Consider the following 72089-nt stretch of genomic DNA (forward strand, 5'->3'; position numbering starts at 1 on the left):
TGTTTCTGGAATGACCGCCACAATCAAATAAGTAACCACTTTCATCATCTTGTTCTTCTCATTAATTTGTATATATAAGTTGAACAATGGTTAAAACTTTCTTAAATTCATTAACGGTTTTCATAGCAAACAAATCGGTGTATTACCTTTGACGTGATCGAAATCAGGGTGGGAGTTCAACGGTGGCGGCGGTTAGAACTCCAAAGGGCGCCGTAGTACGGGGAGAGTTATGGTGATTGCGTTGTTGGTGCTCGGTTGGGATGTAACTCAGAGCAGAACGCAAGGAAGGCGTTGGCGTCATGGTGCGTCACGCTAGCAAAGGTGTGTGGCAGCGACCATTGTGCTCCTAATCAGAATCGAGCTTGTGTGTGAAACCGGTGACATCCATCTCTTTTATAGCATCAAAATGATTCAGTTACCAACCATTATTAATTAATTCAAGTCATTGATTATAGGATTAATACATGGCAGTTACAAAAATGGAGTCTTCGATTTTTTTTCTTCGTCAGGAAGTCAGGAAGCTGAAGGTTTTTTTTTTTTTTTTTTTGTTTTGATAGTGCAAGTAACCAAAGTTATAATAATTCAGATGCTATTCATTCAATGATTTTAATTTTTCATTTAATTAAAGTCATTGATTATAGGATTAATACATGCCAATTACAAAAATGGAGTCTTCGATTGTTTTCTTCGTAAGAAAGGTGAAGGGTTTTTTTTTTGGTTTAATGGTGCAAGTAACCAAAGTTATAATAATTTAGATGCTATTCATTCAATAACTTAACACAAATGTATTTAAGAGGTTCATAATGATAATGAAGGTTGTAAAAAAGTTGATATAACCAAATTTTTAAGTATATATAGATTAATAAAAGAATTGAAATGAATAGTGATTTTAATATTATCAGAATATATAGTTTTTTTAATACTTTTATTATTTTCATATTATAATATAATAATAGTTATTTTATTTACTTTTTAACTTTAATCCTTTTATTAATATCAGGGGTTGGGATAAAGCTTGGTGTCAACCGGTATCGAACCAGTACTATTTTCAAAAATACCGGTACGGTCCTGTTCGGTATCAGTACATCATGAAGGTAAAACCGACACTTATACAGAAAACGCCAAAAGTTGGTGCCGAATTGATATTGAAAATCTTTTGTTTCGGGAAATTTAGTGGTGCTATCCGGTACCATTTGCTCATCCCTGATCACGGTTACCGTACGAACAATGGTATCGTACAACTTTTTTTTGTTGATTTTCTTCAACTTTTAATTTTTTCTTTTTTTTAATTTCAGGGGTAGGGATGAGCTCGATGCCAACCGGCACAGAATCGGTATTGATACCGAAAATACCGGTTTCGGTACCGGTATATGAAGGTAAAAAATGGTAGTGAACTGGTACCAGGAACGCCAAAAGTCGATACCGAATTGGTACTTAAGATCTTTCGGTTCAGCAAATTTGGTATCGGTACCTATAGGGCTGCAAACGAACCGAACGAACACGAACACGGTCTTGTTCATGTTCGTTTGTTAAGGATTTCATGTGTTCACGAACAGTTCACGAACACTTACCGAACGAGATTTTTTGTTCGTGTTCGTTTGTTAAGGAAATGAACTTGTTCGTGTTCGTTTGTGTTCGTTTGTTAATTTAGGTACCGAACACAAACGAACGTTCATGAACGCACACAGATGCAAACGAACACAAACGAACGTTCATGAACGCACACAGATGCAAACGAACACAAACAAACGTTAATGAACATAAACAAACACAAACGAACATATATTTACTTTCGAAGATGATCATAACAAAAAAAAAAAACACTAAGTAGATCCACCTAAAATATACCAAGCTAATTATCCAAAGTTGAGTAGCTTAATATATAATTTTTATAAACATAACTAACACAAAGTAGTGTCTCAAAACTTCATCTTACACTTCAAGTCTCCATTTAATCCACCAAAATAACCTTGAGATCGTCTATAACCAAAATAAACTTGAATTCGTCCAACCATCATCAAGTAAGCTCAACATATATGACATAAACAAACGATAGAATATAAGTTGGGCCATAAAATATAATATAATATAAGTTGGGTAATAAAATAAAATAATATATATATATATATGTATATATTCCTATACACAAACGAACACGAACATACAAACGAACATAAACAAACGAACACAAACGAACGTAAACGAACACGTTACCGAACGTTCACGAACACAAATGAACGAACATGGCCTTTGTTCATGTTCGTTCATTTAACTAAACGAACAAAATTTTTTGTTCGTGTTCGTTCATTTATTAAACGAACGAACACAAACGAACTTCCCGCCGAACGGTTCATGAACTGTTCGCTGAAAGTTCAGTTCGTTTGCAGCCCTAGGTACCTAGAACAATTTGCTCATCTCTGACCACGGGTTTCATACGAACAACATCGTTACCATACAACTTTTTTTGTTGATTTTCTTTCTGTTATTTTTCCGTTTTTTTAATAATTCTCTTTTCTTTTTTAGAACATATATTATCAATTAATTTGATACTTCTTTAATACGTTTATAACTTTTTCTTAAAACTTAAGTACGTAGTTATGATTGATAAACTAAATCGTTCTAATGGTTTAGCTTTCTAAACAACATGCTTTATTTTCAAATCATGTTTGTTTTACATTAACATTTGCTTGGTTTCGCCGCAACGCGCGACGATAAAAAACTAGTTCAGATTTAAAATTAAATTTATTTATGTCTATATATAATATATGAAGTATTAAAAAATAATAAAATAAAATTTTACGGTTCGGTTTGGTTCGGTTTATTACGGTTGGTTTTTGCTATAAACTGTAAACCAAACCGTTTGCTACGATTTGAAAATATTAAAACCGATCGACCGAAAGATAAATAAAAAAACCGACCGTGAAACCAAACCGATGAATGGTTTGGGCGGTTTCACAGTTTGAAACCGAACCGTGAACACCCCTATTTGCGGGTAGCCAACCTGTTTACCTTTTTTTTATATATATAAATTTTAGAATACGTGTTTTCACGTTTTCTTTCATAACCTATTGTTGTATGTTTTATGTCAAAATGCAAAATAAACAGAAATGTGTATCATGTTTTAGAGTTCAAATATAACTATTCTCTACATATACAAAAAGGAAGTGGGGGAATAGTGACACGCAGCTGCGTGGCACTTCCCTATTGGACCAATAGTTTTATTGTTTTATATTCGTTTTAAAATTGTTTTATATTCGTTTTAAAATTACGGTTTTGTCCTTAATTTAAAATAAAATTACGTTTTTGCCTCTAGCTCAAAATAAAATTATGTTTTTATCACTCGCTCAAAATTACGATTTTGCCCTCGATTCAAAATTATGATTTTATCCCCATATTACAATTACAATTTTGGTCCCAGTTCAAAATAATTTTTGCTTTTGCCCCAAACTAAAAATAACGACTTTGCATTTTCGCCCCGTTTCAAAAATTATGATTTCGCCTTCAGTTTAAAATTATGTTTTTACCCGGTTCAAAATAAAACTATGCTTTTGCCCCCTATTCAAAATTACGAATTTGCCCTTAGTTCAAAATTTTGATTTTGCCCCAACTCAAATTAAAAATATAGTTTTGTCCCCAGCTTAAAATTACGATTTTGTCCTTAGTGCAAAGTTATATTACGATTTTGTCTCCGGTTCAAATTTATAGTATTGCCATCACTTTAACTTTTGCCAAATTAAGATTTTACCCAAGTCAACAAATACAACTTTGCCCTCAGTTCAAATTACAGTATTGCTATCGTTTTAGTTTTTTTAGCAAAACTATAAAAGTGTTTTTTTTATTAGTTGACTGGATTTAATTTTTTCCATGTCAAGGAGCTTCCTAAAACTCGCTCATTAATCCTTACAAACTAATGTTTTGCCCTGAGCTCAGAACTACGATCTTGTCATTGTTTTAGTTTTTTTTTCCCTAAGAAAACTATAATAGTGTTTTTTTAATTGATTGAGAATTATTCGGCCATCGCCCCGCAACGCGGGCGGTGGCATTAACTAGTTTTATACATAATTGTATTTGTGGTCGTAAATTTGTAAATTCTAAAACACTAATATGAAACAAAATAAAATAAGTTTTTAAAAAGTACTAAAGTAACATAGTTGTGTGTCGTATTCGCACAATATATTTTTAAATACACATGCATGCATACATATTTGTTGGGTAATATATGTTTCACAAGGGTTAGGTTCGTTCTAAACAACCCTTTTGACAGTGAACATTAGTGAATTAATTCTAACCCTTGATTATCAATATACAAGTGTAAATCAATGGTCAAGATTTGATGATAAAATACACTATTGTATTTTACTATTGAGTAAATTACAAGTTTTGTCTTTTATGTTTACATCAAATTGCAGGCGCTGTCTTTTTGGCCAAAAGTTTACAGGCGGTGTTCTTAACCTTTCAAAATCTTGCACGTTTTGTCCTTTAGGCCAAACCTAGTTAGAAATCTCAGTTAAAATCTGTCATGTGCGATGCACATGAGGGTAAAATGGTAATTTCCCTCTCAACCCTAATTTCTTTCTCTCTCTATATCACCACCGTCACCATGAGCACACCAGAAACCTCCCGAGAACCCTGCCCAGACCTCCGCTAGAAAGAAGACCCCTAAAACTCCATTATTGCCGGCGCCGCCACCGGAGGGTTTCTCCATATGCATCAGGGTTTACGCCCCGAAGCCCGATCTGCCGCTTTTGGTGGCGTTCTGTTGGCTTTAATTGAAGGTGCAGGGATCTGCCGCTGCCCAATATGCCTCCCAGCTTTAAATATTAGTTAAAGTTTACTAATTTATTATTTTGAAATTTCCAGGAAAATGATGAATTGGATGATTGCTCTTTAGTCAACTGATGGTGAGACCATGAATTTGCAACCTGGAGGCAGTGGACTGCTGGAGGCTCTATGAGAAACATGCCCGGTCGCAGGAAGAAAAAGGCCCCACCGTCGCATTGTCGTTACATTATTTCTCAAGAAACTTTTGAATCAGCAACAACAAATCATATTGAGTTTGCCGCTGATGGCGGAAATTCACCAAAAGTCCTTTCTTTCGTTCAAAATCCACCCCATTTTGGAGCTAGTTTAATCGGTAAAGAAAACCGAAACGACTGCTCTTCCAATTCAGTAGCTGAGAAACCGCAAGAAAGCAGCGGATTCCATTCGGCTCACTGTATTCCAGGGGGTCATGGCCTTATAACCATGGAACACACCTATACTGATTCAATTTCCAACTATTTGCCCTCTGATTCCAGTATACCCTTCACCTTACTGGAACACTGTTTCTTGGTTACCTCCATCTGGTTCAATTTTGGGAAATTATCATTTTACCCTCAAGTGCATTGCACATGACAGTTTTTAACTGAGATTTCTAACTAGGTTTGGCCTAAAGGACAAAACGTGCAAGATTTTGAAAGGTTAAGGACACCGCCTGTAAACTTTTGGCCAAAAGGACATCGCCTGCAATTTGATGTAAACATAAAGGACAAAACTTGTAATTTACTCTTTACGATTTGATGATGTAAATCAATGACCAGGATTTGTTCACTCGGTTCACAAATATACTAGTGTTCACTCTAAAACCCCACCCTGTTATCAATGACCAGAATTTGTTCACTCAATTCACAAATATACTAGTATTCGCTCTAGAACCCCAATCTGTTTCACAATTATTGATTATCAATGAAATCTTGGATAAATTTTGGATCATGGCTCTTTTCAGTAAAAGAGTTTACTGTGTATTGGGTTATACAGAATCTACTTTATGATAGTCAAAGAATATACACTCTAGGCATAGTATATTTCATATTTATATATCAATTTGATTTTATCGTAATGGACTGTTATATATACCTCTTTAAGGAAAAATTGGTACCTTTTCATTTCTTAAAAAAAAAAACAATCTTTTTAGCGGCCAACAAAATTTTATATTCCCCCAACCTAGCAAGGGGTTAACACCAAATATACAAACACCAAAAACAGGAAAAAAAAAAAGAACTACCACTAGGCAAACCGAAACACAAACAAAAACCCAACACAAAGCAAAACAAAACAACTAGAACACTTCAAACTTCCTCCACTTTTCCCAGCTAACAAATGCTTCTTTAGATCGGTTTCTAACATATAAATAGCTCATGGACTTTATTTCTTCAACCACCTTAGAGACCGAAGGCGAGCATTGATTAACCACCATCTCATTCCTCATACGTCAAATGCACAACTGTGACTAAGGTAATAGCATGAAAGGCTTTCCTCTTTTTCTTGGATCCATTGACAATTTCGTGCTGGCCGAGAACATCTCTAAAACCAAAAGTTAGCAATAGAGGTATTTTACACCATTGCCACACCACCTGAGTATGCTCGCATATTTCAGGGTTGTCACCACAAAACACACAGGTCACAGAAGGAATTTTAATGCCTCTAGCTGATAAAGCCGACCTAGTAGGCAATCTTTTAGCCTCTGCCCTCCAAGCCACAATATTGACCTTCTTTGGACCCAATTATTGGAATCAACCACGTAGTTTGGCATGTCTCTCTCTATATGAACCCGAATACAGTTATTGATGTTGCTAACATAAAAATCCCCAGACGGATGAAGAGCCCAATACCAAGATCATTATTCGCTGAAATCACAACATGTTGCAACATCCAAGTTAGCAGTTGAAGCTCACTCCTTTCGGCAAGACTCATGAATCATGAGTCATGATCAGGTGTTTCCAGCTCCAACAAAAACGAACCCCAACTAGGAAAAAAATAGGACAGTGGAGCCTAGGGATGTACCGCAAAATTGGATACCAGTACCGAAAATGCTTGGTACGGTACCCGTCTTTGAAGGTGAAAATCGGTAAAATACCGATACCGATCTTGAGATGGTCATGTTACCTCTACTAAATTTGGAAAAGGATTATAGATTTATAGATGAAGGAAGCCGCAATTCTTTATCCTAAAAATAGTAAAATTAACAAGACAAACATCCGTCGTTAAGAAAACTAAGAAGAAAAAAATGATGTAAGTAAAACAAAAACATCTTTTTTTTCTAGTGACATCTTGAAATATTTCATGAAGTTCGTCCAACACATATACAAGAGGTTTATCACCTCCATACCTTTCTTCTTCAAAACAATGTTGTTCAAATATTTTGAATAGTTAATTACACAAATGGGTCCGGTGGTTTATACCTAATTTCGTCTTTGGGTACTAACTTTTTTTTATAAAAGGTTTAGGTTTTATGGTTTCAATTTTGTAACACCTTTGGGTACTAACACCAAAATTAGTTAATTAATGACTAAAATACCCTTGCATTTTTTTTAAGTTTATCAATTTAACACATTTGGGTACTAACAACTAATTTTATTTAAGTTTAAATCAATTTTACAAAATCTATTTATTTTTTTATTTTCATCTTTTTATTATATCTCTTAATTAACATAAAGTCTATTTATTTTTTTTATTTTCATATTTTTATTAAATTTCTTATTTTACATAATAATACTTATTCACCTTAAAATTAGTAAAAATAAAATGCTCCACAAACATTAATAGGATTAAAATTTAATTATGAGGTTTAAAAGATCAACAATTACATCGAGTACCGAACAACGAAACTTTAAAATCTAACAACAACACCAAGAAATTTACGAATCTAACATCAAAAATTTAGTGCTTTTAGCTTCAACTCCATCGAGTACCGAACTTCTCAATGTATATCTTTGACAATCGCCATGAACTCCACGGAAGTACTGAATGCATCACCATCAGGTTTCTGGAAACCTGGTCTCTCGTGAACAGACCAAGATGCAGTACATGAAAACACTTCTTCAGCTGTTGAAGAGTAGCCCTATCCTCATATACTTAATCCTCAACTTGCTTTATAAAAAACTGCTTTAAACCAAACTTTATGCTTCTTTTATTACAAAAAAAGGCAGGAAAGAACAAATCTCTAGTAAAATAAAATCTTATCTTATAGCAGTAGCAGATCCTTTCTTGCGTTTAGTAGAAACTACTGTGGGTTCTACATCATCATCATCTGCCCAAGTCGTATATAATCATCATATTTAGTCATAAACAAAAATTATTTTAAATGTAAACAACAACCAACAACAACAACCATACCCAGTAAATCCCACAAATAGCGATGCTACTCATAGGGTCTGGGGAGGGTGGGATGTAGACAGACCTTGCCTCTATCCCTGGGGATAGAGAGGCTAAAAATTATTTTAAATGTACATTTAATAATCTTTCTTTGTGTTTAATTTAACTTTATGCTTCTTTTAATACAAACCTAAAATAACCCGCAGATGATTGTATGAATTTCAAACAACTGTGATTAGACTGAAATATAAAGCGAGAATTAGAGTAGCAAAAAAAAAACATACTTTAAATGATGTTGGAACAATGATGCTGGAAACAACCGTAGAACAATCATCATCATCTGCTCAGATCATTCACAATCATCATTTAGTCATAACTTAGATTAAAAAACTTTAGTAAAAATCAAAAATCAAAACAAACATAATCATATATATCACATTACCATCATCAAGGCAAACCACATATCCCCAGTGGTTATGGAAATGAAGGAAGACTTCTGACTGAAAGGTCTCAAGTTCGATTCCCGATCCACCCCGGTTTTACCGGCTCTGCATTGTCGTGCTTTCGGGATGGGTGCAGGGGTCGGGTTTTCCCCGGAACTGGTGGCATGGTGGGCTAGGGGCTCCGTGCGTGCAGGTTGGGCTGCCGCGGGCTACCTTTCGGCCAATGGGTTCCGCGTACGGAGTATCTGGCGATTCTTTTGTTGGACGTTCAAAAAAAAAAAAACATATCCTCAAAATTTGTTCTGAAAATGGGTCAGAGAGAGCTTCCGTTTTCTCTTATCCTTTATGAACAAATGTCGAGTATTGAGAAGAAGGGATTTGAGGGAGAGATACATTAGAAATGTGGTTTGAAAATACAAAAGAAGAGAACACGAGAATGTAAATATGAAGAGTGGAATGAGAATATAAATCGGTTTATATAAGAAGATGATTCACAGAAGTGAGTGAGTGACATGCATTAATTGCAAATTACATATCCTCATGCATTTTGAATTTGAAATTACCCCAAATTTCAAAACATCTGCTAAGGTATACGTTTGCCAAAGGAACCATCTGCTAAGTTATACTTTCTTGTAGATGGGCAGTGCTTTGCCATTTGGAATGTGGGTCAGACCTTTAACATTTGAATACACAAGGTAGGTGCTTTGAAATTAAATTAAATGTATTTTAAAGTGATTTATATATTCCGGTTTATGATGCAGTAATGACATAACAAAAGTCTTGTTAGACAGCCTCTCTGGTTGACACATCAGCTTTTTTATGTCACTCGGATTTCTTCTTTTATAGGAAGTATAGATAGATTATATTAACCTTTTTCTTCAATACGTATAAATGAAAACTTTATAAAAGTTTGTTATAATTTGTCTTTGTTAAATATCAATGAATTTGATAAACCCAACTTATTCAATTTTTTGTATCTATATTATTTATTTGAAATTATGTTTATTTACATAAAAATAATACTAATTCGAAATGTTCATAAAGATGTTTCGTATTTGATTGGACATCATTCAAACATATGCACAAACATTGAATAAACCAAAAAAATCTATCACATCCATCTGTCGCAAAAAGTGAAACATTTACCATTTATTATTATTATTATTATTATTATTATTATTATTATTATTATTATTATTATTATTATTATTATTATTATTATTATTATTATTATATAAACATATGGTTTCATCATTTTTGGCAAGTTATCTAATAAACTCTGTAGCAAATTACCTTTCTATGTATGAAAAAAAAAAAAAAAACCTCGACGCGTATTACCAAGATGGATGGTAATAGGGTAAGAAGCAAACCAGGCAACCGACAAAGGGATTAAGAAGCGAGACCGTGGTTCTTAAAGTTATTTGAAGCTATATCGATTGTAGGGGTGTGCATGGGTCGGTTTGGTTCGGTTTTTATTATTAATCATAACCATAACCGCTAGTTCGGTTATGGAGTTTTGGTAACCATAACCATAACCAAACTTCGGTTATGGTTAATCGGTTATGAAGTCGGTTATGGTTCGGTTTTAGTTAATTTCGGTTAAGTAACCAAGCAAGGTTTGAAATAAATAGGGTTGTGCACGATTTGAACTTAGCTTGAGCCTATTTTATAAAATAATGGAGACTAAATTTTTTGGTTAAACTACCGATTTGGGGTTCTTTTTAATAAGGTAATTCTCAAACAAAAAAAAATTATGGACATCACACCTTAGTTCTTTATTAAAATAAATGGCATCTACATCAAGATCATTTTGTTACTAACATACTTTTATCTTAGTAAAAACTTTCAATATGGTTTTGTAAAACACAAATCCTATATATAAAGTTAGCATTACAAGTTCGGTTCGGTTTTGGTTATATCGGTTAACCAAAGCTTCATAACCATAACCATAACCGATTGAGCGGTTATACAAATTTTCATAACCATAACCATTGGTTATATTGGTTATCGGTTATTAGTGGTTCGGTTATGTCGGTTATGGTTCAATTATCGGTTATGGTGGTTAATTTACTCACCCCTAATCGATTGTCATCTAAAACCAATTACGGTCATAGAAATAAAGTAACCGCCTTAAGCCTTCAATTTTTAAAATACACATACAGTAGTTGTTAAAGAATACACGACTGTAATAAAAGGTAACAAGACATTTGATTCGCCCTAGTTTATATTTGAATGTGCTTTCTTCTACTCTTTGTGCACTCTTCACCTGGTTACTTTTTTTATGATAGTGATTTAATGATGTTCTATAGGGGTGTAAACAAGCCCAGAGGCTCGAGAGCTACTCGTGATCGGCTCGGTTAAAAGCTCGAACGAGCCGAGCCTTAACGAGTCCGAGCCCGAGCTCGAGCCTGAAATAGAGCTCGTTTTGTTATCGAGCCCGAGCTCGAGCATGAAATACAAAGCTTGTTTAGGCTCGTGAGCCTAAACGAGCCCATACAAAATTTTAATTTTTTTATATATAATATATTAATAATGATGATAACATTGATGAGCCGAGCTCGAGCCGAGCTTTAGCTCGTTTAAGCGATGTTGAAGTAAGCTCGAGCCAAACTTTTAGCTCGTTTAAAGGTTGTTCTCCAAATAGTTCGAGCCGAACTCGAGCTTTGGGTTTTACTCGCGAGCCAAGCTCGAGCTCAAAGAAGTAGGCTCGAACCGAGCCGAGCTCGAGCTTCATAAAAACCTAACGAGCCGAGCTCGAGCCTGGTCGAGCTCGGGCTCGGCCCGGCTCGTTTACACCCCTAATGTTCTATTGTAGCCTTAAATTATTCCATGAATAGTTGTTTGCTTGTGCATGATGTCTTGTACATAAATTAAAATATAAGATTTTAATTTATTTACTTATTATTTCTGACCTAAAGCCTTGATAAAAGTTAAGAGCATTGTGAGAATAAAATAATTATGTAAAAGGACTCAAATTTAAATATTACTTTAGTCCTTAAAATTGGTTGAGCCGCACTACTAATATTAGAAAACTTAATAAAGAAAGTTCGGAAAAGGAGGATAACCAATTAGCCATATCTTAAACAGTGAAGTGGAATCTAAAGACAGTTGGATCATAGAGATGATAAAAAAAAAAAAAAACGGTTTTTGAATCGGAACCGAGTGTCAAATCGAAACTGAAACCGGTTTAAAAACCGTCAAACCCAAATCAAACTCAACCTGATTTTGAATTTTTGTTAAGTGGCTCGAACCGGTTTAGAGTTTGAACCTAATTTGTGCACCTCTAAATGAGTTACAAGTTTGAGTTTTTGAGTTTATTCTAAATGAGTTCGGATATTTTTTTTATCAAACACGTTTAGCTAACGGATGTCAACATGACGGGCTTGCGGGTATCCAACCTGTTTACTTTTTTTTTTTATATATATAAATTTTATAATACGTGTTTTCACGTTTTCTTTCGTAACCTATTGTTGTATGTTTTATGTCAAAATGCAAAAAGTAAACAGAAATGTGTATCATGTTTTAGAGTTTAAATATAACTATTTTATACATATTTGTATTTGTGGTCGTAAATTTGTAATTCTAAAACACTAATATGAAACAAAATAAAATAAGTTTTTAAAAAGTACTAAAGTAACATAGTTGTGTGTAGTATTCGCACAATATTTTTTTAAATACACATGCATGCATACATATTTGTTGGATAATATATGTTTCACAAGGGTTAGGTTCGTTTGCGAACAACTCCTTTGACAGTGAACACTAGTGAATTAATCTTAGCCCTTGATTATCAATATAAAAGTGTAAATCAATGGTAAAGATTTGATGATAAAATACACTAATGTATTTTACGATTTGATGATGTAAATCAATGACCAGGATTTGTTCACTCAGTTCACAAATATACTAGTGTTCACTCTAAAACCCCATCCTGTTATCAATGACCATGATTTGTTCACTCAGTTCACAAATATACTAGTATTTACCAGTGGCGGATCTAGAAAATCCGCCAAGCCGTAACGTTTTATAAATAAGCCGTAACGAAATCGAAAAAACCTCAATTTTTTCCAAAATTTACACTAATTTTTCCGCGCCAAGCCGTAGCGGACGTTGCTCCCCGGAATAAGGTAGCTCCGTCCCTGGTATTTACTCTAGAACCCCACCATGTTTCACAATTATTGATTATCAATGAAATTTTGGATAAAATTTGGATCATGGCTCTTTTCAGTAAAAGAGTTTGTGTATTGGGTTATACAGAATCTACTTTGTGATTGTCAAAGAATATACGCTCTAGGCATAGTATATTTCATATTTATATGTCAATTTGATTTTATCGTAAATGGACCGTTATATATACCTCTTTAAGGAAAACATGGTACCTTTTCATTAAAAAAAAAAAAACAAACAAACAATTTTTTTAGCGGCCAACAAAATTTTATATTCCCCCAACCTAGCAAGGGGTTAACACCACATATACAAACACCAAAAACAGGAAAAAAAAAAAAAACTACGACTAGGCAAACCGAAACACAAACAAAAACCCAACACAAAGCAAAACAAACAACTAGAACACTTCAAACTTTCTCCACTAGTCAATCCCGATTACACTAAAATATCTAACAGGTCACAGAAGGAATTTTAATGCCTCTAGCTGATAAAGCCGACCTAGTAGGCAATCTTTTAGCCTCTGCCCTCCAAGCCACAATATTGACCTTCTTTGGACCCAATTATTGGAATCAACCACGTAGTTTGGCATGTCTCTCTCTATATGAACCCGAATACAGTTATTGATGTTGCTAACATAAAAATCCCCAGACGGATGAAGAGCCCAATACCAAGATCATTATTCGCTGAAATCACAACATGTTGCAACATCCAAGTTAGCAGTTGAAGCTCACTCCTTTCGGCAAGACTCATGAATCATGAGTCATGATCAGGTGTTTCCAGCTCCAACAAAAACGAACCCCAACTAGGAAAAAAATAGGACAGTGGAGCCTAGGGATGTACCGCAAAATTGGATACCAGTACCGAAAATGCTCGGTACGGTACCCGTCTTTGAAGGTGAAAATTGGTAAAATACCGGTACCGATCTTGAGATGGTCATGTTACCTCCTCTACTAAATTTGGAAAAGCATTGTAGATTTATAGATGAAGGAAGCCGCAATTCTTTATCCTAAAAATAGTAAAATAAACAAGACAAACATCCGTTGTTAAGAAAACTAAGAAGAAAAAAATGATGTAAGTAAAACAAAAACTTTAAACGCAAAAAAATATATAAATAAAACTTGTTGCAGAAATAAAATTACCTGATGGCCAATAACGACGGGTGCATTTTGAAGAACAAAATGTAAAAAGTTATAATCTCTTTTCAAGATTTGGGAAAGTTCTTCTACAGGGTAAGATTGTTTTTCAAGATTTGTAATGTTTTCCTCCAGTTTCTCCGTAAGTATCGGCTCGTTGTGAACACTTGCTTCCAATAACTTTCGCGCGTGTAAGGCCTGTTGCTTCCATTATGTAACTGTATCATACTCGCCATCTGTTTCTAACTGTTTATTTTCAACAATAACATCATCTTTTCTTCTAGTGACATCTTGAAATATTTCGTGAAGTTCGTCCAACACAGATACAGGAGGTTTATCACCTCCATACCTTTCTTCTTCAAAATAATGTTGTTCAAATATTTCGAATTTCTTACACTTGACGTTGTTTGCTTTAATTTTTAAGCTTTTCCCTTAGAAGTCTCACAGCACTTTCATGTTTATATCCCAGTCTTTTACAAGATAATCCAACTGTGATGACCCTTTTTCAGTGTAGCATGTAAGTTCTACTAATCGTTTGAAATCAACTATACTTGGTTCTCCAATGGCGGCCAGATCATCTAACATATTGTCATTGACACACAGACATTTAATCTAACACCTTATGTGCATTCATGATTTAACATAGTACACCCGTTTCTGCAGCGATTGATTTCTTTTGGAAGAACATGCAAATTGTTGGATGGATGTGAAATTGTTAGTCGTTAATGGGATTTTCTTTATCGCTGTTCCTGGATGCACTTGATCAATCAATCGTGGTACGGGAGATATAAAATGGTTGAATTCTGTATAAACCTCTCTCAAGTCTCAGAATCTTATTAACTAATTGGCTCGGAAGACTATATCATGTGTTTACAGTTAACATTGTTTAGATCTTCAGGAACATATCAGTAAACCGTATCATATAGTACTCATGCAAGTATCGATATTGTTTGGTCGGAATCGATATGATATCAATATTTTTATATCGTTAGCTATAGCGAGTGTCATCATACCGATAAAGAGAATACTAGATAAGACTCAAATATAGTTGTTTTTTTTCAGTTTGGTTCGGTTCATCACAAATATAGTTGTTTACACAATATCAGTTTGGGTCGTCACAATTACGGTACGATGATACTCGCTATAGCTTACGATATAAAAAATATAACTTATTGCGAATACAACTCTGTTTTCAATAAAATTTACACCTAAAACCAATAAAACGAATACTAATTAAGACTCCAATATAGTTGATTTTTTCCATTTCGGTTCGCTTCGTCAAAAATATAGTTGTTTACAAAATATCAATTCGGTTCGTCACAATAATGGTACGACGACACTCGCTATAGCTTACGATATAAAAATATATTTTATTGCGAATACAACTCTGTATTACGTCCACAGATCCACCACCTGACACTGAACCCAATTCTCTGTTCCAGTAAACTGTTGCCTATGATCCTCCAGGTGCACCGTATCCTAATATACCTATTGCCCTCCGAAAGGAACCTAGACACACCACCCGTTAGCCCATTCAAGATTATGTTGCTTACGCCCACCTCTCTACTGAGTCTCATGGCTTCACCACTTCTCTTGATTCCTATCTGATTCCCAAAAATGTGATGACAACTCTTGCTCACCTGGGATGGCGTCAAGCCATGGAAGAAGAGATTGGGGCTTTAAGGACTAATCATATGTGGGATCTTGAAACGCTTCCGCCTGGTAAGCGTGTTGTTGGTTATCATTGGGTTTTCACTGTTAAACTTAACCCTGATGGCTCTCTGCATCATCTGATAGCTCGTCTGGTAGCTAAGGGTTACTCCCAGGTTTATGGTATTGATTATGATGAGACTTTCTCCTCAGTTGCCAATTATGCCCTCTGCACGCTTTTGTATCGCTCTTGCGGCCATTTATCATTGGCTGTTCCACCAGCTTGATGTAAAAAAAAAGACTTTCTTAATGGTGTTGATGTCAATAACGACTTTCTTAATGGTGTTCTTGAGGATGAGGTTTATATGGAGCAGCCACCAGGGTTCATTGTTGAGGAGGAGGCCTTAAAAGTATGCAAATTGCGTCGTTCTCTGTTTAGCCTTAAACAATCTCCCAGGGCATGATTTGTTTGGTTCTCTAGTGTTATGGGCGAGTTTGGAATGGTTCGTAGTGCATATGATCATTTCATATTCTTTAGACATCTTCAACACCGAAGGATCATTCTAGTTGTTTATGTGGATGATATCATAGTTGTACGGGATGATGATGACGAGATTACCAAGCTCAAACAGTTCCTTCAGTCTCAGTTTCATATTAGCGACTTAGTTCGACTTCAATATGTTAACTGAGTGTGGCTTATTGGGTTGCAAGTTGATTGACACTCCTATGCTTCCTACGAGGAAGCTCCTTCCAGAGGATGGGAGTCCGATGAAGGGTCCCGAGCGATACAGACGATTGGTCGGAAAGCTTAACTATTTGACAGTCACCCGGCCAGATATCTTCTTCGTCGTCAGTTCATGGCCACTCCGTACACAGGACACTGGATGCTGCTCTTCGTGTCTTAAGGTATTTCAAGACCACACCAGGTCTAGGGATTTTATATTCTGATCAGAGTCATTGCCATGTGGGTGCTTTTACAAAAGATGGAGATGGTCGTTTATTGGATTCTCAGATGCAGACTGGGCATGCTGTCCTATTTCTCGTCGATCCACCATTGGGTATTGTGTTTTTGCTAGAGGAAATCTTGTGTCATGGAAGAGTAAGAAGCAACATACCGTATCTTGATCAAGTGCCGAATCAGAGTACAGAGCTATGGAAAATGTTACATCAGAGATGATATAGGTTCGTCGTCTTCTTAGAGAACTCAGGTTTATCTCTAATGACCTGATGTGATTATACTATGATAATCAACCAACTATACACATAGCCAAAAATCAAGTATTTCATGATAGAACTAAACACATTGAGGTTGATTGTCACCAAATCAGAGATCGAATAGTAGGCACTCAAAAGGATCCTCTATCTATTCAGCCAATTCATGTTAAAACAGAATTCCAACTAGCGGATATACTCATAAAACCACTCCAGAAGGCTCAAATAGACTTCATATGTAGCAAGTTGGATTGCAATTATTAGTTTAGGGTCCTAGTATGTTATTATTTATGTTGAAAGATGAGAAGTAGTTCTCAGTTCTCATTCATATGTTTATTATATTGTTTCATATTGGGCCTTATGGAATATTGTTTGTTATATTTTGTTCTAACAGTTTTATGGCGGTTATGAGTGTTTTGTATACAGCTGGAAGTTCAAGGGTATTTTATGTAACTTTGGAAGGACCCCGATCATCTTGTTGCATAGTTTTGGACTTATGTGTAAATTCATATCTTGAGGATATATAAAGGATGTCATGTGCAGTAGGGTTTCATTATTGTCTCCCCCAAATTCAATTGTGCTCTCTCTGGTCTGAATTGTTCATGTACCAGTAAGTTTGCATAAGTTGATCTTCTTCAAGATTGTTTGAAGCTGCTGGTTTGTATGAAGTTCCTGTATATCGCTGGTTCTTCAAGTGTTACAGAAGATTAGTTCTTTTTCTCTGTTTTCTTCATTTGTATCCTTTGTGTTGTAGTTTCAGTTGTTAGATCTTTGATAGATCTAGTGATCGTATGTGGTCACCTTTTATGATCATCTGATTACTGTATCAGCTGATCGTTTGTTCTGTATTTGTTAAATAGATCTTACTATTTGTAAGATCTAGGGTACCGGGGGGGGGGGGGTTTCGGTTTGGGTAAAATAATAAATTGTCACTCGTTTTGTCACTATTTTGTGTGTTGTCTGTTGTTCTTATACCATTTAACATGGTATGAGAGCTAAAGAGCTCTTGATTCGTCTTCCGCATCTTATTCTGATAGTGTTTGTTGTTTGTCTGTTAGGGTTTCTTGCCCTTTGTTGATCGGAGTTGTATTGTCTTGTTTCGCATCCTTGGGATCTGTGCTTGGGATTGAAGACCCGCGTTAGTCTCTGAAACCCTAGAAGGTTCAGGGCAAACTAACCAGGTTCATTTGACTGTTATTTTAGCATATCAGGTCTTGTAGTTCTTGAAAACTAAAGATCTGGTTTCATGTTCTTGTAAAGCTGCTAAAGATTATAATGATTTTACAACTTTAATAAAACTTATGCAGTTTCTTATGGGTTTGGATGATGTTTATCAGCCTGTAAGAACGAGTTTATTAACCAGAGAACCATTTCCTTCAGTCAAGGTTGCTTTCTCTATTGTGTCTAGGGAAGAATCACATAGGATGGCTAGTGGTAACATTAAAGGACAAGGTCTTTCTTATGTGTCTAAGTCTAATCAGTTTGATCCTAAGAAAAGAGTGTCTAGAGGACCTAATACAAACTTAAAATGTACACATTGTAATATGATTGGTCACACTATTGATAGGTGTTTTGAAATAATAGGATATCCTCCAGGTTTTAAAAAGAGGGTTGGTAATCAAGGGGGTAAAAGTAATTCTGGAAATAATAAGTCTAATGCTACTGTTGGTTCTACTACTTCTGTTGGTTCTTCTATCCTACCTTTTACTTCAGAACAAATCGCTAAGTTGTTACATCTTGTTGGTGAGAAATCTGGAACTGAGTCTCAAGCTTCCAATGTTGGAGGTAAGTTTAAAAGTGGTTGTAATTTTGCTGGTAGTTTTGTTAGTTGTTCTAGCTTTGCTAACTTTGGTAGTAGTCATAGGTGGATTGTTGATTCAGGTGCTAATCAACATATGTCTAAAACAGATGTAAATATGTATAACTGTGTTGATGTGTCTGAATTTGATCTAAGTGTTAGTCATCCGAATGGTACAAGTGTGAAAGTTTAAAAATTGGAGACTTAAAACTAATTGATGGAATTGTGTTAAAAGATGTCTTTTATGTTCTTGATTATTGTGTGAACTTGTTGTCCGTTCATAAACTTGCTATGGATAATCATGTGTTAGTTGTGTTTAATGAAGAAAATTGTGTTTTACAGGATTCCAAATTAGGGAAAGTCCTAATGTTTGGTAATCAGGACAGCGGTCTGTATTTTGTGGGAACGAACGGTAATTCTAATAGTGTATGTTTTAATAGTGTTTTAAAAACCAATTTATGGCATAGTAGGCTAGGTTACCCTTCGGATCAAGTTCTAGCCTTGTTAAAACATGACATAGGAATTAATAATTTAGATCATAGTCCTTGTGACGTTTGTCATAAAGCCAAACAGGTTAGGGTTCCGTTGATGCGTTGGTGATTTAGTTCATTTAGATCTTTGGGGTCCATATAAGGTTTCATCCTATGAAGGATTCAAATATTTTTTAACTGTTGTAGATGATTTCTCTAGGACCGTTTGGTGTTATCTTTTGAAAAATAAAATGGAAGTTTTTGAGAACTTGTGTGTTTTTTATGAAATGGTTTTAACACAGTTTAAAACTAAAATTAAATTTTTTAGAAGTGATAATGAAACAGAATTTGTAAATAATCAAATGAATAGTTTTTTTTTAAAACTAAAGGTATTATTCATCAAACGTCTTGTTCATACACACCACAACAAAATGGTGTGGCTTAACGTAAACATAGACACTTGTTAAACTTGGACAGGTCATTGATGTTCCAGGGTGGCTTGCCTCTTAGATTCTGGTCTGATAGTGTTTTAACTGCGGTCTATTTGATTAACAGGTTGCCTTCGTCTGTCTTAGGTGGTAAAAGTCCGTATGAAGTAGTGTTTGGTTTTAAACCTTCTCTGTCTCATTTGAGAAACTTTCGGTGTCTTTGTTTTAGCACAATTTTAAATGAGTCAGATAAATTCGCTTATCATGCTGATAAGTGTGTGTTATTAGGTTACTCAGAAGTTAAAAAAGGGTACAAACTTTGGAGCTTGGATGAAAAGAAATTTTTTTATTCAAGAGATGTGAAGTTTTATGAGGATGTTTATCCTTTTAAAACAAAACAGTTAATAAATCAAGAAAATGTGGTTGATAAAAATTTAAATCATGTTAGTTTTTTTGATTGTGTTGAAATAAGCATGCCTAAAGTTTCTTTACTTCCCGATGATGAAGAGAGAGTTATTGGATCTCATGAGTATCGTGGTGATGATCAGCAGCTAGATCATTCTTCTACATCTGCCTCCTCTAGTCAGGATGGTCATGAAAAGGAACATTTAGGAACTAGGGTTGAGAGTAGTAGCAGTGAGGATAATAGCAGGGCTGAGGACACTGGGATCTCAAATGAAGAGACCAACCTGTCTGAGGGAGTCCAAATTTGTTCGAGAAGGTCTGGTAGGGTTGTTTCTGTGCCAAAAAAAATTAGATGGTTTTGTGCTTGATGGTAAAGTTAAGTATGGCATTGATAGAGTTGTTAATTACTCGTGGTTGTCTGCTGAAAATTATTGTTTTGTTAATTCTTTAAATAAAATTGTTGAACTGGTTACTTATACTGAGGCTGCCAAGGATGTTAGGTGGGTCGAGGCTATGAATGTCGAGATGGAAGCCTTGTTTAAAAATAATACGTGGGTTTTAGTTGAGTTGCCACCCAATAGAAAACCTATTGGGTGCAAATGGGTATATAAAGTCAAATATAAGTCTAATGGTGAAGTTGAACGTTTCAAAGCAAGGTTAGTTGCTAAAGGCTATAACCAAAGAGAAGGGGTTGATTTTAATGAAACCTTCTCTACAGTTGTAAAAATAGTAACAATAAGGTGTGTTATCTGCATTGCTGTGAAAAATAATTGGCCAATGTTTCAACTTGATATTAATAATGCGTTTTTGTATGGTTCCTTAACTGAGGACGTGTATATGTCTTTACCCCAGGGTATTATTCTAAGAATGAAACTAAAGTTTGTAAACTTGTTAAGTCCTTGTATGGACTTAAACAAGCACTACGTAAATGGAATGAGAAATTGACCGAGGTGTTAGAAAAAATTGGTTTTAGGCAAAGCTTGTGTGATCATTTGTTTATTTTGTGCAAAGATTCTGTTTTTGTTGTCCTGCTTGTATATGTGGATGATATAGTATTGACCGGGAATAATGTTGATGAAATAAGTCAGGTTAAGAAAATGTTAAGTGATAGTTTTAAAATTAAAGATTTAGGTAAATTAAAGTAGTTTCTTGGAATAGAGGTCTTATATGATAAAAATGATGTGTGTCTAAACCAACGAAAATACTGTTTGGAATTGTTAAATGAATTTGGACTGTTAGGATGTAAACCAGTTGCTACACCTATTGAGCAAAGCTTTATAGTGTCATCTAGAACTGAGAAAAGTCCAATTCTGTTAAAAGATGTTACTAGTTTTCAGAAGTTAATAGGGAAGCTAATATATCTTTCTTTGACCAGACCTGATATATCGTATGCTGTCCAGTTTCTTAGTCAATTTATGCATAGTCCGACTGAGTCGCATTTACAAATTGCTTTAAGACTTCTTAGGTATTTGAAGTCTTGTCCAGGTAAGGGATTAAGATTTAAACCTGAAAATGTGCTAGATCTGTTGGGTTATGCTGATTCTGACTGGGGAAAATGTTTGATGACTAGAAAATCCGTAACTGGTTTTTGTATATTTCTGGGTTCTCTTTGATTTCGTGGAAGAGTGAAAAACAAACTGTGGTTGCGAGATCAACTGCTGAAGTGGAATACATAGCCATGTGTTCCGCTACTTGTGAAATAATGTGGATAATGAATTTGTTAAAAGAACTTAAGGTTGATATTTATTTACCTGTAAGTTTGTTTTGTGATAGCAAAGCAGCTTTGTCTATAGCTGCAAATCCTGTATTCCACGAAAGGACAAAATATTTTGAGCTTGATTTGCATTTTTTAAGAGAAAAGGTTAGCACTGGTATAATAAGTCCTGAAAAGGTTGATACAGAATATCAACTTGCAGATGTATTTACGAAAGGACTTTCAGTGTCACAACATGAAATGTTTTGTGACAAATTGGGGCTAACTAATATGTTCAAACATATGAACGAAGGGGGGGGGATGTTGAAAGATGAGAAGTAGTTCTCAGTTTTCATTCATATGTTTGTTATATTGTTTCATATTGGGCCTTATGGAATATTGTTTGTTATATTTTGTTCTAATAGTTTTATGGCGGTTATGAGTGTTTTGTATACAGCTGGAAGTTCAAGGGTATTTTATGTAACTTTGGAAGGACCCCGATCATCTTGTTGCATAGTTTTGGACTTATGTGTAAATTCATATCTTGAGGATATATAAAGGATGTTATGTGCAGTAGGGTTTCATTATTGTATTCCCCAAATTCAATTGTGCTCTCTCTAGTCTGAATTGTTCATGTACCAGTAAGTTTGCATAAGTTGATCTTCTTCAAGATTGTTTGAAGCTGCTGGTTTGTATGAAGTTCCTGTACATCGCTGGTTCTTCAAGTGTTACAGAAGATTAGTTCTTTTTCTCTGTTTTCTTCATTTGTATCCTTTGTGTTGTAGTTTCAGTTGTTAGATCTTTGATAGATCTAGTGATCGTATGTGGTCACTGCTTATGATCATCTGATTACTGTATCAGCTGATTGTTTGTTCTGTATTTGTTAAATAGATCTTACTATTTGTAAGATCTAGGGTACGGGGGGGGGGAGTTTTTTCGGTTTGGGTAAAATAATAAAGTTTTGTCACTCGTTTTGTCGCTATTTTGTATGTTGTTTGTTGTTCTTATACCATTTAACAATTTATTTGTTAGTCCCTCTCTCCTCCTATATATAGTGAGGCTTCTTGCTTGTACAAATTACACTTCATTAATACAAATCAGATTTCATACCACTCTCATTTACCCAAACATTAAAATCTTATGGAGTATAATTCAAAGCAACATACTTAACCTTTAAGGTCATGTCATATTGTCATTCACCGAGTCTAAGATGTAGATTGATTTTATGAACACGCATCTCATACCTAACAACTCGTTTTAAGACTTAACCGAATGTGAATATGTTGGGGTCACGAACTTGTATGAACTTAGAGTTCAATTTTGTGAACATAATGATTCACAATGACTTACATTAACAAGTAGAGATCATGTTAGAAGGAACGGTGTTGGATACTCAATCAATTAGAACACACAAAAGTTTATAACTCACAATTTCTTATTGATATTAACAGCTCGAATTACAGAAAACATAAAGATCTCAGAGAATACGTCATGAATTTACAATGTTTACTTTATAGATTATTTAAATAGAACTTACTGAACTTTCTATGTATAAATAACACAACTTACACATGATAAACCCACACTAAAACCTCAAATAAGATCAAAACAGTAAAGTTGAAACAAAGAAAGCTTACCAAGCTGTAGTATGAATAGTTTTATTATGTTCCCTCTCTTTGGCCTTCTGCATAGCCATCTCTTCTGTGTATAAATAACACAACTTATACATGATAAAACCACACTAAAATCTCAAAAAAATCTAAGCAGTAAGGTTGACACAAAGAAATCATACCAACCTACAGTATGAAGAGCTTTATTAAGTTCCGTCTCTTTGGCTTTCTGCATAGCCATCTCTTCTGTGTATAAATAACACAGCTCATACATTATGATAAAACCACACTAAAATCTTAAATAACATCTAAACAGTAAGGTTGACACAAAGAAATCATACCAACCTGCAGTATGATTAGCTTTATTAAGTTCCGTCTCTTTGGCCTTTTGCACAACTAATTCTTCCCTAAGTTTTGCCATCTTTTCTCTCTTTTTCACCTTTAACATGATTAGGAAATATATTATTTAAAAATGCAAATAAATTGTGATCAATTTAAGTAATTAGCTATAAAATTACAGTTTGATCCTATATACTTTTGAAAGTAAACAAAGAAATTGAGACATGAAGCATGTCAAATTAAGGACCATTAAAACCAAACATAATTTGTCACGGCCCCTGACCCGGTTTGACCCGTTTCAGGAGCCGCGGGACAGAAATCCCGTGATATTTATTTAATTGAGTTTAACAGCGGAAGTTTATCATCAGGATCGTTGTAAAGCTAAAAAAAAAACTTTTCCCGATTATTTTATTTCACAACTCGGGATAAAACCCCGATAATTTACAGTAACAAGATTTTACTGAGAAATCTTTATTTTTACAAAACATATTTCTTTATTTTATAATGAGCCACTTTCTTAAGCTTGAAATGCTCCCCCAGCACTTTTCCTGAATTACAATAGATCACCTGAAACATGTTTGAAAAAGGTTTTGTCAGCGGGAAATACTGAGTGAATCATTCTATTTATTTAAAATGACTCTTTTATTATAATTTACAGTATTAAGAGTTTTTACATATGTTTCTGATATCTACCAACTACCCACAGTATTTGTCACTCGACCGGATCTGTGACTGTGGTCATATCACCATTGGCTGCCCCAATGAATGACGTATATCACTTAATTTTAGGTTCGCCCACCTAATGTGATTAAAACAGTAGTAATGTGCACAATACCCCACATACTGGCTGTAATTTGGTGATTACATAAACTTAATCACTGTAATTTATAATTCTGAAAATAATTTGGAGTATTGTAAAACAATTGATAAAAAGAGAATGACTCACATTGCAGATTTAATACGGACGGAATATGGATTAGCCTTGTTAACCTAATTTAAATAATAATGCACACAAAACCGGGTTAGTGATCAATACAACATTTACGATAACTCACGAGATCAAATTCTCGCAATGAACGACAAAGTGCGATACTTAAACATCCATCGATTAAACGACAAACGACAAAGTATCACCCTAATGTGGGCGGCACTTAAACATCCATTGGATATATTGATCAGTCGGAAAATGAATCGTAATAGCGATCGAGTGATTACCCTGTTTTGCGGCATCACTTCGTGATCAGTGTGTGTTTAATTGTAGTGTTATAACTCTAATTCGACGTATACAGAAGCTTTGTGCGTCGTTTCAACTTCTGAAAGCAAGTGCCAATGTCTGCTATTTATAGTGATTTTTGGGACACGCTTACAGACCGTATGCCATTTCCCCTTACGGTCCGTAAGGGATGCAGTCTAATTATATAGGCTAGCTAGGTTCGGGACTAGCTTGCATGACTCACTTTTAAAATGAATTTCAATCTGTACAACGAAAATTGTGGATAAATATCACTAGGGTTTATCCCCCCTGAGTTTTAGGGGCCCTGATCCTAATTCCGATTGTTCTGAAAATTTTAGGGTTAGTGCAGAATTACTTGGGTGTCTCAATTAGGGTTTTCTTATTGACTAATTATCATTCTAATTATTGATTTTAATGAGAGTTATTACATCCTCCCCACCTTAAGAAAAATCTCGTCCTCGAGATTCATTAAAATAGATGAGGGTATTTCCGCTTCATTTCTGACTCCAGTTCCCAAGTATATTCTGGTCCTCTCTTGGATTCCCATTTGACTTTCACCAGTACTAGTCGCTTGTGTTTGAGAAACTTGACTTTCCGATCTTCTATTTGTAAAGGTTTTTCTATGAATTTCAGCTTTTCATTTACCTCTATGTCTTGAAGAGGTACTACCAGGGATTCGTCTGATAGACATTTCTTGAGATTGGATACATGAAATACATCATGTACTTCAGCTAGTTCTTCTGGTAGTTGTAAGCGATAAGCTACTGGTCCTATTCGTTGGATCACTGGGAATGGTCCAACATATCTTGGACTCAGTTTTCCTTTCTTACCGAATCGTACTACTCCTTTCCAAGGAGATACTTTCAAAAGTACTTTGTCTCCTATCTGGAATTCCAGTGGCTTGCGGCGATTGTCTGCATAGCTTTTCTGACGATCTCTGGCTGTTTTCAACCTTTCCTTAATTTGAGTTATCTTGTCAGTGGTTTCTTGTACGATTTCTGGACCTGATAATTGATTTTCTCCTATTTCTGCCCAACATACGGGAGTTCTGCACTTGCATCCATACAGTGCTTCGAATAGAGCGGCTTCGATGCTTGAGTGATAACTATTATTATAGGAGAATTCGATTAAGGGTAAGTGGTTATCCCAATTACCACCAAAGTCAATTACACATGCTCGAAGCATGTCTTCTAGAGTTTGGATCGTCCTTTCACTTTGTCCGTCTGTTTGTGGATGATATGCAGTACTTAAATTGAGTCGGGTTCCCATTGCTCCTTGGAAGCTTGTCCAGAAACGGGAAGTGAAACGACTATCTCTATCCGATACAATGGAGAGTGGGACTCCATGTAAGGATACTATTTCATCTACGTACAACTTGGCTAATCTTTCCATGCTAAAGGTTTCTTTCATAGGTAGAAAGTGAGCAGATTTGGTTAATCGATCCACAATTACCCAAATCGCATCATTACCTTTTCTGGTTTTGGGTAACTTAGTAACAAAGTCCATTGTTATGAGTTCCCATTTCCATACAGGCATTTCTAACTGTTGTAGTAGTCCTGAAGGTTTCTGGTGTTCGGCTTTAACTTGTGAACAGGTTAGACACTTAGATACGTATTCGGCTATATCCTTTTTCATTCCTATCCACCAGAAATTCTTTCTTAAATCTTGGTACATCTTATTATTTCCTGGGTGTACGGTATACCTAGATTTATGAGCTTCCTCTAAAATCTTTGATCTTAAATTTCCTTGTTTAGGTACCCAAATTCTATTTTTGTGGAATTTCCAAATTCCATTATTTCCTTGTTCCAATTCTTTTAGGTAACCTTTCATTCCTTCGGCATCGTCTTTGATTGCCGTTTCCTGAATTTCCTTCAATTGTTCCATTAAATCTACTTGTAGATTTATTCTAAGAGCACGGACTCGCCTTTGCTTCTCATGATCCTTACGACTTAAGGCATCTGCGACTACGTTTGCCTTTCCTTCGTGATATTGAATATCACAGTCGTAATCACTCAGGATTTCCATCCATCTTCTTTGCCTCATATTTAACTCTTTTTGCCCAAATATATACCTTAAACTTTTATGATCTGTATAAACAGTAAACTTACTTCCATACAGATAATGTCTCCATATCTTAAGGGCAAAAACTATAGCTCCTAATTCTAAATCATGAGTCGTATAGTTTTCCTCATGCTTCTTCAATTGTCTGGAAGCATACGCAATTACCTTCTTGCGTTGCATTAACACACATCCAAATCCTAATTTTGAAGCATCACAATATACTTCAAAATCTTTTGTTCCTTCTGGTAAGGCTAAGATTGGAGCATTGGTTAATTTCTGCTTCAAGGTTCTAAAGGCTTCTTCCTGTTTAGGTCCCCATTCAAACTTAATGGCTTTACAGGTTAGCTTAGTTAATGGTACAGCTATCTTGGAAAAATCCTTAATAAACCGTCTATAATATCCGGCTAAACCTATAAAACTTCTAATTTCCATTGCGGTTTGCGGAACCTTCCAATTGGTAATTGCTTCTATCTTAGTAGGATCTACGTGAATACCTTCATGATTTACCATGTGTCCTAAGAATTGCACTTCTTGTAGCCAAAATTCACACTTTGAAAATTTGGCATACAATTTTTCTTTTCTTAACAAAGTTAAGAGTGCATGCAAGTGCTGACAATGTTCGTCCTGACTTTTTGAATAAATAAGTATATCGTCTATGAAAACAATTACAAATTTATCCAAATATGGTTTACAGATTCTGTTCATCATGTCCATGAATGCTGCAGGTGCATTGGTTAACCCAAAGGGCATGACTGTAAACTCATAGTGTCCATACCTAGTTCTAAAAGCAGTTTTAGGTATGTCTTCTTCTTGAACCTTTAATTGATGATATCCGGAGCGCAAGTCTATCTTAGAAAAGTACCTAGCGCCTTGTAATTGATCGAAAAGATCATCAATCCTAGGTAATGGGTATCGATTCTTAATTGTAACCTTATTTAGCTCTCTATAATCGATACACATTCTCATTGATCCATCTTTCTTTTTCACAAACAACACTGGTGCACCCCAAGGGGATGAACTAGGTTGTATAAATCCTTTGCTTAGTAATTCATCTAATTGCTTCTTCAATTCTAGCATTTCGGTAGGAGCTAATCGATAGGGTGCTTTGGCTATCGGTGTAGTTCCTGGAATTAGATGAATCCTAAATTCTACCTTTCCTATCTGGTGGTAACCCAGGTAAATCTTCTGGAAATATATCTGGGTATTCTGAGACTACAGGAATTTCCTTAAGTTCTTTACCTTTAGTACTAATGATTACTGAAATCATATATACTATTCCTTGTTTTCGTTCATAATTAGCAACTTTCATTACTGATATGAACTTCAGTGGCTTTCGAGGTTTATCTCCTGTAATCATGATTACTTCTCCAGTAGGTGCTTGAATTTCTATAGAGTTTTTATCACAAATGATTTGAGCATGGTTGGTTATTAACCAATCCATTCCTAACACAACATCAAATTCAGCTAATTTCATAGGTAATAGGTTTGCAGCAAATTTATGACCTGAAAGTTCTATTTCTACTTTTTGCAAAACCTGGTTGATTTTTACTGAATTCCCATCTGCGGTTTCGACTGTAAAAATCTGCCTAATGGTAGTTAAGGGTAACTTAAGAGCTTGGCAGAATGAAGTATTTATAAAACTTTGGTTTGCACCAGAGTCAAACAATACTTTTGCATAAACGTTGTGAACTAAAAACGTACCGGCTATCACATCCGGGATGAGCTCTGCTTCTTGGGTGGTTAGCTGGAATGCTCTGGCATTCTTCTTAGTAGCTCCTTCGGTCGCCTTGGTTTTGTTGTCCACTGGTTTGACTAACTTAGGACATTCTGTTTTGAAATGTCCGGCTTCTCCACAATTGTAACAAATTATGGATTTCTTTTTGCAGTTTTCTTCACGATGTCCTGTCGTTTTGCAAAAATTGCAAATTTTATTACATTTTCCAAAATGTTTCTTTTTGCAAATTTTGCAGAATGGCAAAGTTGAAGATTGCCCTGCTCCTCTTTTCTTGAAATTACTACTACCCACCCTAAATCCTTGGGTAATTTTCTGAGCTAGTTCCTTCTTCCTGTCTTCATCTCTTGTGCGTATCAATTCATCAGTCAGAGTGTTAGCTAATTCTACAGCATCGTTAATAGTGCGAGGTCTCGCAGTCTTAACGATATTGCGAATTTCGCTAATTAATCCCCAAATATAGCGAGAAACGAGTACCGGTTCTGGCGAAGCCAGTGTTGGTACCACTCTAGCATATTCAAAGAATGTCGAAGTATAACCACGACAATCCACACCTATCATCCGATGATTTAGGAACTTATTTGCCATTTGTTCCTTTTCATACTCAGGACAGAATTTTATTTCTACAAGATTCTTAAATTCTTCCCAAGTCATAGCATAAGCCCTATTTCTTCCTTTAGCTTGTAATACAGTGTTCCACCATTCGAGTGCTCCTTCTTTAAACAGATTTGATGCGTACATGACCTGATCATCTTTGGCACACTTACTGATTGCAATTACTGCTTCGGTTTTCTCTAACCAACGCAGTGATGCAGTTGCCCCTTCATTGCCTGCAAATTCGGTGGGTTTACAAGCAAGGAATTCTTTGAAAGTGCAACCAGGTGCTGCAGCTTTCAGTTTCTTAGGGAGCGGCGTGTGCTGGGATTCATTATCATGATTAACATGATTATTGCCCCCGTTTATACTATTACTGAAGTTATCTTCAGAAGTACGTTTACTAGGAACGATATGTTGTGGTTCGATTGGACTTTTTACAACAGCAACGAATGCTGGAATAGCATTGGCTATCCCTTGAGCAACAATATTTTCAATATCTTGTCTAGTCATATATTGATCCCCTGGATGTTGCTCCGACTGATTAACCTCATTTACCGGTTCATTACCAATATTTGCCATCTGATAATATATATAATTTTTATTAGTATCTGATAAATAGCAATTATACACAAACAATCAGACAATTTACAATACACGTATAGTCAAAACTATCGATTTCTCGATTTCATTTTATATCTGTTATAGTATGCATCAATACACACAATATTTTACAAAGTTTTATTCGTAGTTATGTTACAGACTGATTTCACTATTTCTTTTACTATTACACAACTATAGTTTTACCACCCTCCTATCTCTCGCCACTTGTCGTCTTAAAAACGAAATTCCCTTTCATCATACTTCCAGGCAATTTGTCCCCCTATCTCCCTGATTCTATTTCCTGCATCCATCAATTCTTCACCATAATGGCGAAGTTCCACCATATTTTCGTTACTCATTGGTGGATTAGGTAGGGGTTCTGGATCGAATTGTGGAAGAAAGGAATAAGGGTCGTTGACAATATTTTGAAATTGCCAATCATTCGTCCACCATTCGTCCATTTCTACAGGTTGAGAGTGGACTATTGGTTCCGAGATTGCTGGTTCAAAATTCATAGGGAGTGGATTTTCACTAGGATAGGTAAAAACATTCGTATTGACAGGTTGAATAGTCTCACAGTTTGCCAATAGAAAATCTATTTCCTCTTGAAAAGTTATTCCCTGGTTTTGGTTGGAGCTCTCTCCAATTTCTATCTGAGTTGGTCTAGAACCTTGTCCTACTTCCATTTCTATATCTTTAGAATATTCCTCAAACTGTTTTTCCATTTGCCTAGAGTCTTTCTTGACTTCAGTTTCCATCTCTTGCTGTTTAGTACTTTCTTTGATTACAATTTCTTTTCCTTTTTCTAAAGGGTTGTTTATTTTAGGAAGTTTTGTGGCTGGCTTTTTCCTACGGATACGATTACCCCATACATAATTCTTTCTTTTCTTTCGTTTTGGCTTTGTCAAAGGTGGAGCATTGAATTCTACAGGTTGTTCCACATCAGCAAAGTATCCAGTGAAATCTTTGGAAACTTCTACATTCACTGGGTAAAGATCGAGGTTCTGAAAGGCTTCAGATATCTCATTCATGCTGTGTAGCATATATGCAAAATGCACAAAAATACTAAGTTAAAACTTTGGAACAAAGTTTAACAAATAAACATTGAAGTTTTATTGCACACTATTTGTACAAAATAACAGGAAAGAACATACTCGGATTTATTTATTTATTTACTGGGAAGTGCTATTACTAGATTTAGGGTTTTTAAAGATCTGCATGTTCTGCTACTGTGGCTAACATATATAAATTTGCCCATTTTTCATCTAGCTTGTCTTCCCAAGGTGATTTATTGATTAATTCCTGGGTTTCCCTTTTAATCCTCTTTTCTCGGATTTGCTCTTTACTTTTCTTAATAATCATACTCCTTTTTCTAGGAGAAAGCGGTTTCTCATATTGTGCTTTTCGCACAAATATTCCTTCTTCAGGAATTGTAGGGAGTTTTGAAGATTTGTTTTGGGATGAACTTCCCTCTTCGTAGACTGACCTATCTAATTTAAGATAGATATCTTGCAGCTTTTGCTTACCCATACTGTAACTAACACATAGTCAGTTTAATATAACACATAATCACATAAATAGTAATCAGGAAAAATTAAGTATCTCTAAATACTTAATTAGCTTAACTCAGTGGCTCTGATACCACCTCATTTCTGTCACGGCCCCCGACCCGGTTTGACCCGTTTCAGGAGCCGCGGGACAGAAATCCCGTGATATTTATTTAATAGAGTTTAACAGCGGAAGTTTATCATCAGGATCGTTGTAAAGCTAAAAAAAACTTTTCCCGATTATTTTATTTCACAACTCGGGATAAAACCCCGATAATTTACAGTAACAAGATTTTACTGAGAAATCTTTATTTTTACAAAACATATTTCTTTATTTTATAATGAGCCACTTTCTTAAGCTTGAAATGCTCCCCATCACTTTTCCTGAATTACAATAGATCACCTGAAACATGTTTGAAAAAGGTTTTGTCAGCGGGAAATACTGAGTGAATCATTCTATTTATTTAAAATGACTCTTTTATTATAATTTACAGTATTAAGAGTTTTACATATGTTTCTGATATCTACCAACTACCCACAGTATTTGTCACTCGACCGGATCTGTGACTGTGGTCATATCACCATTGGCTGCCCCAATGAATGACGTACATCACTTAATCTTAGGTTCGCCCACCTAATGTGATTAAAACAGTAGTAATGTGCACAATACCCCACATACTGGCTGTAATTTGGTGATTACATAAACCTAATCACTGTAATTTATAATTCTGAAAATAATTTGGAGTATTGTAAAACAATTGATAAAAAGAGAATGACTCACATTGCAGATTTAATACGGACGGAATATGGATTAGCCTTGTTAACCTAATTTAAATAATAATGCACACAAAACCGGGTTAGTGATCAATACAGCATTTACGATAACTCACGAGATCAAATTCTCACAATGAACGACAAAGTGCGATACTTAAACATCCATCGATTTAACGACAAACGACAAAGTATCACCCTAATGTGGGCGGCACTTATACATCCATTGGATATATTGATCAGTCGGAAAATGGATCGTAATAGCGATCGAGTGATTACCCTGTTTTGCGGCAGCACTTCGTGATCAGTGTGTGTTTAATTGTAGTGTTATAACTCTAATTCGACGTATACAGAAGCTTTGTGCGTCGTTTCAACTTCTGAAAGCAAGTGCCAATGTCTGCTATTTATAGTGATTTTTGGGACACGCTTACGGACCGTATGCCATTTCCCCTTACGGTCCGTAAGGGATGCAGTCTAATTATATAGGCTAGCTGGGTTCGGGACTAGCTTGCATGACTCACTTTTAAAATGAATTTCAATCTGTACAACGAAAATTGTGGATAAATATCACTAGGGTTTATCCCCCCTGAGTTTTAGGGGCCCTGATCCTAATTCCGATTGTTCTGAAAATTTTAGGGTTAGTGCAGAATTACTTGGGTGTCTCAATTAGGGTTTTCTTATTGACTAATTATCATTCTAATTATTGATTTTAATGAGAGTTATTACATAATTACATGCACGCAATCTACACACATATTCTCACCTGATCAGTGACGTCCATGCCCATATAATTTACACCAATTTTCTCCCCTTCTTTACTGAACACGGGTTCAACATATATTAAGAATGTTTTAGGTCCAAATAATTCGGTCTCAAAAGTAATTTCTCTCTTTGCTGGTAATCCTCTTTCCAGAACTTCTCTTTTGAAGTCTTGGGACTCTTTTACACCGCCACCTTTAAATATCTCTACATCTGTTTTTCCAATTACATCCTGGCCATAAAATTAAATATAATGTGAAATTAAAAAAACGACATTGCTCAAAAAAAAGGTACACGTGTTATTTGAAAGATGATTATGTTACCTCCTTTACTAAACTTGGAAAATGATTATACAAGAAGCGATACTGCAACTCTTTATCCTAGAAATATATAGATAAAATATATAATCATCCATCATGAGGAAAAGTAAAAAGAAAAAAAAATGATTAAGGTAAACCAAAAACTTCAAAACAAAAAATACAAAAGAGAACGTGCTGCAAGAATATAAATTACCTGATGGCCAATAACAACAGGTGCGTTTTCAAGAACAAAATGTAAAAACTTATCAGCTCTTTTCGTTATTTTGGAAAGTTCTTCTACAAGTGAAGATTTGTTTCCAAGATTTTCAATGCTTTCTTCGAGTTTCTCCTTAAGTATCTTCACTCTTTGAACACTTGCTTCTAGTAATTTTCCCAAATGCGAAGTCTGTTGCTTCCAATATACAACTGTATCATACTCGGCATCTACTTCTAGATGATTCTGTTCAGCAATAACATCGTTTCTTTTTCTGGGGGCATCTTGAAATATTTCACCAATTTCATCCAACACAGAAACATGGCTTTTGTCACCTCCATTGGTTTCTTCTTCAATGTGATGTTGTTCAAATATATCTAGTTAGTTCCCCATTTATATGTGCATCATTCATAATGTGTGTATAAGCAAAGTTGTGTGTTATTGTGCTATTTGGACCATAATTTGCGACTTGGATCATGATATGATGACAAGAAGAAGACATATGTATAGTGTGTTGTTGACAGTTTCGCGGGCAAGTGAGATTATGAACACATGGTACAAGTGTAGGCTTGATATATGTAGAGAATAAATTAGAGTAGGTAGCTAGATACGATAAGCTTCTAGAAGCGCTTGAAAGTATCTATATGTGCATACCGTTTTTTTATATATATGGTAAGATTGACAAGTAGTAAAACATAGAATGAGGCCTTAGGATACATAGAATGTCGTAAATAACACTAGTCCACCATTAAATAGTGAATTATAGTCTAATCACGTAGAGGAACGAGTGTGGTTATTTGAGGAGAGGAAAGTCACCATATGACGATGGGCAATCGTTAAGGATGCAAAATAAGTTGGTGGATTCGGTTTCTTCTTATCTTATATTAATGAATCAATGATGCACATTGTTGACATATGCGGCCAAATTTCTGAGGAGTTTGGGACAGTGTTTCCGGCTATCATACCTCACTTTCTTGCAATAATCTATGTAGTCAAAAGTTTGAGCCTTCTGCGCCTAGGCGCTTGGGCGATACAAGGCCTATGCACCTTAAGAGACACTAGCCTAGCGAACATGAAGTTAGCCACTAATATAGAACCCACAAAGACCCAACAGTAGAAACAAAGTGGTAGATAAAAAGGATGTGGCTTAGCATCTTTGGAAACGACCGAAAAGAAGAGAATGAACTCTACGGGAGACTGCAGGCGAATGGAAAAGAGAGAACAAACCCTGTGAGCTACCGATAGTGTGCTAAGACCACTAGTGGGGAGACCCAAAATCACAGCCTACGTGGCAGCTGCCCAAACCCACTCTCTTATGCCCCTATCAAAACCATCAAAAACTACCTAGAACCCCCTCTCTCCTCTATCTCATCCCTCATCCTCACAAAGTCGTTTGATGTAGTTCTTGCACAAGAACTCCATCCCACGTTCTCTCCTCCGCCCAGTGGCATCTCTGAGAATTCACGTACCCTGTTCGAGTTCGAAAAATGTGCCCATATGCTTTAACGATAAACAATATAATTACGAAAAGGACAAAAATTGTAGTATTTGATAAACAATGCAATTATGATAATGACAAAATCATAATATTCTAATGAGTTACATACCGTAATAACTAATAATTTAATAGTTAACCAATGATTCGTGTAGCCCTCCTTGTATTATTCATAGCAGACTGTTGGATCAACTCTTCATAGCAACGGTCTAGTATGATTAATATACAATTTACATCGTTATTTGCAAATTACCGCGATCTACCAATATAGGACAATACTCAATAGTCAATTCAATACGATACGCCGTACGCGGATACGGGCAACATGGTTCTGATGTTAACCACAATTAACAGACTAACAGTTTAAAACCTAATATGTAGTGTGCTAAATTAAAATCATATTTGTATTAGGCCAATAAACCTAATATGTAGTGGGCTAAATTATAAACCATTAAAAAGTATTTGATAATGGGCCTATATTGGAATTGGTATGTGTTTACAATTTTTTAGAAAAAAATAACGTATATATATCAAATTTAAAAAAAATCCCGTGCCCCTCGAATCACGGGCCTTGTGCGGAAGTACTCCCCGCACACCATCATAGCCGGCCATGCCTCCGCCTCATCATCTTTGTCCTCCAAAAACTCCTTGCTGGAGATACACTTACAGAAAACTTATAAACACTAATAATCATTTGTGGATAGGGTGGGGCTCGTATTTAAAAAAAAACTGGTTTTAAGCATAAGACTGTGTTATGGGCATGAAAGGGGGCGCTGCACCTACCACCTCGGGTGCGAATGAGGCACGAACACCGCAATGTGGGGGCACGAGGATGGGCATGGAGGGGGAGGGGGGGTGAGGAGATGGCCACAGTAAGTTCTACATATTTTAAAAACAAACTATTTAAAAGATTTTTATTTTAGTCAAAGAATATTATTACATTATTGCTTTTTATGGTTATATAATATATAACTGTTCAGAAAAGAAACGAGAGACAAGAAAACATCTTTTATTACGATTAAAAGGACCAATCTCAAATAGACCAAGATCCAATTTCGGGTCATTTCTTGGTGAACATGATCTGCCATAATCTCTTCGATCCCTTCATTTATGTGCCAGAATAAAGAGAGATTTGGTAGGAAAGTGGAAGAGACTTTTTGTATGTATATGATAATTTTATATATTTTTTTTATTAGTGTGCATTGCTTGTCTAAGGTGTGCATTTTTTTTTGCGCCTTGAATGCACCTAATGCCTTTGACTAACTAAGCAACAACGCCAGAGGGATTAAGGAGCTTTGTTGTAAACGAGTTTATCAAATTAAACCAATTTGTGACGTCGTGTTGGGTGGGCAATGCAACTTCATGGTGAGTATCATCATGTAATTTCCCGTAATACTGTAAATTACGAAAGATGAAGTTGATATTTAGTTAAAGATGGCAAAGGCAAGTCCTATCGAGAAGGAAGACTATTTTGCTAACTATGAAGTTTTAGTTCCCATCTAAAGACTTGAATCGAATACCCCACCCAACATATCATGAACATAATAGGTTTAAGTCTAAGCATTCACATAAAAACCTTTATCAAATTTTGTAGTTGACAGAATTTCTAATGACCCTAATAATGGAGATCATTATCTAGTGTGACGTAGTTGCTAGCATTTGTTTCGATCTCATTGTTGCTTCTCCAGGAAGTTGAAAATGTTAATAGTATTTTTAAACCCTTTAAAAGATCAATATCAATACCGTAATATAACTGAAAATCCTAATAAAGGGACACGTCACAATTCTAGGCCACTTAAATTTTTGTTTTCCCGTCTCTCTCTCCTATTAAATAATGATATTAAAAGAGTTTATTTTTAGATATGTAATATAAATGTCCATTGCATTATAGTCTAGTGACATCTTGGGGTGAGATAAGGCTTTAAGACTATTAGATCCTGGGTTCGATTCCCACAAGGGGGTTTTTCCAGCTTTATTGGGCAGTGATCCAAATTTGTCGTTCAACAAAAAAAGATATTTAATATAAATTTAATTATGGATGTTTTGTATTTTATTACCTAATATATTATTATTCTTACATTTTATTTTATTCAAATGGTGTAATACATGTGTTTATTCAACCCGTGCAATATACATATACAAGTTGTAAAAAAAATCATAACTTTTTTATATCCGTATAATACACTAGATTCTAACCTAGTTATTAAATAAAAGTTACTTTTCTATGTACAAATAAAATATCTTATACATGATAAAAGTTCACTAAAACCTCAAATACGATGAACATAGAAGGATGTATTTTCTTGCTTTTGAAAATAAAAAAGAATTAAACTTCAAAATTTTATAACGATATATGTTATAAAGATGACCAAAAGATATATATTATGAAGATTACCAAAAACTACAGCAAGGTTGAAGCAAAAAAAAAAAAGCTTACCAACCTGTGATATGAATGGTTTTATTAAGTTCTGTCTGTTCGGCCTTTGGCACAACTATTTCTTCCCTATGTTTTGTCATCTTTTCTCGCTTTTTCACCTGCGGCATGATTAGAAAATGAACTATTTTAAGAGAGAAAAACTGTGACCAATTTATACCACCATCAATCCATCATCAGTTTATAGTACACAATCTACACAGCACACACATTTTCTCACCTGATCAGTGATATCCATGCCCAAATAGTTTACACCAATTATCTCTCCGTCTTTGCTGAACACGGGTTCAACATAATATAAGAATGATTTCGCTCCAAATAAATCAGTCTCAAAAGTAATTTGTCTCTTTGCTGGTAATCCTCTATCCAGAACTTCTCTTTTAAAGTCTTGGAATTCTTTTACACCGTCACCTTTGAATATCTCCACATCCGTTTTTCCAATAATATCCTGGACATAAAATTAAAAAAACAATGTAAAATAATATCCAATATAATCCTGACCTGTGTTATTTACGAGATGGTCATGTTACCTCCTCTACTAAATTTGGAAAAGGATTATAGATGAACCGATACCGCAATTCTTTATCCTAAAATATTGAAATAAACAAGACAATCATCCATCGTTAAGAAAACTAAAAAGAAAAAGATGATGAAAATAAAACAAAAACTTCAAAAGAAAAAAAAATACAGAAGAGAACTTGTTGCAAAAATAAAATTACCTGATGGCCAATAACGACGGGTGCATTTTGAAGAACAAAATGTAAAAAGTCATAATCTCTTTTCAAGATTTGGGAAAGTTCTTCTACAGGGGAAGATTGTTTTTCGAGGTTTATAATGCTTTCCTCAAGTTTCTCCATGAGTATCAGCTCTCGGTGAACACTTGCTTCCAATAACTTCCGCGCGTGTAAGGCCTGTTGCTTCCGATATGTAACTGTATCATACTTGCCATCGATTTCATGAACTTCGTCTGACACTGAAACAGGAGGTTTATCATCTCCATAGCTTTCTTCTTCAAAACAACGTTGTTCAGATAATTCTAAATTCTTAAGCTCGACTTGACGTTGTTCGCTTAAATTTTCAAGCTCTTCCCTTAGAAGTCTCGCAACATTTTCTTGTTTATATTCCCAGTTTTTTACAAGATAACCCAACTGTGATGACCCTTTTTCACTGTAGCATGTAAGTTCTACTAATCGTTTGAAATCAACTATACTTGTTTCTTCAGTGAAGACCAGATCATCTAACATATCGTCATGGACACCTGGCTTTTCCACACTGAACTTTCTTCCAGCTTCATCAATGTTTTCTGGCCACTTTGAGGATAGCACTTCAACATGGTCATCATCCATCTCATGCACAATTTTAAGACCACCAAAATCACCAAAAACCAGTATTGAGATCTGCAATTAGAAATATATGAAATCATGATCAATAAATATACTAAAGAATACACAAGGCTTCAGGGATTGTAGTGATTATAAGAATATCTGCCTATAACTATCCTAGCTATGTAGTCATATTATGAAAAAAAAAAAAAACAGTCATCATGAACCGAAAGTTATAGGTTAACAGCCTTTTGTTTCGGTTAAAATTACAAGCCCATGAATCAGAAACATATGATCCTGGATTCACAAATGCTAACAGAAGAGTCTAAATATAAACAAAGTGAAGTATAATTCTTGAATTGAAGTATCAAATTCACCAATGTATATTGTCTATCGACTTAATCCGAATAAGATAGATCCACACTGCTCAAAATTCTTGAAAGATGGCCAAAAACACAAATAGTTACTCAAAAAAGAACTACCTCTTTTTCTCTGCAGATCTGGACTTAGTGAATGAATAAAGAAAACAATTTGGTTAACTAAACTAATCATATAGAGAGAATGTGGACAAACAAACCATGTGAGGAGGAAATAGAAAACTATTATGGGAAATTAGAGAAGACAAAGGCCATGTGCATTTGACAATAATGTATTTATTGTGTGACACACTACACACTATTGAAATGAACGTCTTTCTTTATTCCTCAATTGAAGAATCTTTCACAGACATTTGATCAAACACATTATGTGCATTCTTGATTTAACTTAGTTCTGAGTGCACCCATTTCTATAGCGATTAATTTCTTTTGGAAAACCATGCAAACCAATGGATGGATGTGAAATTGTTGATCGTTAATGACATTTTCGTTATCGCTTTTACTGGATGCACTTGATCAAATTAATCGCAGGTAGGGATGAGATCGGTACGATACCGGTACCGTACCGGTAGATACCGTAAATACCGTTACCGTAATTGAGGAAAAGTGGATACCGATTACCGTACTGTATTTATAGATTCGGTATCGGTACGGTACCGGTATCGGTACCGGTATTTCGGTATTTTACCGTATTGGTACCGCTTTGGTGTAATCCATTGTTTTACCTAAAAAAATTTCATGTGCAACCAGTGGCGGAGCTTGACCAAAAGTTTCGAGTGGGCGTAAAGTGATGGGACCAAAATTTTTTTTCCTATCATTATGTTTCGGGTCGGGTCAGGTCGGCTATTCGATTCAGGTCAGGTCAAATAATAATAGTTTCAAATAAAACAAAAAAAAATCATTCATTCAAAGGACCTATTCTTGACTTCTTGCACATAGAAAAACTAAATATTGTATAACAAACAAAAGACCTATATATATATAATGATACGAGATAAATGGAACCTGGACGAAAAATTACAACTCAGCCCGGCGACCTTTAAGATTTTTGAATTCATCAAATATGTCTTCCGAATCAAACTTATCAATAATTTCTTTTTCTATGTAAATCATGAAGCTATTTGTGAGATATTAATTTTATTGTGTGGTCGGTAATCAAGGGTTAAACAAATAAAATAAGAGTTAAAATATATTTACCAAACTACCCATTATTTAGGAAAAATAATCGGGGGCGATCCTATATAATTTTTAAAAATTTCGGACGAAAAATCGGAACATATACACTTCTAAACGAAACATTGGGGTGGGCGGGTGCACCCCCGGGCACCCATTATCCTTCGCCACTGTGTGCAACGCATCCATCCATTATTAATTGAACTAGAGTAATATATAGAGGAATGTAAACAAAGGGTAAACATATTTAGTCAAAAAAAATCAAGAGGTAAGCATCTATGGCTTCGACTTTTAACATCCAAATTCCAACATGTCTAAAAAATATCACAATTGATTAAAAATAACAAAAAAAAAGAAATTTAATATTGGTTTTTGTAAACAATGTTCAAGAAAATATAACTTCATAGTGTGATCTAAGATAATAGCAAAATAAATAAAGTCGTTATTAAATTCGGTATTAATACCGGTATTTACCGAAAAATACCGGTACCGATACCGTTTTTTACCGATACCGAATCTTGAAAAATGTATTACCGATACCCGTACCGTTTATGATCGGTAAGGTACGGTATCGGTACGGTACCGGTATGGTACCGGTACGGTACCGGTATTTCGGTAAAAAATCTCATCCCTGTGAAACACATAAAGAGCAACGATTGGGTTTTTAAAAGGGTTTCCATATATAGCGCACCAAATGTTATCACGTTTAAAAACCCGTTTTAAATCATATCGAGTTGGAATCTGAAATCGTTTAACCGGGTTACTAGTTAACTCTATAATTTTATAACATACAAATTCATCTCAAAAAATGATCCAATCTCAATTAGGATTCATGTAACTCATCATAATTTTATCTAATAAACAACAATTTTCTTATCAAATAATAAGCATTTTAAAAACATTTTTATTACTTATAAACAATATTACATTAGACGAGGTGGGTAACAGTTTCAATAACGATGAAATATTGGAATGGAAGACACTAGGTTAATTACCAGAAATATAGAATGTCAATATTACCTTGATATTATATTTTATTAAAATTAAAAAAAAATCCTAAGATAATGCAAACCGGTTTAACGGTTTGAACTGATAAAACCGAATTTGCCGTCAGTACATAAAACATACCGTATTCAGATTTAATCAGCCTTTATCGTACCCGACACATGTCTGATATTCGGTTCAACTGATACAACCGACTGGTTCACACCGGTATTTAAAAGATTGATCACGAGTTAATTACAATGATGGTCTAGCATGACCTACTTGTAAATTCCATTAGGTGAAAAAGGTTGTTTTAAAAACTTACAATGATGTTCTGTTTGAAATACCAATGTTATAAGCCTATAAGTTCCCGAAATTGCATTCGAGGTCCTTAAAATTCACTAACGGGTCAACCTCAACTACATCTCAAAATCTAGTCCAAGAGTTGGCCAAAAATAAAAGATTCTTTGAAGGGGTTCACATAGTAGAATAGTAGATCAGGATTGATTTGTACCAATGGGGTGGTGGGGTGCAAATGAGCCGAACGGTTCGCGAGCTCCTCGAGATCGGCTTGAGAAAAAGCTTGAAACGAGCCAAGCTTTATCGAACCCGAGCCGAGCTTGAGCCTAAAATAAAGTGCGTTTGTTTATCGAGCTCGAGCCTCGCATGTGAAGCTCGTTAGGCTCATCGAGCCTTATCGAGCCTTAGTGTAAACGAGCCGAGTCGAACCGAGCTTATTTAAACTTGTAGACAAGCCGACCTCGAACCTAAAAATAAGCTTATTTAGTAAACGAGCCCGAGCCCAAGCTTCACTTATCGAGCTCGTGAGTCTAAAAAGTCTATTATTTATACTATTTTTATCTAATATATTAATTATTAATTAATAGATAATAAACGAGTTGAGCTGAGCTCGACCTTGAGAAAATACAAACGAGCTCGAACTTTGAGAACAAAGCTCGAATCGAGCTCGAGCCCGAGCTCTTGTAAATTAATCGAGCTCGAGCCTGGTCAAGCTCGGGCTCGGCTCATTTGCACCCCTAGGTGATGATTCATTGGTAAAAGCAAAACCTTTAAACACCTTAAAACACCTTGAAAGATGTAGCCTGACATGGAATAAAAGAAATTTAACTTAAAAAAAAAAAGAACAGGATTGATTTGCACCTTACCTCGGGAACATGAAACTTTAGATTAAATATGATTTGAGCTAAGTTAATTTTGGGACCTTTCTCTAGGGCTGGCAATTGGGTACCTGTTAAGACACGATTAGACCTGTTTGACTGAAAAATACACCCTTTGACTTTTTTAATTTTTAAAATAATTAAAATTACAATGTTAGGATCTATCATTTATTCATCTTTGTAGATAAAACATAAAACTGTTTTATAAACATCAGGTAGAAAGTAGTTAAACGAGTCGTAATCATGTTTGAAACTTATGTTGTGCGCGCCGTCAGAAACCTGTTAAACCTGTTAAGACACGATTTGCCAGCCTTGCCTTTCTCCCTTCCTTTTATTCCAAAAAATAATCTTGAATAAATTTGATCAAATCGAATCCTAAATCGGAGCAAAACTAAACCTACAATCGACTTGACAACTTGGATGGAAAATCAAAATTGGACAATAAAATGTAGTGATGGCATCGATTGTTTCAGGGGAAGTAAAAGGAGAAAGAATCAAAGTTGGAGACACGGTGAATGGCATCATCAATTTGATCAAGGTTTATTAAGGCGTAACATAAGATGATTGTAAAATTGCATCATCAATTTGATCATGGTAATTCGATGGAATACTAGGCTGTAGTAAGGTCCCCCCCCCCCCCCCCTCCCTCAAGTGGTGTAGGTTATAGTATTGTGATGCACATTGTTGTAAATATTAGGAGCAGATTTAGAGGGTGTGTGAGTCTGTCATTCTAAAATACTGGAAGACCTATGAGTTAAGCTAATTGAGATAGGTGGTAGCTATTGGGAAAGGTGTAATCGTAGGAAGAGTTGAATAAAAACGTAAAAGAGTATGAAGTCACATTTAGGGTTGAATTGCGGTGTTAAGTTATTGACTAGCGTTGGACTGTTGGTGAGGGTCGCGGTGGAGGTACTAACGATTTCACTCATTGTGAAGATGGGGTGGGTTGGTGATTACTATATGTTAGGCATTTAAATCGGCCCACCCAATATTTATTAATAGTTTTCTTTTATGTTTTTTTTTTAATTTAAAGCAAGTTGTATTTTTATAATTCAAATCCCGATCCATTGGTTGATTATAATTCGTATCGACAATGTGGCTAATGACACCTTAACTTTCGTTCCCAAGAATAATCTCACTATAGCGGACAAGGTAACTTCATATAAGAGGTATCATTGTCTTTTGCAAAAAAAAAAAATAATTAAAATAAAATAAAATAAAATAAAAACATCCATTCCAATGGTTGTCAGTGTAGAGGAAAGTCATGGTTGTGCGAGAGGATGAGAGAGCGGTTCATGGATGAGCGACGGTTCATTGGGGAGTAGAGAGCAACCAATGGCTATTGGGGACAAAAGTCACAGAAGGACGAACTAATTCACGTAAAGCCATCCATTGATCTATGTTGTTCATGCTCTTGATAAGTAAAAGTAAGTAGACTTAAAAGAGTGTCCCAACTAGGCAACTATATACATGTGTTTATAACATACAATACATACAGATAGACTAGGAGTTGGCTACAGAGTCCAAATTTTCTAAAAGGTCATAAAACACCAAAATGTCAACCATAAAACACACTAAAAACTCACAAATAACAAAATGAAGATTATTAAAGCATCATATGTGTGGGTTGTGTTTTATATGATAAGGCTCTGATTATCGAATGTCAAACATTATTGTGTTTTATGTTGATTAGCTTGTTGTGTTTTATGTTCATAGTTCTATGATGGTGTGTTTGAAGTTTTTACGGACTATTATGGGTTGAATATGATATTTTAATAGTCTTCACTCTGTTATTTAGGGGTTTCACGTGTGTTTTATGGCTGAAATTATAGTATTTTATAACTTTTTACATTTTTTAGGAAATTTGGATTTTGTAGCCGAACCCCACCCCATACACATATTCATACGTACTTGCATGATTAGCTAGACTAGTCTTTTGAAAATAATAATTAGAATGAGTAACTAATACCTATGATTACTTGCAATGAAGTGTTTCAAAACGGAGGTAAGTACGATAAGAGAAAACTCTCAAATTACTTTTACTTGTTTTTTTAAAGGCTGCATTTCATTAGAACGAACCAACTAGCAAGAGGCTAGAGAAACAACACAACTAAAACAACAAAGAAAAGTTTACAAAAAAATCAAAACTGCCCACTGAATTTCATCGAAACCATCTAAGTTAGCTCGATGCTTAAGGGAAAAAAAGCCTAAAAGTGTAAAAAGTAAAAGTAACATTCTTCCAAGTGCATCAAATTTTTACTTAGCATTCAATTATCCATTCCAAGTGCATCAAATGTTTACTTGCATTTCCAGATTGATGTAATTAGTTTTTTTTTAACGGCAATTTTTTTTATTCCTATCGTCTGTGGGATTTGAACCCAAGACCTTCTTCTCCTAAGATGTTAAAAGGTTTTGCCATTGGTCTATTGGTAAAGACAAAACCTTTAAACAATTAAAAAAGTGGTTATTATCCTCAAAACCCCATTGGTAATTAGGTGACTTAGGTGTTGTTTGTTTTTTCTGAGGTAAAACATCTGCAGTCTGCGGACCACATCTGCAGACATCTGCAGCTGAAGAGGTGGACCAAACCTCTGTAGTCTGCAAGAATAAGACTGTTTGTTTTTTAACTTAACAAAGCAAAGATTTGCTGAAAATTTCGAACAATTCTCACAGTTTAACATGATCAATTTCCGAACAATTCTCACAGTTTAACAATCTTATGAACCTAAATTATAGGTAAAAAAAAGCCCTAATATCAACAACATCTGACCAAAATCCAAGTCTGAAACACTAAACTCCCAATGATACAAAAGGGGAAAGTGTGAAAACAAAACACACATACAAACACATAAAACATTCCCAATTACTTATAAATTACTAGTAACTAGATGAAAACCCCGCCGCGTTGCGGGCGGGGGCTTACAAATTAAGAACGTATACAAACGCTAGATGAAAGCCCATCGCACGCTAGATGAAAGTCCCCCCGCGTTACCACGGGGAATGTTAGATAACATTAAACAATAACAATGCAAAACCTATTGACATTTCAAAACTTTAGAAACATTAATCAAGTTGAATTATTATAGCATAAAATGTCGATGATCTATGGTGATAATTTTAACCCGCATGTTACGGCAGACGCTCAATAAAAATTCGTGAGATATCGATTTAGCGGCATAAATTTGTGAGATATCAGTTTGCTTCGGTACCAAGTCGATACCAGCAAACGTTATAACAAACAAAATATACTAAATTAGTTTATTAGAGAGCTTTATTTTTCTAAATTAATTTATTAGATCCATTTTACAAAATAGCTTTTGAAAAAACAAAGAATGAAGCCTCATGTAAACAGCACACCAGTTGTTCCTTCTTCCCTGCTTATAGATAAGCAATAAAATGTATGCAATTTAAGGTGACTACACTCAAGACTATCAGTTCCCAGATATAGATATAGATGATCATTAAGGCATAGGTCACCTGAAAAACAAAACAACACAATCAGTCCATAAATAGATTGAGCATGAAGAGAAAACATAACCAGGATAAACAAATAAAACACCAACTTCTTCTGTCTCTGTGAGAAAATAACCCAAGACTAATATTCGGGAGCAAGTTACCCTTTTGAATCTGCAACTGTCATTTTTGCAAAAGTCACAACCATTGTTTCCTTTCATAAATACTATAACCCCGAAATTTAGTTCTACCCAGAATCCACAATACAGATTACACATAACACCTACATCTAATTTTTTTAGGTTACTCGTACAATCAGACAATCATACAACTACTTTAGTCTAAAATAATAAACCTCAACACCTGCACCTGCAATTGCCATTTTGCATATGATTCAACACTTACTAAACACATATTATAGTGCTTATATTTGTATGTATACAAGTATAGGTAAAGGATCCTGTAAAAAGTCCATCTTTTGTAAGAAGTGTAAGAAATAATCTTGGAATGACAAATGTCCCTCCTCTTAATTAATTCAAAAGGGTAGATTAGTAATTGTACTTTTTTGTCATTTAATTGATTTACAATATAACCTAAAAAAAAAAACTGGCCATGAGAATTTTTAGGGATTGATTGTTTCATCATCATCTTCACGTCATCTTCTCCGATTTGAACACACATGCATATCCGACCACCATCACCAATTTCTTTCGTCTCCACAAATCATTCACCATCATCGTCTTTCATCTTCGTCATCCTCATTTCTGATCGTGACTTGAATCATGGTCATGGTGTTTTAAAATATGGGAATGTTTTGTATTTTGATTGTCCAGATGTTAAAACACCATGGATGTAATCACAATACAATGTTTTCTGGATTCTAGATAAAACACCATGACTTGAATCATAGTCAATTTATCCAGTTATTTTAAAACACCACGCCATGAATCTGATTATACAATGTCTCCATATAAAACACCATGACTTGAATCATAGATGTTTAAAACACCACACCATGAACAATGTTTACAGATAAAACACCATGACTTGAATCATAGTCATGATGTTTTAAAATCTGGGGATGTTTTTGTATTGATAAAACACCACGCCATGAAAATGTCTCCTGATAAAACACCATGACTTGAATCATAGATGTTTTAAAACACCACGCCATGAACAATGTCTCCAGATAAAACACCATGACTTGAATCATAGTCATGGTGTTTTAAAATCTGTGAATGTTTTCTATTGATAAAACACTACGCCATGAACAATGTCTCCAGATAAAACACCATGACTTGAATCATAAGCGTATAAAACACCACGACATGAACAATGTCTCCAGATAAAACACCATGACCTGAATCATAGTCAATTTATCCAGTTTTTTAAAACACCACGCCATGAATCTGATTATAGATCTATTTATGATAAAGTATGAAGAAATTCGTTGATTTTTTGGAGATTGATGACGGTTACCATATAATTCGCTGGTTACCATATAATTCGCTGATCTTTAGGAAGGTTGATGGGGTTTTGAAACGGTTACCATATTTTGAAATGTTGGAAAAGTCACTATTGCCCTTCAATTTTTACATAAGGTCCTTCTAATTAAAACACAATTTACATTTTATACCCTATTGATCTCAACCATTAGATCAAATATCCAATGGTTTAAAACACTTCTTACCCTTCTTACATTTTAGACACTTTTTACCATATCCCTACCCTACAAGTATAAATGCTCAAAAAAATAACCATGTGCAAGTGCTTATTTGATGACTAAACTCCGATTTGAGCAATGAGTAAGGGTAGTGCTGGCCACAATGTTGTTTCTTTAGGTTTTCTAGCAGCTATATTTATAAGACACCAAACCGCCTCAAGCAACAGCATTATACACGAAAAAGATATCCAAAAATTAGACCCTAAACAACATTTAGATTACCTCATTGCTCTTTTTTAATCTATATATCCTATATGAGATAAATAAAAAAGGCTCGATTTGACAAAATAGAAGATCACATTCCTGTTCATTATTGTTTGGTTCAAATATATAGCTTCTCTTCTTTATTTGCCCACTGAAATTGCATTTTGCCTTTTCCTTTGTGCAACAGTAGTCTAACATATGTAAGTGTGAAACATAGATTATCAATAAATCAAAATCTTCTGCGTCTTTACTTAAATGGTTCAACAGATGGAGTAAAACAACAGTCTAATCAAGTCATACTAATACAGATCTGTCATCCTTTCTACTTTGTTCATAATCAAAGTTATCAAGAGCCACGAATATTGTCAAAGCATCTTCTCCATTTGGTGCCACTTGCCAGTTGCACATACAGAAACAATAATCCTAGAAAATATATCAAAAATTAGCTCGAGACATCAAACATACCTACTTCTAATTCACATTACAAGCTTCATTTTCTCCCGATATTAGAAAATTGGCTAGTACTTATGTATGGGTATAACTGAAGTAAGACATAATGGTTTACATACAGGAAATTCAAACAATTGTCTTTTAGTTGTTGATGGTATCGTCGGGGTCCTTGATGGGGTTGCAAGTCTTTGAAGCTGGAGTTGCTGCTAGAGATCTGTAAAACACCTATCAAATTGATACACTTATTTTAGCCTATGTTGTAGCTACATAAACCTAGCATTAATTCCGCATAATTTCCCACATACATGCAACTATGCAGAGAAATTGTAACAGAACTTAAGTTACAAAGTGACGACAAAAAAACTGCACTACTGATCATTAAGCTAAAAACCCCACAAATAAAGTTTACACTCTTGTGGTTTCTTACCTGGCTAATTAAAACTACTCCAGTCTCTGGTGACTTCAGCAGGCGAAGACCAGTTTTGTGTCCATCCCTGGCACCCACACAACTAATATTGTATGCACTCTTGTAGTGATCCTCTAGCATCACCAAAAGCTGCAAAAAAAAAAAAAAAAAAAAAAAAAATCAACCAAAGCTGGAAGTACCTCTCCAAACCATTTATTGGCTTCAACACGCGACATCAACTGTTCAACAAATGTGCATGCTCTTAAATGTCAAGCACGAAGAACTTATAGCATAGCTAGCTTTGTAGTTGGATCATTTGTAAATGAGTTGAGCCGAGCCAAGCAAGCTCGATTTGTAAATGTGTTGAGCCCGAGCTAAGGTAAGCTATAAGCCTATACCAAACTTGGAAAATTAAAAAAAAAAAAAAAACATAGTCTCGAAACAAAATGTAAACACTACAAATTTGACAATAAAAAAGTATCAAATATCAAATACCAAACTTGTAGAATAAAAAAAAGACTTGATTTACCAAATCAATCTTCATCATCAATGATTTTCACGCCAATTTGATAAATTGAGAAGGCTACTTTTTGCTTTTTGATTTAGGTTTTTGGCTAAAACAGGGTTAAGCCATCATCGAAAACCCATTAAAGAACAAATGAAAGGTAGAGAAAAGTTATATTTAAAGAATGGAAACATACAAAATCGAGTTTGGATTGATAACTCAGTAGAACAATTGAATGAACATGCTTATCTTATTCTTAAAGAAGTCATGAACTACAAACCAATTCTACATTTATAATCAAGAATCGAAAGAAGAGTGGTGATTCTTAAACACACAGTACATGGGTTGCATACAAATAAACCTCTTCATATAAGTAAAAATCTAAATAAAAAACAAGGAATGACACTTGTAAACTATCAAAACAACGCACCTCAGTCAGATTGACAGGTTCAGATAAAACGGCATGAGTATCCTTCCTGCATAAGAGTTTAAATAACCATAAATAAAGCTCTATGAATCAAGAAACAATACAACAAATAAGATGTATTCTATTCATAAAAGCAAAACAAAAATGACTCAATTTTGAAGCCTATCAAGAATGAACACCAACAACTTTCTATCTAGCAAGGTTGTTGTGGGTCCAGGCTCCAATGGTGACCCTACACATAAACTAAAATCAAATATTAGTAAACAAAACACCCCATAAAATTGCCTCATATTCAAGAATATAATAAAAGGGCTTATGATTAAGACCATGTTCAAAATACCCCCATAAAAGGCCTCATAGCCAACCAGCCTGCTAAGAAGTTAACACTAATAAAAATGAAGGCAAAAAATGTAAAGCAAATCAACTAAATGAAAATTATAAATCAAACATAACAGGACATAACGGTACGCCACTAACCAATTATCCAACAAATAAACTACAGCTATCCAACATCAAATTCACTTGTGACCTGCGATAACAAAAAAAACCACAAAATTAAAAAAATACCCACAAACAAAAGTAAAACATAAAGGACAACACTAAACATTTATTTCAATTTCAGACATTATTAGAAGTCTACAAAGGCAGAAACATGTGCATCCAACAAATAACCCTAATTAAAAACAAAACATAAACTATCAACAATCAACTCACACAAATTAATAACGAAATGTAACATAAATTAGGGATAAAACATACATCAGCGCCATCATCGAAGATGGATTTGCAACTGAATGCGATCTATCTCTTTCTTGTTTGCTGTAGAATGTGGGTGTTGCGGCAGCGATGGAACATCAATGGCCGGCTAGATAGAATAGAAAGAGGATTAGACTTGATTAACCTTTAAATCTTACCTTGGTGGCCACTTAGGAGAAACATGGAGATGAGAACAGGTTCGCCGGAACATCGTCTTCTCCGGTAAACGTAACACTGTTACCATCATCTACCCTCGTCGTCGGAATATGAATTCCGGCCGGTGACACTTCTCTCACTCCCATCTCTCTCTCGCGTGTTACTCTTCCACTCTCTAGAATGAATCTCCAGATTTCATATCTTAGTGGTGTTTTGGCAGTGGGAGGATTGCTTTTGGCTTTTACACGTAGCAAGCAAACATACGTGTCAAAACCTAGAAATAGCTTACAACCCACTAAACCAGCTGTACCACAAAGAGTTACATAAAACACATATTATGCAGCATGTACAAACACACAATGCCAAAACTTGTTGCAAATTAATAATATTTAAATATGATGCAGTAAACAGTACAATTAACACCTGATCAATCAATCAAAAGTGCAAAAACAGATTAAAGAAAGTCGTATGAATCGGTAAAAGAAGTGAATTCATTACCTCTTAAGGAAATAACGAAATCAGACCGGAAGAATTGCAGGATTTAAACAGCCATTGCGGAGAAAGCACAGCGAAAGGGAAGTTGCAGGAGCGGCGGTGAAGGCAGGGGCCGACGAAGTTGCAGGAGCGGAGGGGAGATGTGTAGCCGGCGGTGAAGGCGGAGGTGGGAGAGGTGATGTCGGGCAACCGGAGGTGGGGAGGGGAGATGTGGTAGTCGGCTGAGAGGAGCAAGTGCTAGGGTGTTAGGATCGGAGACGAACGATGTGGGAGGAGGAGGGAGGCTCCGGTGGTAGGCTCAACCAGGTGGTTGGGGCTGGTGAGGAGGGAGGTGGGTGGCGGACGGGCGGTGGGAGGGTGATGAGGTGGTGGAGGAGATGGGGTGAAGAAGTGGGAGGAGTCTTCCAGGGTTTTGTTGTTTGAGAGCAGAAGTTCAGAGAAAAGAGGAGAGAAGAGGTAAACAGAGGTTGGTCCATGTCTGCCCCAAGAAGAACATCTTTCGAAAAACAAATAGTCTGTAGGAGCCATTATCTACGCGTGGTCTGCGCGACGCAGACATAAGAGGCTGCGCATAACTTTTTGAAAAAAACAAACAGCACCTTATTAGGTATTTAATTAGATTAATTTAGTTATCATCAAAACAATTAAAAAAGTGGTTATTATCCTCAAAATCCCAACACGCATATGTCGTGTGTATTAACCGGGTCGGACTCTTGCTCGGACATACCATCCACCTTTCTTCAAACTTCAAACTTCTCCTCCTCACCGCCCCCTCTTCCATTCTAGGGTTTTTCAGGTACCATCTTCTCTCCGCTAATTCGTCTCCCAAATTTCTCACAAAAGCTCTATCATTTCACTATTATTCTTCAATTAGGTCTCAGACCATAAACCCTAATTACTTTTTCACCTATTTCAATAGCCTATTTTCCTATCTCTTTTATTCTTTTCATTTACGCAGCTTATCCGTTATCCACAGTGTTGTTTACTGTCAAGTTTGTTTAATTTGTTACAGACTCTTGACTATATTACAATTTATGCTTGTTGATTTTGTTTTTAGATCTACGATACGTGTTTTTTTTTGAGTTAATTGTGTTTTGTTTGAGGCTTGCGACTGTGACCTAATTTTAGGCTGAAAATTGAACGGTCTATATGTCAATTTCTGTGGTCACTTGATGATTTTTTTTGTGTTATTGACAGGTTGTTATTGAAGATGTCTCGTGTGTATGTTGGTAATCTGGATCCAAGGGTCAGTGAGCGAGAAATTGAGGATGAATTCCGCAGTTTCGGTGTCATTCGCAAGTAAGCGTGGGAATTAAGTATTCAGTTTTTGAAGTTTAAGTTGTTAATGAAGTTGTATGTAGTGTAAACTGTCATTGTTGGTTATTGTGGAAAATCAGTTGTGAGGTTATCTTTGTTCTTGAAGGGAATGGTTAAGATTTGATTATTGCTCTTAAAGTCTTAGGTAGTGTTTGTTTCATGGAATGTAATGGAATTGGAAATGGAATTTGAAGGATTTTAAATCTCACTACTTAAAGGATTTCAAGGGAGCGGAGTTAGATTTAATTCTAATTCTTTCTTTTGTTGAAACGGACAACATAAGGAATGGAATCTACATTCCAGTTCCAGCCAGATTCGATTCCATTATGTGAAACAAACATTACCTTAGTTTCTATGCATGTTACTTATCTTGAAGAGTTGGAAGGGGATGTTATTCTGTTGCCAGCTTTCATGGTTTCTGTTTTGTTGGAGTTCTGTGTTTGTATGCTTAAATTATTAGCATTTTTGTGCCATTGTGGGCGTGGTGCTTGATCGGTTGCAAAACTATTTGGTTGGAACATTTGTGCAGAACTTATAAAGCATAATGCACATTTGAGCCTTTTGTTTTGGTTAATGTGTAGACGTGTTTTATTTATATTCCTCAAAGTTTCAGACTTCTGGTACCTGTCTTTATTCTCTCTTTATTCTCTCTGGTACCTTGCACCTTAGGTAGCCTAAGGCGCACGTTTTACAAAAAGCCCCAAAAAAGCGCAAATTTTGAAGGTTTTTCACGCCTGAGGCGTGCGCCTCATGTACATAGGGTGTTTCTATACTGTTTTTAAGCATCAGACTGCTGTACAATAGTTTTTTTGCTTGTACTTATAGGTAAAATCATATATAAACCTTATTTATAGCTATATTATGAATAAGGGATGCTAAAAACCTATGGCATATATATAAAAAGTTATATAATCACTTTGCGCCTTGGGTACGAAAAGTCTGCCGCTTTTGTGCTTTGCGCTTCGGTTTTAGACCCCGTCGCTTTCGTGCGCCTCTCGCTTTTTAAAACCATGGTTGGCAGCAGGGGCGTAGCTATTAAGGGGCCGGGAGGGGCGCCCGACCCCCCGAACTTTTCGCTCAGTAGTGTAATATATGTGGTTTTCTTATAGAAATTTTTGGGTATATAGGTTTTCGACCCCCTGGTTCTATATAAATTTTTGGGTATATACGTTTTCGACCCCCTCTTCGGAAATCTCAAGCTTCGCCATTGGTTGGCAGAATTTGTTAGATGAACTTTTTTGCTTATCTAAGTGTATTTTATGGGTCTATCTAATATGTGTATTATGATGCCAGCTTGAAGTTTTTGTAGAATTCTTTCATTTTTTAAGTTCATCTCATTTAGTCAACGCTGGCAGCCTGGCGGTATCCATAGTTTTTCTGTGCTTGCATTGTTCTTCTGATTTTTTGTTATTTTTTATACGTTTGATTGTGTTTAACATTCCAGTATTTTTGGTTATGCAGAGTGTTGTAATGTAATGTAATTTTTGTCTGCTTTTACCTGTAAATGATCTCTTAGATCGTTTGTTCTACGTGATGTGCAGTGTGTGGGTTGCAAGACGCCCTCCTGGCTATGCTTTTGTTGATTTTGATGACAAACGAGATGCTCAGGATGCCATCCGCGAACTCGATGGTACTGTTATAGTTACCGTTATTATTCATAATTTACTTACTTTTTGAGTTCCCATTTATTAACCAGATTTGGGTTTATTATTTTCTGAGTTCTCATATATTAATGACTAAATCAGGTAAGAACGGTTGGAGAGTAGAAATGTCTCACAACTCTAGAGGATCAGGTGGCGGCGGCGGTGGCGGAGGGCGTGGTGGAGGTCGTGGTCGCTCTGGTGGTTCTGATTTGAAATGCTACCAGTGTGGTGACGTTGGCCACTTTGCTCGTGAGTGCCGTGGTGGTGGTGGTGGTAGACGCCGCAGCCGCAGCCGTAGCCCAGTCAACAGGTACCGACGGAGTCCTAGCTACGGTCGGAGGTGAGATTTCTGAAACACGAGATTATTTTTTTGTTTTGTTACTTAATTGCCACATAATGTTTATTCACTGAAGTACATGAAAATAACTTAATTTTTTGCCGGAAGCAGGAGCTACAGTCCTCGTGGCCGATCACCGCCACGCCGTAGCGTGTCACCCCCTCGCAAGACTCACTACAGCAGGTCACCTCCGCATCGTGGACGAGACGAGTTGCCATACACAAACGGGTGTGTTTTATTTCTGTTTCTTTTTGAAATTATATGTAATTCAAATGTGTTGGTTTGAGTCTGAGATGCATATACCACATGTTCTTGTTGGTATATGTAGGTATAGAATATATTATCAGGTTAATCACGCCAACATGTAGCTTACTTTCACCGATCTGTCTTTGTATAATTGTATGTATGATTTTATTTTTCCATTTGTATGTAACACACTTTCAAATTTTACCATTGCATGTATGTAACCTTTATAGCAGGTAAAATAGTGACAGCGCAATATATATATATATATATATATATATAGGGTAGGGATCCTAAGAGAAGTCCACCCTATTTGAGAAACTTGAGAAGCATTCTGGACCACACATTTCCCTAAGCTTTTCGTAATATACACATATGTATAGTTTAAAACTAACTATATACATATATGTATATTGTCAAATCTTGAATTATACACATATGTATATAGTCAATTTTAAACTATACGTATGTGTATATTACGAAAAGCTTAGGAAAAATGTGTGGTCCAGAATGCTTCTCAAGTTTCTCAATTAGCCTAGTGCTTCTCACACGATCCTAACCCTATATATATATATATATATATATATATATTTATGAATCCATGCTTACTATTTTTCCTGATATATAAGGTTACATACAATAGTAAGAAACCTGGAAGTATGTTTACATATGGTAAAAAAATATTTTCTTACATACAATTACGAAAAGGTGAAAGCTTCCAATATTTAACTTATTGATATATTCAGTTGTTGCTTAATTCTAGGTAGATTATGATTATGAAATAATAATATAAATCTACTTTTGGTATTTGAAATACAAGGCCTGTGCTATGGTGCATTCATCAAGATTGTGTAGAAGTTTTAATGCTAAATAATTCACTCATTAAATTTTTTTTTTTTTTTTTTTTTTGTGGAGAATTGCATGGGTTGAATCTAGTTTATGAAACATGTAATGCCAATTTTGTAAATACCTGGTTGCTTCATCTTTTCAGAAATGGGCTAAAGGATAGGCGTCGTAGCAGGAGCTGATCACTATGGAAATCAACCTTTTAAGAATCCTGGAATTTGTTATCTGTGCTGACTTGTTTTCAACTATAATCTGCTTGAATTTGGTTAAGGTTCTTAACTTTTAAAAGTACCAAGTTTATTTATTTGCATATCTTAAGTCTTATCTAGTTTTATTAAGAGGACATGTTATCGTGAGGTGAATGCTTATTTGCATATAACAATGCTAAAGACATATGCTTGTTTTTTTATGTCGAGGTGTTATGCTTCTTCATTGGTTTTCTGCTTCTACACTTCTGTCTTCTCACTTCTGCTCTGGGGTCATCATTTGAATGAGTGTGGGTCCCAGCTCGCCTTGTTTGAATATGCTCACCAAATTAGAGTTGTTTTTCTAAACGACATCAAAACAGGAAATGACATAACAGGTACTTTGATCTGTTTGTTTTAAAGATATTAAAGGGTCTCCTGATTGTCATTTTTGCATTTTGCAGTCTCATGCCCTTTAAAACCTTTCCTGCTAGTGAATACTCTCTTTCGGTCTTATAAAGATTTGTCGTTAATGAGGCAGGCCTTACAATGAGTATGTGGCTTGAGCTCACGATAAATATTCAGTGTTCATTGTAATATCCCGTTGACTTCTATGCTTTGGTATTCCGGCAACACTGTCCTTGGCACACAAGATACTAGTGGGATTACTTGAGCATACAAAGATCGAACCCACAATTTGTTAGTAGTGTTGCATTTTTAAAAATCTACAAGAGTTCTGATTAGGTTTTTAACTTTTCATGAAAATAGGTTAGTATACTACTAGTTTGTGTATTCTCGTGGCTTAATTTCGTGAATACCAATCTTTGTGTTGTTTTTAGTACCAATGAGAAACTCTATGGTGAAAATGTGACGGATATCTCTGATCACACAGCCATATTCAATGGTTTTGGCTGAAATGTAGTGTCTTTGCAATCATGCTTTAATGAGTTCAAGGCCGAACATAGAGTACTTTACCGGATATTCTGATGTGTGTAACTCAGTCCAACTAAATATTGGATATTGCACACATGGTATCCATGGTGGCATTATGGTAGCCGCTTAGCATTAGGGATGAGCAATTTGTACCGGGTACCAAACCGATCGAATTTCGATACCTATTGTTGGTGTTTTTCGGAATTGGTACTTTCAGTTCAGTACGGCACGTATTTACCTAATACCATACCAAGCACTTTTGATATCAGTACGGTACCAAAAATAACAATCGGTACCAAAAATAACAATCGGTACTGGGTACCAAAAAACACCGATAATGAATCGTACCATACTAATCGAATTATGGTACCCATTTTTGGCCTTTATATTGGAATCAGTACTTTCGGTTCAGTACGGTACATATTTACCTTCGAATACCATACAGAACCGTACCGAACACTTTTGATACCGATACGGTACCTTTTATTTCAGTATTAGTACTTTTGGTACTGGTAAGGGTACCGAGCTCATCTCTACTTAGCATCCTATCATAAGGGTGTGACCTTATTAGTAACATGGTGGCAGGCAACTTGTTATTCCAACTAAGAACCCATTGGCTTGGGTCATCTGTTGACATTTTTGGTTTTTCTAGGGATTTTTGCGTAGTAATGGGAATCTAATGTCATTGGTTGCATAGAGTTCTATGTTACATAACCCTGTCGAGTTGTAGGGTTCTATGTGGGCATGGCAGAAAAGGCCTAATGTGAAAGACTCGTACAAGTATTTGGGTATGAGATTAATTAGAAATTTGTTTGTGGGTTTTGGACGAATATCGTATTAGACGATAACCACATTATTACCTTATTAAGCTAAACTGATACCATACATGTATATCAAATTATCAACCATATTGGAACCCAGATAGTAGTTTTCTATATGATCATAAAATTTACAGTAATGTTATACATATATATTATATGGTTATCAACAAGTTATGTAGAAAGGTTTTAGGTTTTATCTTGTACTTATTGTTCAAATGGTGGTTAAGTTATAGGTTGATTGAATTGAATTTCTATTTCTTTATATAATCTCATGTTTTCTCCTCCATCTCTCTCATATATATCTTTGTTATTAGGCTAGTTTTATAACACATGTATTGTTTGTAATAATTGTATTATGAAGTTGGAAGTTTGAAATCATTAAATGAGTTAGTTACACATGGTCCCTCTGGTTTCGCCTGCTTTTAAATTTGCCATGACTTCATAGCCTATTGACATCATGGTTTTGGGACCAATAGGTCCTGCGTTCGATTCTAACAAGGGAGTTTTTCCAATATTTATCGGGTATAAGCATTATAGCCTAGTGGAGAGGGATATGATCAGGTGGTTCTGCTCGTAGCACGAGGATATTCCAGTGGTTCGTCAATGATCCGAATTTGCCGTTCAAAAAAAAAATGCAACCCAAAGTTGGCCAGCAACTTGGATCTCACGAAGCTAACCGACTTACAGTCGAACGCTGGTGCGAAGAGGGTATGAAGAAACCTTGGTGTTGACTGGCCGGGGGTGTGAACAAACCTTTCTCATGTGAATATAACCTAAAGGTTTAAAAAGATTTTCTTCCTATGTGAAAAATTTTCAACTATTTTTTCTTTCGTTTTTAAGTTTTTGTCTCAAGTTATTAATGTTCAAGTGTGAACACATATGTTGATGTGACAACTTGCTTCAAGGGTACAGATTTTTTAGCAACTTATGTTTTTATGTGAACACCTTTAAATATTAGCTTCATGTGTTTTAAAGTTTTCTTTATTTGTTGTGTAACATCTAGTATTTAACTTTTATGCCGTTATTTACGTAGCCGACGGCTTAATGATACCGATTCACTCAACATTTCAACCAGTGACATCAATTAATACAAATTTTAACTTTCACCATCGACTACAATATACCAGTACTAATACATCTTTTTCCATATTTACACACTAAGATTACCAATTGTTAGTCTAGTAGACTAGTAGAAGAATGTTAGCACACTAAACCAATAATCGCTTAGTCGCTTAATAGAGTATAGTTCGTATAACTATCGAAAATAACGTGTATACATGAAAACGTGTTTTGACGAGTCTTTTTTAAATAATGCAACAAAGCCAATTCACATTGCATATGATGGGTCAAGATGACTGATGTGTTCATGAGTCATGTTTGCATTGTACAAACCGTAAACGACAACCTAATTAAGAATGAATGACGAAAACCTTTGCCCATGAAATGAACACTAAATTGGGTCCTATTGTGGTTACAAATATAATAAAATCTTATTTGTTTTTAGTTCCAACATGGAAACAATGTTTGAACTTTGAAGGTACTATCTAGTGGCGAACCCATAAATTATTTGTTGGGGGTGCGGAGGAGGTGTTTAACCGTATTTTCAAGGGGTGCGGTCGGGTTTTTTTTGCCTAAAATATACACTAAATTTTTTTTTTCAAGGGGTGCGGTCGCCCACCATGTCCAAAGGATAGGTCCACCCTTGGTCCTACCGACCTCCAAAATCTTGAATTGCGTGTCCAACGTTCACTAGAAAATTCTAAAGTTTGGTAGTTGTTTACATATGTGTTCTAGTTCAGATTTTATACGTCAATTTAGTTAAATAGTATTAGAATTTAAAAAAAAAAAAAATACATTTACCAAACCGTTTACGGTTTACCTATTTGTTACTACTTGTTTATAACGAGTTGGAGTTATCCGTGCGTTGCTGCGGGATGTTGACTAATATAATCTCATTTGCTGATGAAAAACCATTTATCATTTATTGAACCGACATATGCAATTTAATTATGTGTTCATAATTAAACTGAATGGTTGTGAAAATACCCCTTCATGCCTTTCTTGTTTAAAATGAAACTTTGATGAACGAATGCCTCATTTGACATAACAAAATAAAGAGACACTCTTGAACAAAAAAAGGTAAGGAAAACATAATTGATGTAATGATAGTAAAGACTCTAATTCCTATAAGCATACTAACACAAAAAAAGATGAATATCATACCAGTTCTTTTAATCCGTATATAAGAAAAATATTTAAAGTTTATGTGAATTAAACACACACACACAATAAACTCTCATGTATCTTCTAGAGTTAAACCAAGAGAGCATTGATAAAATACATAATTTTATCATGTTGTTGCTAGTTCATTGATAATATTCAAAATCTTGTATGTCTATTGTCTAGTTGTTTAATCTTTTCGAACCTACAATATTATGAGTCATACTTTTATATTTAAGGTGAAGGGTGGGTGAAGGGGTATGGTCACAGATCTCGCGTCAGCATCGACCGCGAGTGACCATTACCCTTATCAAAACCCCCACTAGCTAACAACCTACTTGTGCCCATGCGAGAACGCGTCGGCACAAGGGTTGAATCCAATCTATCTAGTAACGAAAGAGGACTTACATGGAACATGAGAACGGTAGAGTGATGCGACATAGCATCACATCTGGTGTATGAAAACGGAAGTATTCACAGCGATGCGGCATCGCACCGCATCCAGTGAACACTTCTATCAATACAAGAAAGCCTTACCTTAGGCATAGAAGAAGATGAACGTAACGGTGCGGCTGACACCGCACCATATGGGCATTTTCGTCACGACAAGGGATGCAGGCAAATAGTCTCCGCGGACGACGATGCGGCTAGCACCGCATCTCGCGTATTCCTTGATCACAAGTAGGAGACGCGGTAACTTCAGATGTTACCGCACGTAGCGATGCGGCTTGCACCGCATCCTATGCACTCAACAAGTGGGACTGACACCACAGTGCAAGTGGCACCAATGGCAGTTACCTGTCAGAGCTACGTAAGCAATGGACTGACGTGGCGTAACCTCCACAACCGACAAGCCTGACACACCTGCAAAGGTGCAGCACGTCGTCAGTCCATCCATCATCATCCTCCTTCACTCCTCGGCTATAAATACCAACCCCAAACCAGGTTTGAGGTATCTCTTCACAACTCTCTCACTACTACTACTATCTTACTTTGCTTCTCAAGCAAACTACTGATTCTCACACCGGAGAGTGGTAACAAGGAGCACCCCCACCCCATCCTCCTTGTTATGAGTCACGGCTTGTTTCCTTGTGCAGGAGATCAACCACCGGTGATCCAGCCAGCGATCCTCGAGAGGAAGGGATTAACCCTTCTTGACGAGACCAGTGTGTTAACCCTGCCCGGTTAACCATTGTTTCATCATTGGCGCCCACCGCTACTCTTAGCACTTTCTAAACCATCCTTTTCCCTCTCTCACGATCATGACTGATCACCAAAACAACACTGCGGATAACCAAAATCCGCCAATCCCACCTCCGGTAGGGGTCAATGCCTCGACCTCCCAACCCGGACACATCGGCACGTCCACACAAAGGAGTCCCTCCTTTATGTTTGGACATGACTTATCACAGTTTCCATCTGTGATCCCACCAGGCATGACCGTTCATACCTGGTACGAGCAGTAGGCAGCCCTGCTGACAGCAGCATACAACCGCGCTTGTACGGAAGCGAATATACGAGCTGGGCTTACCCCAGCACCGCACACCCCTGTTGAGCGTATTTTACAATACGACGGCAGGATACATTCACACCCGGCTTCAAGAAGCCGACGTGAAGAACGGGGATCGTCTTACTGTTCGGTCCACACCCTCAACGAGGACGATTCCTCATACGGGTCCCACACCAGAGGACCGGTACATACCCGCCTTGGCCCCCATGGCGAGGACAGGAGGCGATCAACCTCCCGACGCGGCCCAGGCATTCAGAGCCGATTGGGCCCACAACCATACACCGAAGGGTACGGTCATACCGACCCTAACGACCATAGCTACCGCGGTGATTCACATGACACCAGCAGCAGACCGGGAGGACGCAACTACGTTCCTCCCAGTCACCCCCGCAACACATGCCTCAGGGCGGCTAAGCGCCCTGCGAATGAACCATACAGGCCAAAGGCAGCGGCCGAAAATTCTAAGTTCGGCACGCGGATCGCCAACGCCCATGTCACCACAACAAAGTTCCCATTCAACGTTGGGAAATACAGTGGTTCGACCGACCCGGACGACCACATGAACATCTTCATGGGCGCGGGCATCAACGGCCAGTGGGATGAACCCACTTGGTGTAATTTTTCCCCCAGACCCTTACGGGCCTGGCCAGGGCATGGTTCGATTCTTTGCCAGTGGGATCACTGGATTCATTCGAGGACTTGCGTACCAAGTTCCTCGCCCATTTTAGCCAGCAGCGACGCCACGAACGTGATTCGTTGGACGTCGTGAACATCTGGCGAAGGGACGACGAATCGCTCGAAGCATTCGTCGTCCGATATAATAAAGAGTGCCTGGAGATAGGTGACGTGGCAGACCAGATGGCACGAAACCACTTCATCCGGGCCGTCAAAGACAGAGAGATGATCATGACCATCTCTGGCAAGGAGGGCTTGCCCAAAAAATGGGAGGATGTCATGACCGCGGTCAAGACATACGCCCAGACACAGCGGTCACTTGAACCGCATGTGACAAAGGCAAAGCCCCAAGCCGAAACATCCCACCAAGGGTCCAAGCGTAACAATAAACGCAACCGGGACGTTGGAAATCGCGATATTTCCAAACCGTATTTCCCGCGAACCAACACGTTCGACCCAAAGAACTACAACCCCGCCCGAGACAGTCGGGCGTCAAAAAAAGATTCTCGGGACCGCAACTGGACCGAGATCACCATGTCGCCAAGTGAGGTCCTCCTTGCGGACCCACAGTTCTTGCGACCGGCCCAACCGATGAAGTCCAAGAAAAATCAGGACCTCACACTCTACTGTGAGTACCACAAGGACTCGGGCCACACCACCAACAACTGCATCAGTCTCCGGCTGGAGATTGAGCGGGCCTTAAAGGAGGGGAAACTGCAACACCTTTTGCCAGGTGGGCAAAAACCCACCAAGCGCATTACCCCTCATGGCGAAGGTACCTCCTCCGGGAAGAGAACCATGCACGTGGCTTCCACCCACATGATCCACGGAGGCAAGGGCAGGCCGCGCAAAGCGGCGAGAAGGCCGGAATGTGACTGGAAAGACGAGTAAGTCGTTTTTCCAAAAGTCCGAGGCGGACCGCGCGATAGGCGCGCCGTCGTCATTTCAGGCCAACTGGCACATTACTGCACCGAGCGTCTATTCATCGACCCGGGCAGTACATCTGATATAATCTACGAACAATGCTTCAACCAGTTCGACCAGGAGGACAAAGATCGGTTGCAAGCAGTAGATTACCCGTTAACCGGGTTCGCAGGGTAAACTGTCTTTCCCCTGGGCCAGATTACTTTTCCTGTGCGTCTTTCCAGCGGAAATCGCACAAGGACAGAAGAGGTAAACTTCATGGTTTTACCTCACACCTCCAGATATAACGTACTCCTCGGGAGAGAATCCCAAGGAGATTTCAATATGATTACGTCCGTCCCCCACTCTGCGGTTGGTTTCCCAACCGAATCAGGGGTCGCGATAATCTATGCCCGCAGGGACGTCATGATGTCGGACGAAGTACGTCCGACCAAGGTCGCAAGGCCCACTCCCAACGACCAACCAGAAAAATGGGTTCTCAACGCGAGATACCCAGAACAAAAGGTCACATTGGGTCACGCCTTATCCCCGACCACCAAAGCGCAACTGAAGCAGCTTCTCTTCAGGAACCAAGACATCTTCGCGTGGACACCCGCAGACATGACCGGGGTCCCACGTGATATTGCGCAACATCACTTGAATACCTTGCCAGGTATTAAGCCAGTGATCCAAGGCCAACGCCACCTTGGGTCAGCTAAAAATCAGGCGATGCAAGAGCAGATCGAAGAACTGCTCTCCGCAGGCATCCTGCGGGAAGTCAAATACCAGACTTGGTTATCCAACCCAGTCATGGTAGAGAAACCTTCCGGGAGGTGGCGCATGTGCGTCGATTACAAAGACCTTAACAAAGCCTGCCCCAAGGATTGTTACGCGCTTCCAGAAATCGACGAAAAAGTCGATAATCTCGCACCATTCAGGTGGAAGTGTTTCCTCAATTGCTACAAAGGGTACCATCAAGTACAAATGGCAATCGAGGACGAAGACAAAACGGCATTCCGGACTCCCACCGGAAATTACTGTTACACAAAGATGCCGTTTGGGTTGCGCAACGCGGGCTCAACCTACCAAAAGTTGATGAACGACACTTTCCGCGGGCAAATAAGCAAAAGTTTCGAGATCTACATGGACGACCTGGTCGTCATGAGCATGGAAGAAGATACCATGCTCACAGATATTGAAAGAACATTCCAAACTCTGCGCAGCGTTAACATAAAGCTCAATCCAGGAAAATGCTCGTTTGGAATGGAAGAAGGCAAAATCCTTGGGTTCATCGTGACTAAAGATGGATTCAAGGTAAACCCGGAGAAAGTCCAGGCGATCGAGCGCATGCCATCGCCTTCATGGATGAAGGATATGCAACGGCTAGCCGGCAGGCTAGCGGCACTCAACAGATTCTTAGCCAACCATGCAGCTAAGTCTTATCCGTTCATCAAGACCCTGCGGAGCTGTTCAAAGAAGGAACAATTCCAGTGGACCGCAGAGGCTGAACAGGCCTTCCGGGAAATGAAGGAGTGTTTGATACAACTCCCAACTCTAACCGCACCACGCAAGGAGGAGCCACTCATATTATACCTATCCGCCGCGGATAACGCGGTGGGTGCGGTATTAATAGTGGAGCGAAAGGGGTTCAAGCACCCATCTATTACATCAGCAAGATGCTCAACGACCTAGAGACGAGATACTCAATAATGGAGAAATTGGTGCTAGCATTAGTGCACGCTTCAAGACGGTTGCGACGCTACTTCGTAAACCACGTCATCACAGTGCTAACCAATTACAGGATCGGCCCGATCCTATCCAAACCCGACATCTCTGGGAGATTAGCAAAATGGGCAATCGAGCTGGGCGCGCACACGATACACTATAAACCGCGCCCCGCGATTAAAGGCCAGATCTTAGCTGATTTCGCCGCCGAAGTACCGGTGAATCGCATCCAAGAATGCGAAGAAGCACAAACTCCTGCACCAACGCCATCCTCCTCAGAGACATGGGCACTATTCACAGATGGTGCCTCCAACGACGAAGGTGCGGGTGCAGGTCTGCGACTCGTCAGCCCTGACGGCCAAGAGCTTACATATGCAATCCGCCTCGAATTCAAAAGCACAAACAACGAGGCAGAATATGAAGCCCTGTTAGCGGGACTACGTTTAGCAGTCAAAATCGGCGTGCAACATCTGGAAGCACACGTAGATTCCTTGTTAGTTGCAGGACAAATACGCGGCGACTATGCCGCAAAAGGGGATATCATGATCCTCTACCTCGAGCAAGCCCTGCAACTAATATCCAAATTCGCTTCGTTCAATATTCGCCATATTAACCGAAGCGAAAACAAGTCCGCAGATGCACTATCAAAACTTGCATCTACCAGCTTCCAACACTTGGCAAAGGAGATACGCATAGAAATTCTGCAAAATCCTTCGGTACCGCTGCGCCAAGTCAACGTCATTCAATACGGTTCAACATCATGGATGACACCTATTATCGCATACCTACAATCAGGTGTGACTCCCGAAAGCAAATCAGAAGCACGTAAGCTACAATACAAAGCGTGCCATTATCAAATGGGAGACGGCATCTTATACCGCAAATCATACCTAGGGCCACTACTACGATGCGTCAACCCCCAGGATGCCACATACCTCATCCGAGAGATACACGAGGGCATATGTGGCATACATGCTGGACCACGCATGGTAGTGGCCAAAATCATGAATGCCGGGTATTACTGGCCCGACATGCACCTGGACGCCGTCAAAGAGTTGCGCAAGTGCATTGACTGTCAACGTCATGCCCCAAAAACCTTGCGGCCAAAGAACAACTTAGTCCCCGTAACAACCGCATGGCCCTTTCAGAAATGGGCAATTGACGTTGTGGGACCATTCCCTGACGCTCCGGGTGCGGTCAAATTTATCATAGTAGCGGTCGATTACTTCACAAAATGGGTAGAAGCAAAACCGCTCGCCTCAACCACTGCTATGATAACAAGAAAGTTCATTTGGGAACACATCATCTGCCGTTTCGGATTACCAATGTGCATTGTCACCGATAACGGCACCAACTTCGCTGCCGACGAATTTCAAAAATGGCTAAAAGAACTACATATTGAGCACATATTCTCATCAGTCGCACACCCGCAAGGGAACGGCCAAGTTGAGAGTGTCAATAAAAGCCTAGTCGAAGGGATCAAGGCGCGGTTGGGAACGGCCAGGCGTGGCTGGGTCGATGAACTCCCAAGTATCTTATGGGCTCACCGAACAAGCCCAAAAACAAGCAACGGGGAAACACCCTTCAGCCTAGTCTACGGTTCAGAAGCGGTGATCCCCGCGGAAGTAGGTCTCCCATCTCCTAGAATGTTGGCTATTGAAAAACTAGACAACAACACGGAACGCAGGATCGATTTGGACCTCTTGGAAGAAAGGCGCGAAAACGCTGCCATCAACGAGGCCAAATATAAATCCAAACTTGAAAAGTACTACAACACGCGCGTCCGCGTTTGTACTTTCAACCCAGGAGATTACGTCCTACGTGACAATGAGGCATCTAATGCCGAGCGCCCAGGAAAACTTGCCCCCAAGTGGGAAGGACCCTACCTCATCAAAGAGGTCTTAGGGAAAGGCGCGTACAAATTTCAAACACTAGAAGGCGAACCTATCGCACGTACATGGAATGCACAACAGCTTCGACGCTGTTATATGTAAGCCATGTTCTTACATTCCTCTATGTAACCTATCGGGCCGAAGGCCATTTGCAAATAAATAAATAAGCAATTTTGTACATTATTGTTTGTTACTACTATTACAAATGCGTGTTCCACTTTGCGGTATCCCAAAAACAGATTGGCAAAATCTTCATTCGCGATACCCATACAAAGTGGTATCCACACACAAATATTGTAATAGGCCAGCAGAAGGCAAAAAGACTTGCATATTTATCCGGCCGGATAAACAAGTTTTTTGATAACACTTAACACAATTCCTGAGCCCAAAAAGGCAAACAATGGAATTGACGCGTACTCATACGACAAAGGTATGGAGTACACTCGACCCCATTCACAAATGGGTAGAGTCCCGGATATGTGAGTTTTTACAAAGCTTACACAATTCTAAAACCCTAACGCGGTAAATACCAGAATTGACGCGTACGCATACAACAAAAGTATGGAGTATACTTGACCCCGTTCATAAATGGGTAAAGTTACGCACATATACGTTCAGACATGCAAGAATTAAGCACACTTGTACAAACTGAACAAAAAACTTTATATTCAAAAAATTTAAGCACCCACGGGATGCTTAATAGATTTACATAAAGTTCCTATTCTATACAAGAGGAAAACAAAAAGGAGGCACGCTAGCCAACCTAAATCCTATTTTGTGCCGCTGGTTCCCGCATCTCCTCCGGCACCACCAGCGGGAGCTTCCTCTTCCGCATCCGGATACAGCATCCGCAGTCGATCAACGTAGTCTGCAGTCTCCAAACAGTTGTCCAGTTCCTCTACACAGGCAAGGGACGTATCATAAAAGGAGACTTCGGTCGCGTTAAGAAGCGACTCGGTATCCACATCCCGGAAGCCGGACCGCTCTTCGATCTCACCGCCTATAGACATGGCGTTCATATGTGAAATACAGCGGTTATAACCAGCTTTAAAACCAGCGTCACGAGCACGCTGCTTGACCAAGTCCAAGCCAGCTGCGGTCTCGGGGGCATCCATGATAGCCTCAACAATCTGCAATAAAAAGAGCATAGGTCTCGGATGATAATCCAAGCAAATATAAAGGCAGCGGATACTTACACGCGCGATACCGTGAGTCCGCAACCACTCACGGTCAGCCTCCAACTGGTCAAAAGAGGACACCAAGGCATCCTTGGCCTCAACAGCGGCATCAGCCCGCTCCTCCGCAACAGACACGCGGACAGTAAGGTCGGTAACCGCGACCTCCCGGGTCTGAACCTCAGCCTGTCAATAAACAGCAAACAGTTCACTCGATAAGCATCTTCAAAACAATGAAGGAAATATACAACAGAGGTAACGACACATACCTGAAGGCTGGCAACAACCTTATCCAAACGAACGCGCTCCGCATTCGCCTCTTCAAGAGCCTTATAAGAACGTCTCTCCTTCTCTGCGGCCTCTTCAAGGGCCTTTGCAGCACGCGCCCCGGCTTCCTTGGCCTCCTCAAGCGCCTTTAGGGCCTCGGCCCTCGCCTGCTGCGCTTTAACCGCAATGGCCTCAGCTGCAGCTTTTTCCTGGCCCAAGGCAACGTTCGCTGCCTTGGCATTCGTTAACTCCTGCCGAGCACGAAACAGAGTGTCATTCTGCTTAGCCCAAGATTCGTTCCACTTCTTACGCTCATTGGACAACTTTTCGTTCCAACTCTTGCGTTCATCAGAAAGGAGTTTGGCAAGAGTACGCACCTGTTTCAGCTGAGCAGCGGCAGCCCACTCCGCGGTCTGTTTCTGCTTCTCAAAAGCAGCTCTATCCTTCTCAAGCTGCTCCGCACCCGCGCGGGCAGCCTTGACCAACTTCTCCGCCTCAGCCCGCATGCGAGCAGCTTCTTCCTCGCGGCGGCCCAACACCTTATAATCTTCCAAAATGGCATTCGCCACAATGGAAGATCCTATCAACATTGTTGAGAGCTGGTTTATGCGCAGCTCAAGGGGTGCAGCACGGGCACGTTCCACTTCAAAAGGGGTGCCCAGACCACCCAAAATCTCCTTGCATGCAGAAGGGTCATTAGAAATATCATCCCCCTGCATAACAGTCCAGGGGGGTCGGTGATACACAGTACTGCGACCCTCCGTGTAAGTGCGGTAGTAATACTCCAATTCAGACTCCCCAGGCTGAATTGGAGGCCCATCATAACCCGCACCACCAGCAGACGAGCCGGTACCCTTCTCACCAGCAGGAGACTTCTGCGGCTCAGCATCATGCTGCCGCGCTTCAGCACCCGTTTTTTGCGGTTCGACATCAGAATGTTGCTTCCCAGTATCAGCAAACTGCACACTCAAATTATCTCCCTCATTGGGAGAGATCAGATTATTGGACGAGTCAACGGTGTCAAATATCTGGGTCGCAGCATTCTCTGCGGTACCCTCCTTCAGCACGGATGACTCAGGCACCACCTTCACGAGAGGTGTCGACGGCACCTCCGTTGCACCCGCACCCGTGGCACGCGGGGGTGACTCCGGAGCATCAAAGATAGAAAAATCTTCATCTTGAGGCTCTGCAAAAACAAAGTCAAATAGCTGTCAAAACAAGTTATACATAACATTTCAGACAAGCTATACAACACTTACCAACAGTAACCGCAGGTTTTTTCAATGTCGGAACAGTCCTCTTAGACTGCAGCCTCCGACGTTTCGGCCCACCAGCACCAGCAGCCGTCTCTTCTACTTGCCTTTTCCCCGCAGCTGTACCCAAACCCTCAAGGGTATCAGATACTATCACATAATCCAAGTTTCTACGAAAAGAAGAGTGAGAGATACCTGCCGCCTGCGGTACCAAATGAGGCACAACTGGGACCTCCGATATTTTCTTTTGGCGAAAGCGCACGCCTTTCACCGTCTGCCTCTTAGGCACACCCTTCGCATCAGGGTCCCCTAAGGCCCCAAGATCACCTGCATGAAAACCATGCAAAACGTGAGTCAGTACAACCCTCATTGTTATCACAAAAATAAAGGATTCTTAAACATACCTTTGGCCCGCGGCAACTCAACTGCTAATGCGGCTTCAGAAGGCACTCGGAAGTTATCGCGAATGATAACATTAAACTCCTCCTCGCCATCCGCACAAACAACTTTTTCCACCTGACCCTTGAAGTCCGGGGCAAACATCCTCCATACGGGAGCGTCCTCTGATAACAAATGCACAAGTCAGTAACGCATACAAGGATAAGGAAGTTAAAGAAATGAAAAGTATGTACCACCACTTTTCTCCCGCACCACGGGCTTCGATTTCTTGTTCCTCCGCATCAACATCATGCGCAACACCCACAACTGGGTGTTGGTCAACTTCACAGACTCAATGGTCTGCAACCGCGGAAACCACTCCACCGTCTTCACACTTGGGACCGCAATGGTCTCTGCGATGATCGTCTCGGTCACATTCCGAAACGTCATCCTTGCAACAATGGCAGCAACCTTGATGTAAAAGAACTTCTTCTTCCACATCGTCATCCCCTTGGGAGGAGTCATCAGCTTGGGAGTACCATCTCGCTGACGAAAAGAAAAGAACCCCATGGACACCGTCATTTGATAAAACCGTCGGAAATCTCCAACGGTTGGCTCTATGCCAAGAGCACGAAAGGTGAACTCGAAATTTCGAATCCGAATCATACCAAACGGACTCATTTGAGAGATATGGACCTTGTACCACTCCAAAACCTCGACAACAAAAACGGTCAGAGGCAACCGGAGATTGCAGTCACCAAAAAAGTCCGACCACATGGTCACGTAACCGGCCGGAGCGTCGGCACCGGTGTCACCTTCAGATGGGTAGACTGCCCCATATTCAGAGGGCATTTGAACGTCAAGCAATAGACGATCAAAGCTTTTCCTGGTCCACTTTAACGTCGGTAAACCACCACCGGCGGCTCCCTCTTCCTCCTCCTCCGCCGCCACCGGCGAAGATGGCTCTGGGTTTTCACCCTCCACATTGTGTGGATTTGATGGTTCAGCCATCAGAAAATATCAGAGATATGAAAGAACGTGAGTAGAAAAACTAAAACCCTCACCGGAACTTCAAGAAATTTCGTCGGAGAAGACAAAGAACAAGGTTTCTCTCACCGGCAAATTTTTGAAATTTCGAACAAGTGAGGGGAAACCACGAACGGTTTCCCCTTATATACCCATCGCAATTAATGCGGAGGGAGAAAACAAATCATCACGTTCAAAAAGAGCGAATCGTATGACACCACGTGTCAAGCGCCGTTTTCGCTGACGGTTATCACGCGCGCGTGGCCGCCCACGCGCCTGACAAAAGAGACGTTTACACTCTTTGCTACAGTGCATTTAATGCCTGGGGCAGTGCAAACGTCCTTTCATTTCAGCACATGCCAGGAAGATCTCACCAACTTCCACCAACTCACACGTGAGATCAGCCACGTATGCAACAAAAAGCGACTACATTATCCAATTATAAGCGGCATGCGGTTTCTCTGGTATACCGCACCATAACCCATACCGCATGTCGTTTTTTAACATACCCCTAAAAATAGGTAAAAATATATATCTCTACACTATAAGGGGGTATAATACCTATCCGCACTACCCACGAGCACACGTGGAATATGCGGACATGACACACACGAGCCCGTACAGGTGTGTCAGATGCTCAGAACCAGCGTTGTCCGGTGGACTGAACCGCATCTCAGACACAGGTAAACCGCATTGCCTTCATTCTCTTCAAGCTTCAAATCCCTCCTGTCCGGTTCACAACCGCAGAAGGTACACGAACACCTTCTTTAACAAAAGGAAGGAAGGGAATGCACGCGAACGCACATCAGCAACCCTGTCTCCTGAACCTTCAAGAGCTACATCCAAGCAACACACCCGCTTCAAGCGAATATGGGAATGCAACACCGCAGACACTCATGAGTAGCTGCGGACATAACCATAGCTTCCGCAGAATGGTTGCTACGGAAGAGCCAACGTAACTCCACATCACCGAGCGAAGCTACTTCAAGGCAAACTCGGTATTGGAGCGGGAAGGTAAGTGGCTCCAAAACGAACGCAGATACGCGATTTAAACGAGCCCTTGTCGAACAGCAAGCGTCCGAACAGCGGTAACAAGTCTGCTTATGACTTTGTTTGCCCGCCTATGGGCTGCATAGAATAAACAATGGTGGGCATACCCTTGCCTATGACCATGTTTATTTACCCATAGTACAAATCTACATTGTTCGACCAAACATGGCCAACAATGACGCAACGAGGTAACCGCAAAGAACGTGCGGTTACTAGAGAGCTATGACGACAAACACGAAAACCCAACAAAAAAGGGATCGTCATCTCACGACTAGATGCTGAACATAGAGCTCGAGCAAAGCACTTACAAGCATCAACTACTTTTGATCTAGATCTCAGAGATTGATCAAAAAATTTCTTTTCTTCTTCATGCACCAATTCAACCATTGGTTTGAAGAAAAGACCACCTTTCAGAGGTGGGAAACCTCTGCATACCTTCAAACCACCATCTCAGAGGTTGGTTCGAAGTTTGTGCAGCATTACTAACAAAGTCTCCAAGAGACCTTCGGCACAACAACAGGTGGCAAGCCACCTGGTGACATAAATCGGCTGAGAATTTCGCATCAGACGAGATTCCTTCACCGATACGGAAGAGGCGTCAGATGACCCTTCCAGACCTCCAGCTTGATTTACATACAGAAAAGACCACACATGGTCTAGGATCTTCTCCAGACTCCAAATTACCTTCCAAACACCATAGTCCAGTACTCCTCCCACATACAACTTGTATGTGGCAACAACACTAGACTGGGGGGACTTGAAGGGGTATGGTCCCAGATCTCGCGTCAGCATCGACCGCGAGTGACCATTACCCTTATCAAAACCCCCACTAGCTAACAACCTACTTGTGCCCATGC

General features: G+C 37.9%; 3 protein-coding genes across 26 annotated transcripts; 1 reads left to right on the forward strand and 2 right to left on the reverse strand.

Moving 5' to 3' along the window:
- Positions 1 to 23431: 23431 nt before the first annotated feature.
- Positions 23432 to 39402, reverse strand: LOC110865105 (probable histidine kinase 1). The gene is made up of 9 exons (XM_022114315.2): positions 38924 to 39402; positions 37944 to 38621; positions 37755 to 37811; positions 37445 to 37672; positions 37232 to 37325; positions 33296 to 33645; positions 33106 to 33162; positions 32787 to 33014; positions 23432 to 23581 (listed from the first exon to the last, which is right to left on the reverse strand). The coding sequence occupies exons 2-9, from the start codon at positions 38568 to 38570 to the stop codon at positions 23432 to 23434; spliced, it is 1791 nt and encodes a 596-aa protein (XP_021970007.2). The 5' UTR covers positions 38571 to 38621; positions 38924 to 39402.
- An 8441-nt stretch (positions 39403 to 47843) lies between these two features.
- On the reverse strand, positions 47844 to 51362 carry LOC110865108. Of its 23 annotated transcripts, none has more exons than XR_004860381.1 (8): positions 50837 to 51354; positions 50341 to 50642; positions 50186 to 50245; positions 49904 to 49955; positions 49430 to 49795; positions 48516 to 48644; positions 48208 to 48313; positions 47844 to 48061 (listed from the first exon to the last, which is right to left on the reverse strand). XR_004860381.1 is itself a non-coding variant. In XM_022114321.2 (7 exons), exons 3-7 carry the CDS (start codon positions 49753 to 49755, stop codon positions 48004 to 48006), a joined length of 474 nt encoding a protein of 157 aa, XP_021970013.1. In that variant the 5' UTR covers positions 49756 to 49955; positions 50186 to 50642; positions 50837 to 51357; the 3' UTR covers positions 47844 to 48003. The 23 variants fall into 23 exon arrangements, 7 of the variants coding, with proteins under 7 accessions (XP_021970013.1, XP_035830364.1, XP_035830363.1 ...); XR_002550364.2 differs by having other exon boundaries at positions 49430 to 49658; positions 49753 to 49795; positions 50186 to 50642; positions 50837 to 51353; XR_002550362.2 differs by having other exon boundaries at positions 49430 to 49669; positions 49753 to 49795; positions 50186 to 50642; positions 50837 to 51353.
- A 118-nt stretch (positions 51363 to 51480) lies between these two features.
- On the forward strand, positions 51481 to 55651 carry LOC110865106 (serine/arginine-rich splicing factor RSZ22). 2 transcript variants are annotated; one of them, XM_022114318.2, is made up of 6 exons: positions 51481 to 51707; positions 52031 to 52132; positions 53692 to 53780; positions 53896 to 54133; positions 54242 to 54358; positions 55365 to 55651. In XM_022114318.2, the coding sequence occupies exons 2-6, from the start codon at positions 52044 to 52046 to the stop codon at positions 55399 to 55401; spliced, it is 570 nt and encodes a 189-aa protein (XP_021970010.1). In that variant the 5' UTR covers positions 51481 to 51707; positions 52031 to 52043; the 3' UTR covers positions 55402 to 55651. The 2 variants fall into 2 exon arrangements, with proteins under 2 accessions (XP_021970010.1, XP_021970009.1); XM_022114317.2 differs by having other exon boundaries at positions 51481 to 51629.
- Positions 55652 to 72089: the final 16438 nt, after the last annotated feature.

The sequence above is a fragment of the Helianthus annuus genome, chromosome 6 (assembly GCF_002127325.2).
Source record: "Helianthus annuus cultivar XRQ/B chromosome 6, HanXRQr2.0-SUNRISE, whole genome shotgun sequence".
Taxonomy (NCBI): domain Eukaryota; kingdom Viridiplantae; phylum Streptophyta; class Magnoliopsida; order Asterales; family Asteraceae; genus Helianthus; species Helianthus annuus.

Bases quoted from the DNA above. Each gene is read 5' to 3' on its own strand.
- LOC110865105 (XM_022114315.2), bottom strand. From the start codon at position 38,570: ATGGATGATGACCATGTTGAAGTGCTATCCTCAAAGTGGCCAGAAAAC. The intron at 37,326-37,444 runs GTGAGAAAATGT...ATCATGCCGCAG, and splicing joins GCATGGATATCACTGATCAG to GTGAAAAAGCGAGAAAAGAT. The intron at 33,646-37,231 runs GTTGGTAAGCTT...ATCACATTGAAG, and splicing joins TAAAACCATTCATATCACAG to AAGAAACCAATGGAGGTGAC.
- LOC110865108 (XM_035974471.1), bottom strand. From the start codon at position 49,755: ATGGTCTTAATCATAAGCCCTTTTATTATATTCTTGAATATGAGGCAA. The intron at 49,476-49,609 runs GTTGGTGTTCAT...ACTCTTATGCAG, and splicing joins ACCTTGCTAGATAGAAAGTT to GAAGGATACTCATGCCGTTT. The intron at 48,303-48,515 runs GTAAGAAACCAC...GGTGTTTTACAG, and splicing joins GAGTAGTTTTAATTAGCCAG to ATCTCTAGCAGCAACTCCAG.
- LOC110865106 (XM_022114318.2), top strand. From the start codon at position 52,044: ATGTCTCGTGTGTATGTTGGTAATCTGGATCCAAGGGTCAGTGAGCGA. The intron at 52,133-53,691 runs GTAAGCGTGGGA...CGTGATGTGCAG, and splicing joins AGTTTCGGTGTCATTCGCAA to TGTGTGGGTTGCAAGACGCC. The intron at 54,359-55,364 runs GTGTGTTTTATT...TCATCTTTTCAG, and splicing joins GAGTTGCCATACACAAACGG to AAATGGGCTAAAGGATAGGC.